A 72089-nucleotide genomic window follows, 5' to 3' on the forward strand; every position below is an offset into this window, starting at 1 on the left:
CTCTCTCCTATCTTATTTAACATCTTTATGTGCCCTTTGGCTCAACTGGTGCAGAAGTTTGGGCTGGGCGGATGACACCCAGCTCTTCCGCCTGATAGATGACCATCCTAACTCTGCCCCAGAACCCCTAGCCAGATGAATGGAAGCAGTGACAAAATGGATCAAGCAGAGTCGCCTGAAGCTCAACCCTTCAAAGATGGAGGTCTTATGGTTGGGTAAGAAGTGACCATGGGAGGAAGCGCATCTGCCCAACCTGGACAGTATGCAGCTCTCACCAACGCACTCCACCAGGAACTTGGGTGTGATCCTGGATGCTTCCCTTACAATGGAAGCCCAGGTCACAAAGGTGGTGTGGCTGGCATTCTACCACCTCTGCCAAGCCAAGCTACTAGCGCCCTACCTGGACCCAGAGCACCTAGCCACAGTGATCCATGTGATGGTCACCTCTAGGCTGGACTTCTGCAACTTGCTCTATGCAGGCCTGCGCTTATCCTTGATCCGGAAACTACAACTGGTGCAGAATGCTGAGGCCAGGATTCTCACTAGAACATCATGGAGATCCCACATCCGGCTGGTACTCCAACAACTTGGCTGGCTCCCAGTTGAATTCCGGATCAAGCTTAAGGTTCTGGTAATCACTTTTAAGGCCATACGCGATTAATTGTTGTTTATATTATGAATGTGGTTTTGTAATCTTTTGATGCCTTATTTGAAAGTTGTTGATGTTACAGTCTATATAACGTTCCACGTAAGTTATATAATGTTCAATGAAAACTGCCCAGAGCTGCAAAGAAATGGGCGGTATAGAAATATAAATAAATAGATAGATAGATGATTGATAGATAGATAGATAGATAGATAGATAGATAGAGATAGATAGATAGATAGATAGATAGATAGATAGATAGATAGATAGATAGATAGATAGATAGATAGATAGATAGATAGATAGATAGATAGATAGATAGATGTAGCATTAGACAGAGAGGTATTTCTAGTCACTCTCCAAAGAATCTGCCTCCAACTTCACAACTCCAGAAAGAGGAGTCCTTGGGTGTCCGATGGAAGAGCAACTTTAGTTGAATGGTGGCTTCAGACTTACTTAGTAGGATGATTAGTAGGATCCACTCTATTGAATCTTTTAGTGCAATCCTGTGCAGAGCTACTCCAGTCTAAGTCCAGTGATTATACAGGGTTTAGACTCGAGTAACTCTGCATAGAATCTCACTGTTACACATTTCTGCAATAGTCTTTGGTGATGTGCCAAACTCTGTGTCTAAGCACCCCTCAGAACACTTCTAAGACCTTCCTACTGGGATTCAGTATCTGCAGCAAAATTAATCTAGACAAACAGGAAGTGGGATGAACAAAGCCTGAGCCCAGTGGTGCCTTTAAGACCAACAATGTTTTATTCAAGATATAAGATTCCATGTGCATCCACACCTCTTCAGATACAGGAAGTGAAATAATCTTACTAGGATTTTGTGTGGAATTCACAGGTTGTATCAGTAAGGCCTTTTTTTGGGTTTGGTTTTGTTCTTTTAAAATGTAACCCATTCCAATTTTTAATACAATAATATATTGCATAAATAAATAATAATCTAACCAATGTGCGGCCTGACGTTTTGTTAAACCATAGTCTCCAGATCACTAGTGAGCTACAGTTTACTTAAGAAATAGGTTTGCATTGCTGCAGTTGCTGTGATTCTTAAGAATGAATTAAAGTATTTAGGAACCAGTGACACAGAAATGTGCCTAATGTAATTTCCTGTTACCGCTGCAGTGTGCATAATTACTCTCCACTCTGAAACCACTAACTATATAACTGGTAACTGGGTTCAACATAGCTTTCTGACATTTTAAAGAACTGAGGTAAGTCTTTAGGACTTTGTGCTGAAATGTCTTCCATTCCAAGACAAGTCTCAAGGTTTGTAGCCCTGAAAGATAACTTTTGGATCTGTACTCCATGCAGGCACAGAGGCTATAAGAAACTCTTTGCAGTGCTGTACATATGTGAATGACCCTGGTCAGAGGAAGACAATGGGCAACTAGAGGTATTCTGAAGCCAAAGTTATCCCTGCGCTGTAGAACTTCAGGAGGTCAAAGTGAACAATGGACATTCTGGCAGACAGGAAAAGAGAGTGTGCCAGGGGTGGTCAAAGAGGGAAGATAATAAACCTACTGAGGATATTGAAGAAGTTCTATTTTTACACACACCAAGAGGGATGGAGAAATTCATCTTGACACCAAAAGTAGCTATATGGTTCTGAGAACCCTAGGAGACCAATAGATACTGAAACCAAGATAATGGATAACTTCTAAATGCTTGTATGGTGCACTTTAAAAGCCAGGTCCCAAGGTCTGAAGTAACAGGAAGTGAAGGGTTACTTCTTCACTGATGCTGAGAGCTTGAGTGACAGCTTGCAAGAATTATACAGCCTGTCTCTAAGCATTAGCATTGTTATGGAAAGTGGAAATATTTTTTTTCCAAAACTGACTTTATTTAAATTGAGCCATTGATTCCTCTTATTCTCTTGCAGAACAGTTTTTCTCTTGGGTTTCTTTGTGTATTTTTCTGGTACACCTCTATGCACCCTTTTGTACCTTCAGCTATTGTGAAGGTTTGTGATCTTCTACATCACAGGGTAAGAGCCTCTTGTGGCGCAGAGTGGTAAGGCAGCCGCCTGAAAGCTTTGCCCATGAGGTTGGGAGTTCAATCCCAGCAGCCAGCTCAAAGTTGACTCAGCCTTCCATCCTTCCGAGGTCGGTAAAATGAGTACCCAGCTTGCTGGGGGGTCAACGGTAATGACTGGGGAAGGCACTGGCAAACCACCCCGTATTGAGTCTGCCATGAAAACGCTAGAGGGCATCACCCCAAGGGTCAGACATGACTCGGTGCTTGCACAGGGGATACCTTTACCTTTACCTTACATCACAGGGTGCTCTAGTAAGAGGGTACAAAAGTTTTGGGAAGACATTTCCTGCCTCTGAGCATCTACAGGATGAAATTGTGAAATCTTATAGAGCCTCTCTTCCCACCCATCCTCTTCAGATTTCTCTTTTGAACTGAATTAAATCTTAAACAGACTCTAGATTCCTAAAGGAGGACATATTGTTGAATATCAAAAAATGGGTAAAAAGAAATTAAGAGAATTCCCCTTAACAATGCTACATTAGCAACTAGAGAAGCATGTGTAGAGTTAGGGATCCAAAGAGTGCATTTTTCTTTTATCTTTACTCGGTCTGTTGTGTTTGTGGATGCAATGTATACTTATTTTATAAAAATCTTTTAATTCTTCAATGTGGTCAGTATTATCTGTGATCTACATTAACATCCTTTTTAATCTACATATACCAGGAGCAGAAAGGGGAGGGACCAGTGATTAAAACTTACTTTAGGAAGTACTAAACCTGGTGCTATATCTTTAACTGGAGAAGCCTGGGCTCAAACCTTCAGTCAAAATAAAATCCAAAAATGGACTTGATTGTGGCAATGACACAGAAAGGGCAGCTTGGCCAAGATGGTAAAATAAATATCTCACTCCCCAACCAGCAGAAATGAGGTGCTTGCAAGCCCCATTTCCTAGATTTTATCCCTGATATCCATGATGGGGTAGTCACTGACCTGGAGCTAGACATCCTGGAATGTGAAGTCAAATGGGCCTTAAGTAGTCTGAGCAACAATGAAACTAGTAGAGGTAACAGCATTCCAGTTGAACTATTCAAAATCATAAAAGACGATGCAATAAAAGTGCTATGCTCTATATGCCAGCAAATTTGGAAAACTCAACAGTGGCCACAGGATTGGAAAAGATCAATTTACATTCCAATCCCAAAGAAGGGCAATGGCAAAGAATGTTCAAATGACCGCACCATTGCACTCATTTCTTATGCTAGCGAAGTTATGCTCAAAATACTACAAGCTAGGCTCTAGCAATATGTGGATCGAGAACTTCCAGAAGTTCAGGGAGGATTTCGAAGAGGCAGAGGAACTAGAGATCAAATTGCCAACATACGCTGGATCATGGAGAAAGCTAGGGAGTTCCAGAAGAACATTTACTTCTGCTTCATTGACTATGCTAAAGCCTTCGATTGTGTGGAGCACAACAAATTGTGGCAAGTTCTTAAAGAGATGGGAATACCAGAGCATCTTATTTGTTTCTTGAGAAACCTATATGCAGGTCAAGAAGCAACAATGAGAACTGGGCATGTAATCACTGATTGGTTCAAAATTGAGAAAGGAGTTCAGCAAGGCTGTATACTGTTGCCTTGCCTATTTAAGTTGTATGCAGAGCACATCATGAGAAAGGCGGGGTTAGATGAGTCACAAATTGGGATCAAGATTGCAGGGAGAAATATCAACAGCCTCAGATATGCAGATGATACCACTCTAATGGCAGAAAGTGAAGTGGAACTAAAGAGCCTATTGATGCGGGTGAAGGAGGAGCATGCAAACTTGGCTTGAAACTCAACATTAAGAAAATGAAGATCATGGTATCTGGCCCTCTCAATTCCTGGCAAATAGATGGGGAAGAAATGGAGAGAGTGACAGATTTTATTTTCCTGGGCTCCAAGATCACTGCAGATGGAGACTGCAGCAAAGAAATTAAAAGACACTTGCTCCTGGGGAGGAAAGCTATGGCAAATCTAGACAGCATCCTAAAAAGCAGAGACATCACCATGCCAACGAACGTGTGTCTAGTCACGACTATGGTCTTCCCAGTTGCAATGTATGGCTGTGAAAGTCGGACCATTAGGAAGGCCGGGCGTCAAAGAATTGAGGCTTTTGAACTCTGGTGCTGGAGAAGACTCTTGTGAGTCCCTTGGACTGCAAGGCAAACAAACCGGTCAGTCCTAGAGGAGATCAATCCTGACTGCTCCTTAGAAGGCCAGATTCTGAAGATGAAACTCAAATACTTTGGCCACCTCACGAGAAGGAAGGACTCCCTGGAGAAGAGCCTAATGCTGGGAGCAATTGAGGGCAAAAGAAGAAGGGAACGACAGAGAATAAGGTGGCTGGATGGAGTCACTGAAGCAGTTGGTGCAAACTTAAATGGACTTCGAGGAATGGTAGAGAACAGGAAGGCCTGGAGGATCATTGTCCATGGGGTCGCAATGGGTCGGACATGACTTTGCACCTAACAACAACAACAACAAAGGATTTTATTTCACTTCAATATGAATCCCTTAAAATAAGAATCACTGCTGTTGATGATACACTTTTATGGAAATAGGTACCAACCTAATAGGGATTGGGTCCTTCTCATAATTTTTTTAAGAAACAGGCAAACATATAAATCCTTTAGAAAAGAAGCAGCCCTTCATTAATGAAGCATCTATACATCTATCAAGGAGTCCCAAAATGGACCCTGTGGGTTTCCAGGATCAGTGAGTACAAAAAACAGACTTTTGTAAAAATACACCCATTTATTAGAACAAGTTAAAGAATATTGATTTGTCAATAGGGAACACAAGTCCCTAAAAATAAGCAGGTTCAGAAAACAAGGAATGCTAACTTAACTAACATAGCTAAAGGCTGCATTAGATGGGATATTACTCTGTTCAAGCAATCTCAGACTTTACTTTAAGCATTCTCTACACTATTGTCCATTTGCCAACCGGCAGATCATCACTGGTCAAAATCCAAGCTAGCTAGCCTGATTCCAAATTCCTAGGCTACTTATAGCTTTTGGTTCACCTGGGTCAGACAATGACAATAAACCAATCAGTATACATTTTGGCTCGAGTTTTCTAGAAGATTACTTCAGTACTCCTGGATCTCTCATCATGGCTCACAAGTTCCCATGGCAAGCCAATTAGCTCAATAATTATTTATTTGATTTTTAGCCCGCCACTGCCAAAGGCTCATGGTGGGTTACAACATATAAAAGCCCCAATAAAATTTCCCTAAAAACACTATACATTATACAGTACCTATACAAAGATCCAAGATACAATGAGGCAAATTAAAAGGACGAAAAGAACCCCCCTAACCAAGACCTCCAGGGAGGGCTGATCTCCAGCCACCAGTAAGATGTTAGAAAAAGAGGGGGGGAGGTCTAGATCTTCCTTAGCGCACCAGCCTCAACCATAAACCTGGCTGAAGAGCTCAGTTTTGTAGGCCCTGTGGAATGCCGAAAGTTCCCGCAGGGCCCTCAGCTCTCCCGGAAATTCATTCCACCAGGTAGGGGCCAGGACCAAAAAGGCCCTGACCCTGGCCAAGGCCAACCACGTTTCCCTGGTGTCGGGTATATCACCTCCTGTCTAGTTATTTTAACGGGAGAAGCCAGAAATTGAACCTGGGACCTTCTGCATGTAAAGCAAAAACTCTTCCACTGAGTAACATCTCCCATCCAGTTTTTAGCTGGAAAATGTAGAAGGATGATTTAAAATATTAAGGAGGCAGTGACAATAGTGGATTCTGACTAAAGAGTGCATGTAAGTAGTGGGTGCTGTACCTATTTACTATTATCTCTCAGATTCATCCATCCATTCCGTGGTGAGGCATAATCTGCTCCACAGCTAGACAGAGAAGTGGATAAACAGATTTGTAAAGATCTGGGACTCAAACATGATTTACATGTTTTGCTCTACATATTGAGGCAGCTATTGGGTTTTGTGTTTATTTGATGTAGTAAAAACTTTTTTAGTCTCTTTTCTGCTTAATGTTCCACTTGACCTTTGTGTAAATATGGGGCAGATTACTATAATCATTTTATTGCATATTTTTTTCTATGCTGTTCAAATTAAGTACATCAATTTTCAGAGGGAATGAGGTTTCTCTATGCCATCAGTAATTATTCAAACCACTTATCTGTCTTAGTGTTGTGATTTTGCCTTGAAAGATTGCAGTTATGGCAAGTGAATGCTATATATGTATTTATTATTTTATTAACCCATGATAGTTTGCCTGTACAGTAGAAAAAAGCAAGAGTCCAGTAGTGCCTTAAAGACGAACAAAATTTGTGGCAGAGGATGAGGTCATGCCCTGCCACAATTTTTATTTCTTTAAGGTGCTTCTGGACTCTTCCTTTTTTTCCTACTGCCTTAATAATCAATTCTGCAACATTGTTTTTCCTTTTCCAGTGCTCTAAGCAGATTACAAATGTATGTTTTGCAGGTGTGGAATCTGCATTGTGTTGGGTAGTAAGTCATCTGTAGTTGTGGAGATCCAAGATAGGAATGAAAGGTGGAAAACCACAGGCCTCCTTCCTTTGTAGTGTACCTCAAAGCGTATGAATAACGTTACTTTTTGTTTACAGGCTTTCTCGTTGTGTTCTTCATAATTTATTAATTGTATTTGTTACCTGCTCTTTCTCTGGGAAAAATCACTTGCTTTCTCAAATATTTATACACCAAATGGATGTAGGGGATGAGCATCCATTGAAATAAAGAAGCTATGAATGCCCTTTTCTGAAAGTTAGACAATGTATAAATAAGGTTCATCCGTTGGTGACTAATACCAAAAGCTGGTTTGCACATGTAAAATGTAACATCAGAGACAGAACTTTCACGTCATCTCACACATGCTGCTTTCGTCAATGGAAGCAGTTCTTACGTCATTGCACATAATCAAGTGCAGAAGAATAAAGTGATCCACAATCAGCTTGCAGTCACTAGAGTTTATTTCAGATAGCGGAACAAAATTAAACAAGATGAACTTGTACCGCTGTTCTAATCTGTTTCCTTGATGAGACTGAAAAGGGAGATTAAAGAGAATAAAAATCATTTTAACCGGAGAGTAGTATGTGTGTACTGGAACTTTTGTTATGTATTTTATTAATTAAGGAGATACCACCACACAGATACTAATGAGTCAGGAATGCCATCGATTTGTGAGTCTACATTTTTGTATGGATAGGTATTTTTTTCTGTTTGCATGCATATACAGCATTGTAGCTAAATAAATAACATTTAACAATTTGTATTTTTTCTGTTTGCATGCATATACAGCATTGCAGCTAAATAAATAACATTTAACAATTGGCATGAGCCAATTATATAAGACTGTGATCCAGGTTTCCTCCATTCCTAAAGATGTTTATCTTACTATGTCAGCAGCAACAACCAGTGGGCAATGTACACGTGAATTGATTGCCTCATATTTGAAGGTAAATGGAGATGGTGTCCATGTAAGTTTTCTACATCGCAAGAACTCAGTCTACCAAATATACAACAACTTCTTATATACCAGCTGTATTTACCAGACTACTGTCCAAATAATTTAGGGAGCAAAACTAACTAGGTCTGCTTTGCAAGTCAGTCCCATTTTATTCAATGGTGGTGGCTCAGAGGAAAATATTCTTAAAAACAAGAACACAAAAAATGACACAACTTTTCCATCCTAGGTACTCTAATGCTTTACGCAACTTTCATAAACATAAAAAATGATCTTAGTATGTGGTGTGGGGGCAAAGCACATGGGTTTTGCTTAAAATAACGATGTCAGGAGGCCTAATCCTGCATGGAGCAAAGAGAAACAGAGATTGAACAGAACAAAAGGTACATGTTGAAGTCCATTTCCTAATGATGTAAAGTTGGCTTAGTCTTGGAGTGTGAGTGACTGGTGTAATGTCTAAAACTTAACGTGTGCACCTTCTTCCATGGGCAGATATCCATGCTTTTGATATAGGAATAAGATTGGGTGGGATCCAGTGCCAAAGTTCCACTTGTGCTAGAGTTCTTGTGTAGGCGGAAACACATGAAAAAGTCTATGGTAGCCCCATATTCAAGATACATCTTATGGTATCTCCTCTTGTATTTTCACTCATGCAAGATAACTGCCAGTCAATTTCTGGATGCTACAATATATACAGAGGAAAGCGCCAGGTGTTGCAACAAAGTCTTGCACAAGTGGAACTGTTCTAAGTCCATTTATGTTTCCCCTTGTGTATTACTGGATCCCAACCAATGGGGTAGATCACAGATGTGAAAGTTCCATTGGAGAGAATACAGTGTTTCTGATGCTGTTGTTCTGCCTGAGGCTATTCTCAGTCAAAAACAGAAATCAGAACACCCTTGCCGGATCAGATGAAAGGTCTACTACTTGGCACTCAATGTACAGCAACGGGAAGCAACATGCCTCTGGGAATAGATGTATTTATTTATTTAGGGTGGTTCTATGCTGCCTTTTCAGAGTCTTGCTTGAGGTGGCTTACGATTAAAAGAAAGTGGCAATGTAAAAACAAGCCATCGGACATAAAAAACATAACATTGTCTGTAAAACAGAAGCAGATTGTTTTAAGAAATAAGTGTGTGAAAATTCCTAATTAAAAAGACTAAGTAACAATGATGTGGTTTGGCCCGGCATCCAAAGGAAAGCAAAGTAGGCACCAGGCAAGCCTTAAGGGGGATGATATTCCAGAAGTGAGATGCCACCACAGGAAAAGGGTGTTCCACAAAAAGCACAGGTCATTCATCTTTCCCTCCTGCTTCAATGCCGAAGCTAACGTTTTCCTGTGGCAAGGGGAACCTTGTGTGTAAAGATGTCTTCACAGTAATGGTGGTGACGGTGGCATGTGTCATCAAGTTGCAGCCTGTAGAGTTTCCTAGGCAAAACACTTCAGAGGTAGTTTGCATTTGCTTGAGGTGGCTTGAATTTTGTGTCAGAACTCCGATATTCCTTGGGGGTGTCCCATCCAAATACTACTGACCAACCTTTCTTAGCTTCCAAGAGCTGATGAGGTTGAGCTAGCCTGGGCTCCTGCAATAATCCTCTGTGAGCTTTGAACCTCCAGCAGAAGCTGGACACCCATGATTATGAATTGTTATTGGGAAGGTTAAAAACACGCTGTTTGAATTCTAGTCTCTGACTCTGAGATCACTGGACTCCAGAAGAAATGCCCCACAATTCATAGTGCCGCCACTACCATGCACAGTTTTAGAAACCCTAATTATACCTTCCATTGAACAAGCCACCCTAGCTTACAAAATTGCAGGTATTAATTTGCAAGCTGCTATTAATAGTCTGCACTGGCCAGTGGCAGAAATATTGTCCATTAAAATCATTTCTGTCAATTAGCCTGTCAGTTTCACAGTAAGAACTCATTAGATTATTTTAAATGGAACCTTTTTAATTGACACTAATGAGAACAGTAGTTATTTGTAGGCTTTTTATATGCTGTGCTGCTGTTGGGATTAAAGAGTTTATAGCATCCTTTCACCCTGTACCAGTATTAGGGAGTGGGGGGGGGAGGAGCTTCCTCTGACTGACTAACAACCTTAAGGATCTATCCAGGATCCAGTGACTTGAGATGTTAATTAAATGTGCCCTTTAATGCTATATTTTTACATCAAGGAGCAGTCTCAGTAATCAGGGTTGGTCACAGCCCAAGATCAGATGCTGTTAATTTTGAAACTGATTTACATGGAAAGTTCCTTGAATAAGAATACAAAAGCAGATCCATTTGAAGGGGGAAAATTGGGGGGTGAGAAATAAGAAGGAAAAGCAATAATGTGTGGGAGAGGAGAGAGTTTAGAGTAAAATAGTATTGCCAGAAATTGGGGGATATTATGCTCATCAAGGTTGCATAATAGATTCCAGCTATTCAGGTTTTACTAATCACTTCTTAGATTTAGGAACTGTGGCCATCAGACATGTTGGGAGTTTATTATGTATTGCTTCAGAACTTGAAATATTTATATCCTTGCTGCATCTGATGCAATAATGGTGACTTTTTCTCTTTCATAGTTTAATAATAGAAATCACAAAACATTATGAGAGAACATGCTTTCATTTTATTTGATGGACAGCTTCAATTTTGGCTATATATTCTAACGAATGCACCAAAAATTTCAACACAGGAATCAATTATCTTTATTCAAGAGGATAAAAGAGTAAGCTGAATACAATTCCACTCTCTATGGGTTAGAATCAGTGAAAATGCTTGTGCAAGAAGTAGACAGAACAAATCTTCCCCTATCTTGCATTTATCCAAAGAACTTGCAGTTCATTAAAAAAAAATCTTCTTTGAGAATCAGAAGAGTGTTGAAAATAAATTACATCTTGGTACAGGTGGCCAACCAAGTCAATGTATAAGATTGCCTCCTTCACTGGCACAAATTGCCAATAGAAGAGGGAGAATGGATATTACCCAAACTTCCCATTTTTAGGCCTTCTGGTGTTTGCCCCCAGAGTCCTTCCTGACAATCAGAAGAGTATCACAAACAAAATGTTCCACAGTATGAGCATGACACCAACAGAGAACCACCGTCTCCTGCCATCTTTTCTTAAAGTTCTTCTTCTGGATCCAACCTTATATATGGCATCTCTTAGATCAGGGGTAGTCAACCTGTGGTCCTCCAGATGTCCATGGACTACAATTCCCATGAGCCCCTGCCAGCGTTTGGTGGCAGGGGCTCATGGGAATTGTAGTTTATGAACATCTGGAGGACCACAGGTTGACTACCTCAGCCTTAGATTACCATCAGTAGATTTCAGGGGGAGGGGGGGTTATGAGGATCTTTTGATCAACAAATATATATCTTGTGCTGATTTCCAATATTTTATTATTTACAGACACAAAACAGTATTCTTTTAAAGCTCAGGGGTTAACTTAAAATACCTTCACAGGTAGGCAATCTGTTGCAGATCAAGTTTTTCAGCTAGTGATCAGTCCAGCAGGCTAAGAGGATGTTAAATCATATATTAATGTAGAGTAGCCACAGAATGAAGAATTAGTGAATTCACAGATGGCTTCCACATGGGTTATCTGTCTGTGTCCAATACTTTTTAGATGTATTTTCTTCCCTGCTTCCTACAGCATCGTGTTGTCTTTGTGTACTTCTGGGGGTTGCCCCAGCTTTTCTTTTCCTAATCGTTCTCAAACCTGATTTGCTCCAAAGTTTTAGGAAAGGTTGTAGCAAGCATGTATGTATATTGTGAGGGTGGGAAAAATTGGATTTTCCAGCCCACGAGGCAGCCATTTTCCCTGAGCCTGTTGCATGAGAGGAGCGTGTTCACTCCTATGGGGAAATTGTGGGGAAACCTGCCATGTAAAAGTCCTGTTGTTGCTGCTCTTTAACTACCTTGCCAGTAATGGGGACACCAAAGTCTTATTTCCATGGGGAAGACACCACAGAAAACCTTCTGAAGCATAAGCCTGGAGTCTAGTACTTTCCCATTATATAGCATGGGACTGATCTGATGGGAGTTAAAGGAAGAATTATGACCTTTGTTTCCCATAAAATAGGAAATAATAGGAAAGCTTTAGGGAGTAGAACTGGAAAAAAATATGGCTAAGAAATTATTAAGAAAGAGATGAACCAAGATGCAGCCTGACTTAAAAGGAAATGGCATGAAAATCCAAGAGCAAGACGAAAAGAAGAGACAGATTATTGCTTCATGAGAAGTCCCAGTGCAAGACAAAAGGATGAAACTGTTTTGAAAATTATTCTACCTCCCTACTTAACTAACAAACATGAAGGGAGTAGTTTTCAGACCTCGGAAGAAAGGATTGCATTTCTTTCTCATATTATTTTCCCTCTGTACTGATGGTGCTAATTTTTTGTACAGCTACATCTTTTCTCTCTTTTTTATAACCAGTTAAGTAAAGTTAAGTAACCAGTTTTTTTAAGACAATGATCTGTTTGTAACCACATAAAAGACTATCTTGGCCCATTCTCATCAAGGAACTGTGAGATTTCTACATAGATCTCAATTATCCTAACCAGTAAGATCCCCTAGACTTCCTCTTCATCTGGAATTATTTTAAATAGGAAAGGTTTGAGTTCATTTTTTTAACTGTCTATGTTAACAGATATACCTCTAAGTCTTGGTGTAGTGGTTAGGAGCACAGACTTCTAATCTGGCAAGCCAGGTTTGATTTTGCACTTCCCCCCCCCCCATGCAGCCAGGGTGACCTTGGGCTCACCACAGCACTGATAAAGCTGTTCTGATTGAGCAGTAATATTCAGGGCTCTCTCAGCCTCACCTCCCTCACAGGGAGTCTGTGGGAGAGTTAAGGGAACGTGACTGTAAGCCGCTTTGAGACTCCTTCTGGTAGAGAAAAGTGGAATATAAGAACCAATTCTTCTTCTTTTTAGAGATGTCGGGTGGAGCAAAGGGGGAGTTGTGAATTCAAATGGTTTTGGACCAGAGCCATCTGGATAAACTGCATGTCTCCCTTGGTAAAACAAGGGGCGTTCAGAGCCTGTTCAGTCACAACAACCTTAAAGACAATCCAACACAGCAAATCTCTCTCTAGCTGAGCAGGGATCTGGGTCCTCGGCTCCTTGATTCATGGCTATCTATCATGGTCCCACACAGGAGTAAGATTAAAGAAGTGCTAATCCATCTGCTATTGCTGAACATCCCTTGGAATTCAAAATGAAGCTGGACTGGAAAAGAAAATGAGCTTGTCCATAAAAAGGCTAAGCACCATTTGACAATGCTAAAATAGATAAAATACAGCATGAGTGTTCAGAGGACAGTTGGCCTTTCCCATAATTTTAATCAGGATTTATGGCATGCACATGATAGAAACCACCTATTCATTTTAAGCACTAATAGCCTGCACTTTACAAAACTGAGGATTTTAAGCATAAACAGGTAGTGGAAATTCATTCTTCACACAGTGAGTCAATAGAACTTCCGCAGTGAAGGGTCAGGATTAAGCCCCTTGAGTACAGGCACAGCTGCTATGACAGCATGACAGACTATCATGTCTCCAAAGGATCTTTTAGTTTCTTCTAGAACAATGATCTGAGAGCTAGAGAACAACAACGGGATACACAGGAACAGATGGGAATGATTTGTGGGAGTCCTCTGGGTAAAGAAGGCTGCAATCCTATGCACACTTATTCAGAATGAATGAAGCAGGATCTAACTCTGCATTACAATACAAGAATACAATTTCTAACAGTTATTTGACAGATCCAAAATGGTCTAGGTGTAATAAACAACAATGCTTGTGGTATCCTCAACATTTTTTGTACGAAATATTATGTATACTTTTTGTCCTACAATAACAGCAATATGTCAGATTTCTCTACATACTCAGATTCCATCTGTGAACAAATGGGCATATGGATGAAGAAAGATGCTTGGCTTATTCACAACAGCAAATATGGTTCAGAGCCTTTTGCTCATAAACAGCCATGCACAGATGCATCTCCATAGACAGATAGTGCTATTGCTGCACCATGGAGAAAGCTATGAACTCAAAGACCTAGTTGTAGATTCTTGAACTCACTTAAGTTAGTCATCGTCTGCAAAATGAAAAAAACAGCCAGTGTGATGATTTATTTTATTTCTCCAAGGACTCATGGCAGGTTACAAATAAAACCATATAACACCATAAAATTCCATATAATAATATCCCTCCCACTGACAGCCACAGCTAGGGTTGGGCGCAAATGTTAGAGTGGGGACCTGATCCCATGGAGGGGCCTGGTCAATCTTAAACCCTGGCTTCACCCAAAGACCTGGCTGAAAACGCCCTGTGGAACTGTGAAAGCTTCCACAGGTCCTGCAGCTCTTCCAGGGGCTCGCTTTACCAGGCTGGGGCCAGGACTGAAAAGGCCCTGGTCCGATCTTTAGTAGTTAGAATGGTGAACTAGGATTTGGAGCACTCAGATTCAGTTTCCCCTTATGCTATGAAACTCATTGAGTCAACTTGGAACAAACTCACACTCTTTCTCACTGGGGTTACTGATAGGCCTGGAGGTTTTTTTTAATGTCCTGTCCCTGTGTGGAAATAGGCAGTTGAAACTTTTCATGACATGAAGGTAAGTAACAGCATCTTGTAATTAATACACCATTATGCTTAGAGAGAAATAAGGGAATGCTTAGGGATTAATTATTTCTCTCTAAGCAGTTTGCAGCCCTATTGTAACACTAAAAACAGCCCTGGATAGGATACCATGCTTTTGGTTTACCCTCATGATTTCTCAGGTCAGACACTGTCTGAAACTGCACACAGAATCAGAGTTGGAAGGGACCTCCTGGATCAGCTATTTCAACCCTCTCACAACTAACTGCCCACCAACAGCAACCTCAATGCCATGCCCATATGATGCCCCCCCCCAAAAAAAATAAAAACAGAATCACTGGCTAGTAGGACCTGGTGGAAATTTGCCTCCTGGCCCCAAAGTGGTGATCAGAATTTCCCTGGGCATGAAAAAATGAGCCACAAGAGCCAAGCACTTAAACAACATTTTAGCCCAGTTTTCCAGCCTGTTGAGATCATCCTGTATCCTGATTCTGTCTTCTGTATTTGCTACTTTTCCCAGTTCAGTATCATCTGCAAATTTAATAAGCACCCCCTCTACTCCTTTATCCAAATAATTTATAAATATGTTGAACAACACAGGACTCAGCACAGATCCCTGAGGCACTCTACTTGTCACTCCTTTCCAAGAGGATGATGAACTATTAAGAAGCACCCATTGGGTGTGAACTGTCAACCAGTTATTGATCCATCTAACAACAATAGGATCCATACCACATTTTTCCACTTTGTCAATAAGAATATCATGTGGGACCTTTTCAAAAGCTTTACTGAAATCAAGATAAACTATGTCCACTGCATTTCCCTGTTTCAGCAAGGTAGTAACTTTCTCAAAAATAGAGATAAGGTTAGTTTAACATTACTTGTTTATGAGAAACCCGCACTGACTCTTAGTACTCGGAGCTTACTCAGTTCCAAAGAGCCTGTAAAACAGAACTCTTCCACCAGGCATTTGGCTGAGGCCGGGCCATCAGAAACATCCAAAAATCCCCTTCCCCCCTTGAAACACTCTCTCTTGTAACATCTAGTTCTAGCAACTAGTGGGGGGAGAATATTGGTGAGATAAAAAAGTATGGGATGCTGATTTCTAGAGAATGTATGGAGCTGTTTTTAAATATGTTGATTTTGTTTTATGTAACCTGCCCCAAAATGGTAGGGGCAAGAGGGATGGTCCTTTAAATTCAATGATAAATAAATAAAATATAATCACAGCCATCTGCTCTAGCTGTTCAAAGACTAACTATTTAATTATTTGCTCTAACAATTTTCCAGCTGTAGAAATCAAGCTGGCATGTCAGTAGTTATCCAGATCCTACTTTTTCTCCTTCTTGAAGATGGGGTTGACATTTGCCCTCCTCCAGTCTTCCAGCACTTCACCTGTTCTGAAGGTTGTGAAATCATAGAATCATAGAATCATAGAATCATAGAGTTGGAAGGGGCCATACAGGCCATCTAGTCCAACCCCCTGCTCAACGCAGGATTAGCCCTAAGCATCCTAAAGCATTCCAAGAAAAGTGTGTATCCAACCTTTGATTGAAGACTTCCAGTGAGGGGGCACTCACCACCTCCTTAGGCAGCCTATTCCACTGCTGAACGACTCTGACTGAGAAAAACTTTTTCCTGATATCTAGCCTATATCGTTGTACTTGAAGTTTAAACCCATTACTGCGTGTCCTTTCCTCTGCAGCCAGCAGAAACAGCATCCTGCCCTCCTCCAAGTGACAACCTTTCAAATACTTAAAGAGGGCTATCATGTCCCCTCTCAACCTCCTTTTCTCCAGGCTGAACATTCCCAAGTCCCTCAACCTATCTTCATAGGGCTTGGTCCCTTGGCCCCAGATCATCTTCGTCGCTCTCCTCTGTACCCTTTCAATTTTATCGATGTCCTTCTTGAAGTGAGGCCTCCAGAACTGCACACAGTACTCCAGGTGTGGTCTGACCAGTGCCGTATACAATGGGACTATGACATCTTGTGATTTTGATGTGATGCCTCTGTTGATACAGCCCAAAATGGCATTTGCCTTTTTTACCGCTGCATCACACTGCCTGCTCATGTTTAGTTTACAATCCACAAGTACCCCAAGGTCTCGTTCACACACAGTGCTACCTAGAAGCGTATCCCCCATCCAGTAGGCATGTTTTTCATTTTTCTGACCCAGATGCAGAACTTTACACTTATCTTTATTAAATTGCATCTTGTTCTCATTTGCCCATTTTTCCATTGTGTTCCATTGTGTTCAGATCAGATTGTGTTCAGATCAAATGAAGAAGAGGAAGTGGCCAGATTCCTTTGGGGGCCAAGAGACTCCCCTAACAATGGTAACAATGGCTCTATTCTTTGGAACTCTGAGGGCTTATCAAAATTCAGGTCATTATTTATTATAGAGGTTAACTATAAAGGCAGAACATTGATCCATCTCCCAGGAATTTCCAGGAAACTGCTTTATAATGCAGCCTTTCCAAAAAAAACTAATCATGAATGAAGCCATGGCCACCAGCCATCTCCTAGCCCATGCTTTCTCAACCAGGGTTTTGTGAAACCCTGAGGTTTCTTTATGACCCTAGAAGGATTTCCCAAATAGGTGGGAGTAATTATTTTTTAAATATACTAATTGTTAATATAGTTTTCTTTGTTAAAAACATTTATCAGGTGATATGACCATATTTGGTCATGCTGACCTGCTCTCTCATCCCAAAATGACCAATGATGGGCCTGAAGGGGGTGGGAAGGGGAGGGGCACTGGGTGGGCATGTACGCAGCTATGCTTCTCAACCATGTTCTTCACAATTGCACCACTTTGGAGGTTTCTTGAAGCCTAAAGAATGTTTCAGGGATTTTTCAATGGTTAAAAAGTTGAGAAAGGCTGTCTTAACCTTTAAAGATAGTAGAAACTTTTGGGATGTTGAACATGGCATACCAAGACTGGTCCAATCGTTTTTGGAGGCTTAGTTATTGAAATACAGCATTGGGAGTCACCAGCTTATTGATAACACTCAATTTCAACTTTATGGACTATCTAATATAGTGACCCAGCATAAATAATTTTTAAAAACCTCAGAGGGAGAACAAAACTTTGTGGCAAAAATGATAGCTGATATGTTTCAGAGATTGTTTTTTTTAAGTTTAGCTGAACCATGGCCCCATAACCAAGAATTCTACAGTTAACTATCTTATTACTTCAACATTCTGCTTCAATTTCATGGCACAAGCCTGTACAGACCATTCTCTATTACCTAGTTTTCAAATCACTTAACTGGCACCCCCATGCAACACCTTCAATGGCTCCAAACTGATAGCATACTTAGGTCTGGCCTTTGTTAGCCTTCAGGAAGGCAAGATCTGTATTAAGGATTTTCTCCAACTAGCTGGAAGCAGGTTCATTCAATTGCCTGAATTTATTAGAAAGCAGCTCATTATTTTTGCAAACATTTTTAGCAGTGTCAAAAACCATCTATCTTTTCCTATACATTTTAAATCATCCCTTAAGAATCTGTTACTGTTCTTGTTCTAGGCTTGATCTGCTCATATAGTAAAAGAAACATGAGATGGTAGAATATATTACTGGGTGTTGAGTGGAGATCACGCTGGGCACTGTGAAGAATGACATGAACAGAACATTGCACTGTACTTTAAGCATTGCAATGCAGTCCCCTATGCATGAACTACATTTACACTTCCTGGTCCCTACAATGGTCCTACCAGGAAAAATAACAGGGACATGTCAGGGAGCCGTCAGGGAGTGCCGGGTAATAAGGATGATGATGATGATGATAGGACCATTGCGGGTACCACAAAATGACATTGTAATAGGTGATGAAGAGAGGGCTGAATTGCTCAATTCCTACTTCTCCTCAATCATCTCTTGCAAGGGCAATCATGCTCAACATGGCAAAATCATTTCATGTGATGAGGGATGAGAGTTGTGGCCTAGGATCGCTGTAGGGTTAGTCCATAAACACCTAGTTCCTTTACATAAAACCAGATCTTCTAGGTCAGATGAATTGCATCCAAGGGTACTAAAAGAAATTGCAGATGCAATTTGTGAGCTTCCGTCAATTATTTTTGACAATTCTTGGAGAACGAGTGAAGTGCCAGAAGATTGGAGGAAGGCAAATGTTGTCCCCATCTACAAGAAGGGGAACAAGGAGGTTGCAGGTAACTACTGACCTGTCAGCTTGATGTCTATAGCTGGAAAAAAATTAGAAAAAATAATCAGTCGATCGGGGGGTTCCGGTTCCGGTCGCCAAGGGAAAGGACGTGCTAATCAGTCGGTCCTTGAGCAGAGTCTGCATGGCTTTCTCAAGAACAAGTCAGACTAACCTTAACTCCTCCCATCCCCTAGGCAGAACGTATATTCAAGGCAACAACTGAACAAAACCAGCAAAGGATCTTTAAAAAAAATGCTTTTCCATGGGTTCTTCTGGATGAAATGGACAAGCAGGGGCTTGGGGAAGGAACAGTGTGGCTTCACTACAGACTGATGCCATTCACTATTTGGAATTTCTGAATACTCAGGAGTTCAACTTATACCCTGTCCAGAAGTTGAGAACACTGGCATGATTGTTGATGATCAGTTTGAAAATCTGTTTGTGGATTTTCCGCTGTATTCATTTCTAACCACACACTACAATGCAACCAGCTTTTTGCACAGACAGGTTTTCACATAGCTCAGCTGAAGTCTACTGACTCCCCATCCCTGCTGCATAACAGCTCTGCTCAGCAGACAACTGTTTAAACAGACAAATAGATCACTCACAAAGCCTATGAATCTGCTGTCATACATAATACTCTTCAATACAGTCTTATCCTTTGGTGTTCATCTAAGGATTCCTTAGGGACACTAATGGCCTCCAATGTATTTTGGACCAGCATTATTTTTGGTCATGCACAGTTTTGGGGAAACTGCCTGCTCACCAGTTCAGTAGGCATTCGCAGCTGCTTGGCATGAACCAGACAGGCCAATGGATTACATTCCTATCTGATCATCACCCTCAGACATGATGTATTCAACAGATGAATGTGTAGCCATCACATTCACTTGTGAATACTTACTGATGTTAGCAGCTGAAGTGCATAGGAAGCAGTTTCTGAGAAATGAGTCATGAGGTATTTGAACAAAAGATTAGATTGTGCATCTGAAACAAAGAAAACCAGCAGGTTTTAACAGGTTTCTGCCTTCAGCCCTCATGCCAAGAGAATCCACGGAGAAGAAAAAATGAGGTTGTTTATAGAAAGAGTCAAATGGGTAGCCGTGTTGGTCTGAAGGAGCACGATAAAATCAGAGTCCAGTAGCACCCTTGGTCTTAAAGATTTATTCAGCTTTCGAGTACAAGGTCTGAGGAAGAGTGCTTGCACTCGAAAGCTCATGCCCTGAATAAATCTTTGTTGGTCTTAAAGGTGCTACTGGACTCTGATTTTGTTGTTTATAGAAGAAATTGTTGCTTCCAGTTTAATTTCAGATAGCCCATAAGAAATACTTGTTCCACCCAGCCACCGGCCAGCATTTCTAAAGCTTCCATCTTTGTACACTTATGTGCTCCACTATCTGGTGGAACATGCCATCAAGTCACAGTCAATTTATGGCAACTCTGTAGAAATTCCAGGGAAAAGAAGAACAGATGTGGTTTGTCATTTTTTCATGTGCATAGCAACACTAGCTTTCCTTGGTGGACTCCCATCCAAGTATTAACCAGAGCCAATGCTGTGCAGTTTCCAAAATCTGATGAAAGCAGGCTAACCTAGGCTGCTCAGGAGCCAGCTTGGTGTAGTCATTAAGACCGTTTACGCACTGGGAACATCACTGCCCCAGCTTCCTTGCAGGAGCACAAATTAGGGGTGGATGAGATGCACTAGGCCAAATGCTCCCCCATGTGGGTGCAGGAAGAAGTGGGGCAATCTGCCATGACTAAAACTCCAGCCTGCAGCCTGGCATGAAACCTCCAGTGCGTAAACGGTCTAAGAGAGGCAGCTTCTAATCTAGTGAGCTGGGTGTGATCCCCTACTCCTCCACATGCAGCCAGCTGCCTGACCTGAGGCTCATCACCTTGAAAGTGCTGTTCTCACAGAGCAGTCCTGTTGGAGCTCATTCAGCCCCACCTACCTCACAGGTTCCCATTATGAAAAGAGGAAGGGAAGGAGATTATAAGCCACTTTGAGACTCTTTAGGGCAGTGGATAGTGGGCTATAAAAGCCAACTCTTCATCATATCTAGAGAACTATAAACACCTTTGTAAAATCAACAGCATTTACCAACTCTATCTTCATTTCACACTTTATTCCAGTCTAGCTTCCAGGGCAATTTTGGGTGTTATTTTTCAAGCTTAGCATTTGGAAACGGCATCCTAATGTGATCCATTTTGCATAAAATAATTTAAGTTGGTATGATATACGAAGGAAATGAAGCCCACTTATAGAAGTTAATATGTTCTTGTTTCCACTCTTTTTCTAAGTACTTTTTTCCCCATGAAAACTGTTTATTATCAATGCCTTTACAAAATTTCTCTGCAATTTGCAGATGATTCTGGCCTGTTAATTGCAGTACTGGAAGAGCACGTTTATCTGCAAGAAATAATTCCAACATAGTATATGAGAGTTATTTAAGCTGTACGTATGTTTTGTCTGAAGAGTTTTCATCACTTTCATAGAAATAACATAAGGTGGTGTTCCCTTTTTTTAAAAAAGTTTTCACCTGCTTGAACCTGCCAAATGATTCTATTCCTGCCTAAAAGTCATACACCTTGGTGTTATAATATTTTTCTCTGTGGAACCCATCAGGGAAATTTCAAAAAGATACTTCAGAATTTAAGGTTTATAAATTCTATTGCTTTTGAATCTCAGGGTAGGTTTGCAGTATTCCATTTCTCTAGTACTGCTGGGGGGGGGGACTAAGCATTCAGCATTACATCTACTGGAGGCTAGCATAGGAAGGTTGAAATAGGAACACGATCTGGTACTGTTATCCAGTGCCATGTTATATCTCTATAATAACCATTTTCTGAGACTTACTTTCTTCCCTTTTGAGGATATATAAAGTCACTATCAAAAGAGGATTTATAATTCCTTAAACCTGATGGACTTGTTGCAATTTTCCGGGCCACTTTTTTGGGAGGGGGAGGGCATTCCTGTTTTAGATGACATTATTTATGACCCTGCATAGCCAGCATTATTTACTAAGTGTGGTAAGATGGTGCTTCATGCTAGATTATCTGGGAAACAGCAGGAGAAATAGATAGGTCCACTTATAACCCCAAAATAATAGAACTGGGTAGATAGCCTACATGAGGGCAAGATAGTTTGAGAGGGTAGCCACATAGATCTGCACTAGAACAGCTGGCTTCCAGTCCAGCAAAGCCTTACAGACCAATCAGATTGGGGGGTTATGAGCTTTTCACAAAGTGTCTTCATCGGGAGAGTAAGAATATTAAAACCACGTTATCATGCCAAGGAGAGTTATCCCTTGACCATCCTTTCTTTATTTTATCAGTTTAACTTTGGTGATCTTTTGTAATGCAATCCTAAAAACATTTTCCCAGGAGTTAACCCCCACTGAATAGATCTGAATAGGATTTTGAGTAGACCTGCTTGGGGTGGCACTCTTACAGTTCCACTAGCAATCTGTGAACAAACTGCGATCCAACTAGAAGGGTGATTGTACATACATACCTGGATGCCTTATCATTGTCTCATGCTCAGTAGATCCAAGACTGAAATCCTTACCTGTCTTCTAAGACCTAGCCACTCCTCATATCCACTACTACACCATCCATATCCACTACAAAATCACCCATTCGCTGCTAGTTTCACCTATTGTGGAATAAACATGTAGCATTTGATACTTCACTCATTCTCCCACTTTCTTTCTGAGTGATGTTGTGATTAAGAGTGGTAGACTCTAATCTGGAGAACTAGGTTTGGTTCCCCACTGCTCCACACACAGCCAGCTGGGTGGCCTTGGGCTAGTCACAGTTCTCTTAGATCTAAAGCAGGTCTCTTAGAGCTCCAGTGACCCAACTATTTCAAAGTATGTTTCATTGTGGGGAGAGGGAGAGGTGTTTGGCCTTAATTTCTATCGTCCTTCATTCTTCACCTTACAACAATGAAAACTTTGGTGCACGAAAAATCATCTTTCTGCTGTCACATCTCAGTACTCTCACCTCTATCTGGAACTCATTCTGTCCATCTGATACCACCACCACTAGCTGTCCAGATGCTTTCTCCTTTCTCCCTTACTGCCTCATATGCTTGCTGCTGCCTCCCACAAGATCTCTCTCTTTTTTGGATCCCTCCTCAACATGCACCTTTTCAGTGAGCTCTTTGACACAATCTCTGATTTCCTTTCCCCCTTTGGAATTGAACCTGGGTAACTGAAATGAAGCATGTCCTTCCCATGGTCCTCCTTATCTGCACCTTCCTCTCCTCCTGCCTGCCTTGGTAAAGGGATCCATCTTCTTTTACCCTGAAAATTGTTGTCAGATGGATATTTTTGTGTAGACCACATTTCTAGTTGATTGCTGTTATATTGGCTAGCTATCTCTAAAGATAGCAGCTGGAGTGGACATCTGAAACTTGAGAGACCTTGGGAGTCAAAAAAGGGCCAATGTGTGGATCCTTCATTCACGGGAACACGTGTAAGGGTCCAGCTCAAGTATGAAAATGACAGTGGAGTCCGACACACAGTTATGTCCTAATGAATGAAATGAATGCATTCAGGAGGTTATAACTCTGCCTAGAATTGCACTGTAAGGGTAGAATTGAAATCCCCATCTTTTCTGGCCTTATCCACTGAGAAGAAAGCTAAGACCCGTGTTGCGCTCCTTTTAAGGCTTTGCAGCCCTATTTGCACACTGGCTCAGGGCGAATACATTACGGATGAAGGTTAAAGATACTTTGAAGAGAAAATGGAGCATCTAAGTTTTTCTTCTGATTTAGTCCTGATATTACCGTATCGCTTAGTATTAGAAGATCAACCCACTTTGCATTTCAATCTCCATAAATCCCATCCGTAAATCATCCCAAATGCTATCGGAAGCTTGTTTCTTCAATGCCGTTATTTCTGAAATGACACTGAAAAAGAGAGAGAAAGAGCTGCAGTGTTCTGGGTATACGCCTGGGAGGGGGGGGACTGTTGGCACATATCACTTATCACTATTCAAAGCTGAATAGAAATGCATGCTGATATTGCACTTAGGGAGGGGAGCCCTACAAAACCATGTAAAATGTACTAGGAATTGTGCTGATAAAAAGATTAGGCCATTTTCACAGGTTTTTCAGAGTCCTAATGGAAAACAGAGCCTGATGATTTTTGACACGTGCTAATGGTGCTTGTCACATTCCCTAGATTTCTGCAGTGACGTGCATAATTTTTGATGACATGTGTCACATTGCGTATATTTCATAACTAGGAGCCCTGTGTTGAAAACACATAAGGTATTAGTGAAATATTCATAATGTGAAGTGCATAAATTGTATTCATGAAAAAAAAAGATTATTGCCACTATTAACAACAGTCAAGATTTTATTTATGAGTAGGCTACGAGACAAAAAAAAATTACCCCTTTGTATTGCCGTTTTGAATGTTCCCAGTTCAGGGTTATCTTTTCAGCAGTCTGGGATTTCTGGAGGCCTCGGATTCCTTCCTCTGCCATGGGGGAAACTGAAAAATGCTGACGGACTAACGTGGTAATTGTTGATTTATGTGGTTTGGCAAAAGGTAGGCACAGAATCTCTTGGGAGGAGAAAGCAACAGCAAAGACACATCTCAGTCTGGCATTGAGAAATGGCTGCTCAGCACTATGGATGTGACCTTCCACCACTCAAATTGTATGGTTGATATTAGTCTCACTCTGGGAGAAGCACTGGGGATTGCTAGACATTTTTACATCCCACAATGCACCAAAGTATTTGTGACCTGAGATCGGAGCACTTGGAGAGATTGCAAGTGTCTCTCTCTATGAATCAGAATAGATGGGTTTGCCTGCTGAACTCATACAATTATCTTTCAACAAATAACACCGTTTTATGGCTCCTGAATCACTGTACAGTAGTTTCCCAGTTACAGCTCAGTTGAGAGTAAATATTCTTCATAATCTCAACCCCCCCTTTTTTTCTTTCACCTACCAGACCAACCCAAATGAGGGCATCATTTGAGCAATTGAAAGTAGATCCATATCCATAAAAAGTTTGTTCTCCACTTACCACCCACATCTTTTACAGGTTCCCCATGCCTTTAACCCAACAAGCTTCTTGCATCCATTGACTTAACCCTTAAAGAAAATGAATCCCTTCATTGTTCAGGGGGTATCTGATCAGATGGTATCATAAGAGCACAAATGAATCAGTAGATGAAGGTAGTGCATTACAAACAATATTGCCCTGGTCATGTCTGAAATTTGGCATCATCAGCAAACGTACAGTGAAATATTCTAATTTTTCTGGTACATTTGATATTGCCTTTAATGTTGTGTATGATGAATGTATTACAGAATTTTCTAAGCCAGTTTGGTTCCCAATATAGCTTGTTAATCATGAAGAAAATGCCAAGGTAATTTGCGGCAAAACACAGTACCTAGATTGAATACAAGCACATATATAATACCTGGATTTTAAAAAGGTTTTCAGAACTGCAATTCAGAACTAATTAAAGGGGTAAAGACTATAAGTGCAATCCTAAACTAAGTTATGCTTGGATCATGGCAGTTAATGAATCAGTGGATAATATTTATTCCTCCCCCCCCCCCCAAAAAAAAAGGATAGGGAGTTTTCCCTCATGTGTTACCACCCTGGCAATTAGACTAGAGCTAGGCATTAAATCAGTTGAAGCACTTGTGTAACTCCATGCTTTACATTTTAGAGCTAAACTCTGCAAGTTCCTCTGAGGCCGAATCCACACAGGTGGAAAAGGCCAAGAAGGCAGTCATATGGAAGTGCGGCAAATCCCTTCTTCCGCATGACATTGTCAACGGGATGCTGCCCTCCCATGTCTGGCATGGATCAGGCCCCAGAAGCCCCAGGCTTCTCTTAGCCCACTGGGGGGGGGGGGGGCAAAGGGGCCCGTCCCTCCCTGTTCTATGGTAGCCCAGAGGGGGCAAAAAATTCCCCAGTCACCTTTGCCACACTTGCCCATTCTGCGGGGTGGACCAGGGCATTTATTTTTATTTTGCAAGAAAGTGGGATTGTGTTCCATGCAATCCTACCTTCCTGCAAAATAACACCCCCACACAGCAGAACTAATCCACCGCTGTTTTCTTTCCTGGGGGGGGGGACATATTTCAGCAGGACATTGGGTGGGGCACATTTCAATGCTGGAGAAGATCTGGTGCTAAAATGTATCCCCCATGTGGACACAGACTGCTGCAGAGCATGCAGCTCCATAGCAATCCACCGGCGGTGGCATGGTGTGGTTGCCACTATGTGAAATGGGCCTGACACATGGTTTCTGGTAGTTCTTCAGCCAGGATTCAGCTCATAGCCCCTGGTTCAGGATACTAGATATTAAGTTCTCGCTACTAGGAATCACTCCTGAAGATATCATCTCCTCAGATCCTTCTGATCTTAAGGAAAGAATAACACACCTAATAACTTATTTCATTCTGGAGTAAAGGAAGCTAGGTTTGCTCCCCCTTAGTGCTTGGAATTATCCCAGTGGGAGAACCCCCTCATTACTGAGTTTAGTTTTCCCACAGGGTGTTGAGTATTTATGTTAGCACATATGAATGCCTTTCCTTCTATATGTTTTAACGGCATTTTGGGGGGGTATCTCTTTTTCAGATAGATTTTGTCAATGTGGTTCTGGCATTATTGATACCATTTGACACATATTGCTGGACTGCTCCTTGCTAAAAGGAGAGAGTGTGTTAGATCCAGAGGTAGATTTTGGCACATGATAAAATATTGCCAGATTCAGATTCCACAGCAGCATTGCGAAGTTTTTGGCAGCTGATTCTTTTAGATGCAAAGGATTAAAGTCAAATTAAAATTGTTTAGCATTATTCTATGATTCTGGGTTGTTCAAGGCCTTGTGTCCAGAAAGAAAGAAGGAAAAATAGAAAGTTATGCTCTTCTTAGTCCATTAACATCAGCTTTGCAACTCTACTTAGGACCACACAATTAACTACATATCTAGGAATATAGCACCATATATCTGAATCCAGATTACTGAAGTCAAAAATTAGTAGTAGTGGTAATAATTATTGTTTTATTTTTATAGCCCATCGTTCCCGCTTGACTCAGTGCAGGTAATGAATTTATGTAGCTCAATGCATAGAAGTTTAAAATTCCCTTCAGATCAGAACTCAACAAAAATATATTCTAAACTGATTTGGCACAATTGTCAAATAATTTCTGAACTAATCCCATTTGGTTTTATGATGGGCACTTTAACAAGACTGGACAACAGTCTTCAAAAATCTGAGTTTCTCTCTGCAGTGGTTGCCATGGAAAAGAAAATGTTTCACAACAGTAAATCTCACATGTTTGTAATATGGAATGATTGTCAAAACAGACCCACACTTTGCACTACTTTTACTATATTTTCTTATGCTTCAAAATCTGCCACCCTAGAAGCCTTGAAATATAGAGTGTATTTTGATAAACAGATTTTGATCTCAACTTCTGTAAATGGTTTCCTCCTCTATTTTCCAAGGTGTTTAGATTTGGTGATTTATCGTGGCTCATTAGATTATTGTGCATTCATGTGAAGCAACAGCAAAAACAAGAAATCTGACATGAATATCTTTTTTCTGTTCGTGCACAGAGACATCATGGAATCAGAAGTAGAGCTGGAAGAAACCAAATCAAATAAAAAGGAGAATTTCAAATTGTTCCCTTGTTATCAGAAATTGAATTTAAACTAATCTTTATGCATCTGCCCAAAAAAGTACTTTAAAAGCAACTCTCATATTTTCCCATTCTTAGCCTTCTACCCAGGGATATGAATGAGATGGCAAGCATTACATAAAGAACATTTCAATTACCACAGACAAGAAGCAGTACTGTAGCTATTGGGAAAGCCAACTATTTCTTAGAAGTAGGAAATTTCATCACAGTTTTCATATACTAGAAAGCCCAGTGCTTGTTTTCAAAACATTAACCTTTAGTTGTTGTTCCTCAACATGTGTCAATGCAGTCTGAATAGCCCAGACTAGCCTGAACTCATCAGAACTTGTAAGCGAAGCAGGGTCAGACATGGTTAGTATTGGAAGGGAGACAACCAAGGAATACAGGAGTTGTTGTGCAGAAGAATGAGATGGTGAACCAGCTCTGCTTATGCGTTGCCTTGAAAACCATGATCCTGGAGTCCTCATGAGTCAGTTGTGTCTTGACAAACCAGTTACTAATATGAAAAACTTCTTTCAAAAAGGATTTTATAGCCCTTGAAGACTGATTCCATACATGCAATACTACAATGATCCATATAAATCCTAAATCCATGTGCCAAACACTTATGAGACACTTTCAATGTAATTCTGTGTATCTATCAGAGAGCTATGAATGGCCTATGGAATTCTGAAGGCTGCCACCCACTTTCTTCAGGTATCAAGAAACTGGATTTACCTTGGTGGTCTTTTATTTTTAAAGACAGACTCCCAAATTTGTTTGTTTGACCATTTTATAGAACATTCTTTCATTGTGTCATTGTTTCAAGGGATCAAAGCCGTAATATTAAGATACATTTGAAAAATTTCTCACCAATTGGAAATTAAAATAATTTCTGCTGTTTTACTATAAAGCAAAGCACACTACAGGATACAAATTATTCTAGAGATGAAGAGGCTTTAAGGGATCCAACATTCCTTTCAGCATCGCTATGACCCATTATGCACGGGGGGGAATAACGCACATTTGGGGTGGAATGGCGGCGACTAAAATCACCGATAACGCACAGTGCTGGCTGCAACCGGCCACAGCTTCAGTGCATGCCGCCAAAAAAGCCACGTTAGCGAAACACAGAAGAAAGCGCAGCTTCTGAGTGACCGGGGCGCAACCAGAAGCGGCGCCCGGATCGCCGTGTGCATAATCGGTTACTCTGGGTTTTGCCGCCGTCACGCCCCACCCCATGCATAACCAGTGTGCTTCCCCTTCCCCTTCCGCGTTTTCCATGTGACCCGAAATCGCCGTTTCGGCGGCCATGCATAATGGGCCAAAGGGAGGATTCAAAATTCAGAATCCAACTCAGAGATTCTCTGGTCTAGAAACAGCTACCAGAAGAAATCACCAAAGCAATGAATCATCCCACAACTGAATTGTTTTCAAAATATCTTCTCAGTCAATCCTGTCCCATCCATTCAAACACAAGATGGCAGGAAGACCTCTGACAAAGTAGATAATTACCAGGGAGGAAGACAGGGGAACCTGTAGCATTACATTGATATATTGCTATAGCACATGGGGGGTGGGGATTAAAAGGGGGTTGGTGTTGTGATGCCACCAATGATGACAGCACCCTTACCCTACATCCCTGATGATTTTGACATGTCTGGATGAAATAAACAACTGAAATAATGCAGAGTGTGGGCAGAAATATGGATGGACTGTGCGTAAGCCAATTCCAAAACTTGTGGATAGGCTGCAAAGAAAACCCAGAATACTTTGAGCATGAGAAGCTCCCCTAAGCCATTCTTAAGAATGGGAGAACTCTGGTCCATGCACATAACAAGTTTGCTTTCAAGATTTGCCTTATTCATTCACAAGAGACAGGCAGAACTACATACACATTTTATGGATTTATTCCTTTTCTTCTAATTGATGAGGATGTCAAAGCATTAGAATACCCAATATACCCACCATAAAATGGAGGGGGAGAATGTTTTGAGCTACTTTAGATCCCCATTGGAGCTACAGGGGAGGTATAAATGAAGCAAATAAGTAAATAAAAGCATTCTGCACATGCTTACTGGGACAAAACCATTTGCACTGAGGCTAGAGATATGCCATAACTATAGTGTGATGTGCTTTTTGCCTGAGCTGCAACATTTCTTTGCACTGATAACTTTTCCTTTCTCAAAAAGAAAGCTAGGTATGTGGGCCTGGTTCTTTCAAAGTCGTGGAGCATTTTATGTAACAGCTCAGAAGTCCTGCCTTATCAGATTGAAAGTCAGCTTCATTATTTAATAGAGTCATTATCTCTAACATTAGCCATGGCAAAGGAAATAATTTTCTCCAGTGAGTGATGGCAAGCGTACAAAAATAAATGCTTTTCCTGGTACCTTTAAATATTCTCTTTTCTATTTGTATTGTGGTGTTAGATGTGGATACACTTTAGAAACATACTTGACTTGTATCTTAAGTATCGCTGTATCCAAACGAACAAAGCTAGTTTCTTATCAGCACCTTCCTGCTGGACTTCCCAATGCATTTGATTTCCAGCTATTAACCCAGGAGACCTGCGTTCACAATCACTTTGCAGTTTTTAAGGCTCTACCGGTTTATATTGGTATATAGACCTTCTTATAAAGATTATTACCTTCTTTTGCACTGAACACTGTTTGCCAATATCCTCTTGGCTTGTGGTTAAAAGATGACTAGAAGATCAGCCAGATAAACCACCAGGGAGCTAAACTTTTCCCTCCTGCTGTGTTATTTGCTTTCAGCAAAGACCTTGGAAATATGAACTTTTAAACAGCAGCTCCCACTATATTAATTGGAAGAAACAGCCTTGTGTCATCATTTCCTAGCTAAAAATACTTCTAGGAATCTGCCTTATAAAGATCGGTACCCGCTTCTCAAACACAACAAATCCATTGTCTAGACATTGTGACGTTCACAATAAATTATAAGGGTATGAGATATATTATTAATTGTACATTTCATTCATTTTATTCAATTTTTCCTATTTGCCTAACACATGAATGGCCGAATATTCGTTTAAAAATTGGCGTTCTCATTTAAAAATACTATAAACATCAACCACAACAAATGATATGGTAAAATCCAATACAAGACCCACATGTCAGAGGAAGGTTCATAATGATGGAAGAAGGCTTCAAAGATTCTGAGTGGGAAAATAAAGATCAGGCATTCTAAACTGTGGAAACATCTGGAGCACTTCTAGGGATTGCATTAATGTAGCAACTCTGAATTAATATGTCCCAATATGCCTTAAACATGCTGTACTTCCATGTTATCAACTATTGGGTGAGCAAGGTGAGTTACACCTCCTCATACTCCCATTTGCACCAATCAAAGAGGGCCAGCCAAACACCTGAAATGGATTGAAAATGGATGTGATCAGGATGTCCTTTGTTCAAAAGACATTCTAGAACTTTGATGCCATCACTGAAGAAGACATACTCTAAACCGCCAGAAAAGTTTACTTAAAGGATGAAACCAAAGATCTCTTGCTGGTCTCAACAAATTAAATTAGAATTGTATATATATACTAGCTTCAAAGCCCATTCCTAAGAACAGGCCTTGAAAGGGCCCCCTCCTCTGGCTCCCGGCCAAGGCAGCTTAAGGTGACTTTGGGCCACAGTGCGCAGCCGGATGAAGTGGGGTGAGTGGGGGCTGGCCAGCTTATTAGCAGGCCCAGGACAGAACTCCTTAACAGGCAGTCAGCAGGCCGGGAGGCCCTCATTAGCAGGCCCAGCCTAGCAGGCCTGGAGGCCCTCGCGAGCAGGCCCTGCCTAGCAGGCTGGGAGGCCCTCGTGAGCAGGCCCTGCTTAGCAGGCCAAGAGGTCCTTGTTAGCAGGCCCAGCCTAGCAAGTCAAGAGGCCCTCATTAGCAAGCCCTCTACCACAACCCTTTGCCCAGGACCCTCTCCCCTTACCTGCTGCTGGCTCCAGGCACTGAGGTGTGTCTGAAAGCAAAGAGGCTAGAGTCCAGGGACAGAGGGCAGGTGCTTGGCTGCACCCTGATTGGCCCTATTCCAACTTGGACAGCTGGACACATTCCACCTCCAGGCTGTTGCACAAATATATTGAAGAACCATGGATAAGGATATAGCAGTGTTAGTGACATTAAAAAAAATTCTGAGATATCCCATAATGCTAAATTATGAGTATATAAATATGTGAACTACTCAATAAGAATGAGCCAAAGCAATGTGAACCTCTAGCCTTCCACACCTTCCAAAAAGATATGATCATAAATAGCAACACAAGCCACAAATAATTCTAAGAAAATCAACAAGACAACAATTCCCAAATATGGATGCCAGTATACTGAGCAGGCATATACATAATCCTTAAATCAGTAAATTATCAAAACAGAAGTCACCCTGCTTCCTAGAACCACACACTCACAAACAAATCTTTCTTGTGCTCAGAGCAGAAATAACTGGTGAATATAGTCTATATAGGAGTACAATAGTTGGTTCATGGCCTTATTTTTTCCCATTTTCCTGGGGGATACCAGAAGAAATCAGGCAAAACTTTACTAATTACCAATGGATTAACAATACCCTGTTGATTTTTTTTTCTGGGAAACTGCCAACTTGTTCATATTCTCATACTTCCCTAAAATAGAAGTGTTTAGCTCATGTACTTCCTTTCTCCTAGATCCCAGTAGGCTATAGCTTAGCAATTGTCTTGAGAAAATCCTGTTAGCTCTTCATCATTATAAGCATACTGGCAGCAATATCACAGGCTGTTCCCAATTTCCTTCTCTGTAATTAAAATATCCTATTATGATCAGTGTCTTGTTGCTTGTTCTGTTTTCTCATACAGTACTCTTTGGTCATGTTCTTTTCACCCCAGAGGTCTTTAGCAGATCCCTGTAATTATGTCTCTTCATCTCTTACTAATTTATTCCAGCTGAAGTTATCTCTGAACATTAGTTCCATTTGCAAAATCCTTTCCAGCTTTATTAGATTTAATCAAACTAATATATCTATATTGATGAAATGTAGGTTGGTCTCTTCATACTTACTCGTCCTCTAAGTATAAACATTCCACATAAAATAATGATTGGTTTTCTTTTTTATGTGACATTTGATTGACACTGAAAAGTTAACATTTGTTATTTTTAAGTGCCATATTGTTTATGAAACAAAGTTCAACAAATACTAAGGGTACCATGAGTATTCATTCCCAACTCAAAAATAAAAATAATTAGCTACTTCTGTATCACTATAAATTTAATACTTTTAAAACCAAAATGCTATCACCATATTTCCAAACATGATGCAATACATGTACTTGACATGCTCATGAAGAGGGCCAGCAGACATTGAGGGAGAATGAGGTGAGAGCAAGTGGCCTTCCCCATCCCTCCTTGAAGCTGAGCAATTTGGCCCCACTGCTCCTATGTGAATTTTCTATATGTGGCCACATCACTTATTCCACACTAATCAGGGATGACTGGAATAAATATTCCCAAACATGGCAACTGAGTCTTCATACATTCCTGCTCATAGAATCATAGAGTTGGAAGGGGCCATACAGGCCATCTAGTCCAATGCCCTGCTCAATGCAGGATCAGCCCAAAGCATCCTAAAGCTCTTTATCTGTTGACTCATCTGTTAATATTGTGAAATACACAAAACCACAGTTGCCATTTCCAATAAACTGCTCTTCAACCCTGACTTGTGTATATATTGCCAGGTCAACTGGTAACAGCCATTTCATGGAAGTCCCTTATATGCTGTTTGCATGTAACTTTTCATGGAAGTCCCTTATATGCTGTTTGCAGCATATGACTTACAGCAATTACAACAACCCTACGAACCAACAACCTCTAAAATATTCTATTATTAACAACCTTGCTCAGGTTTTGCAGACTGACCATGGACTCCTTTATTGAATCAATCCATCTCATGTTGGGTCTTCCTCTATTCCAGCTTCCTTCAAGTTTTCATAGTATTATTGTCATTTCCAGTGATTCTTGTCCTCGCATAATGGTCTCAGTTTAGTTCTTTTAGCTTCTAGGGAGAGATCAAGTTTGATTTGGCAGCAGAGTATAGGACTCACAATGATTGGTTTCAGTTACCAGCAGAAAGGTATGGGTTGTTAGGGGGAAATTGTTTTACAGTAAGAGTAGTTCAGCTGTTGAAATTACTGCCAAGGGGTTTGAACTATAAGATGGCCTATATGGTCCCTTCGACCTCAATTATTCTCTGATCTAGAACTCAATTATTTGTCTTTGGGGCAGCCATATGTTTTTAAAACAAATTTGGATTACAGCCAGATTTTTAATGCTTGAGAATTCTGCCATGTTCTTGAACATTCTGGCTAAAAACTTTAAGTGCATCTAGTGCTCTCAGGAAGCCAGAATGTTCATTATTGGGAATTGCTAGGGGATAGTCCTATGTTTTTGGAGAAGGTGACCAGTTGAGGGGCAGAGGGGCAAAACAGAGGAAAATATAATAGGAAGAGAGAAGGGAAGACAGACAGAGCTGGGAATGGACTGAGATCTTGGTTTCCATCTGGGAATTAAAATTCAACAAACTTTGATGTTATTCATAGTGGTTTGTGTCAATTCATGGATGAATACATTTCCAGACACACTGTCTCCACTCAATTGAACTGTTTACCAAACTCCAAAGCAGCAGCGAGTCAGAACCCCTTCCTGGGGGTTGAGTATTAGGTGGACTCAGGGCTCTGAGACACCCCATGATTCTGCTCATGCCAGATGCTTAAGTTATGGAACCTCATTTATGCACTTATAATTATACCCTCCCTCAATGTGCAAATCTCCATATATGAGGATGGATGTATCACATCCCAACAGTCCTGCTGGCTGTTATCAACTTCTGCGGTAAAGTGCATGGTTCTGCTTTGTGCTCTGGAGACCTGAACCATGAACATCATCATGGGTTGGCCATCAACAGTAATCATCTTGCCAATGAGGCCAATGTCTGCTACTTGGTCCCTCCACAGAGTCCTTTTGACCTCTTGGAGAATGGCCCATTTTGACATCCCATCTATGACAACCCGAGGGGCCTCCTGCTCCCTCTGCTAAGAAGGAGTGAATCTCTTTTTCCTCCAACTGACCACTGTTCTTTCCTCCCATAGTGACATATTTGTGCTCTCTTTGCAGATGTGGGAGACAAATGGGGACAGGTGCTGGGATAGGTTTGTTTCCCTCCCGATATGGGTATGATGCACCTGGCATTCTTCCATACTGTGTTCACTGGGGAGGGTGTAGTAATCTTTTCAAATGGTGGCCACTGGATTGGAGAAATTGGGAAGCCAAGCTGCCTCCTGGCACTGGGCTTGAAAAAGGGATGTACTTGAGGCAGGAACAGCAACAGGGTAGGGATGTGGAAGGGGAGAAGCCCCCCCCCCAAACAAACAAAAAATAATTGCTGTCAGACTCCTCATCTCCAAAGAGCAACTGCTTGTGTTTGTGGACAGCGCTAATAACTCATTTGCCTCTGTGGAACAGAAGGAGGCTCCAAGATGTCCTGCTAGTGATGTCCCGCTATGGAAGGGCTCCAGTGGTCTGGCAGAATAGGTTTAGTACCCAGGGATGGGGGGGGAGGACTTCTTCCACCCACAATGAGCACCCTTTGTACCCACTATCCCCCTCATGGCATACAAAGTTGTTCGGGAATCTGAACCAAGCAGAGGACTGACTATTAGCACTTTGTAAACCATATTTTGCAAAACTGGGAACAATCTTGAGACAAACAAAATCAGAGTCCAGTGGCTCTTTTAAGACCAACAAAGATTTATTTAAGAAGTGAGCTTTCGAGACCAAGCACTCTTCCTCAGACTATGAACTGACCATCATGACACTGGGAATATATAAGCAAAAGTTAATTCTGAATATATATTCCCATAGATTTATAGAGAGTGTTACCCCATCTGCTCCCAGTTTATAGTGGAGAATTTAGCTATGCAAGAGGGGGGTAATCCATTGAGTACCTTCTGCCAGTGTTTACAAGGTAATAGCACCCTTCGGGGAATCCAAGGAAAACAACAAAATATCTGTACCTGCTCCGCGGGAGCGGTATAAATAAAACAGAAAGGGCCCTTAGGGTGAGCCCTGTCTGGGATGGGGAAGGATGCCCATTGGCCCTTCCCCCGGAATGACAAGCGGAGGGCCCAATCAGGAGGCACGCTTGTCAGTCCGGGGCCAAGGTTCCAATCAGCAGCCGTATACAGCATGGCTGCTGATTGGCCCCTTGCCCCAGGACTGACCAGTTGGGATGTGCAAAGCACATGTGCCTTCCAGGTCCGCTTTGAAGTCTCTCCCCATTTTCAAGAGCCGGCCAGGTTGTTTCAAGATCTGCTCTGACAAATGCTGCCCCCCCCATGCTTAAAAGCCATCTCTCTTGCCTCACACAGGACTCAAGAGCCCCAGTTGCAAGACCAGGAAGCTGCCGGTTATTGCTTTTTTTTTTTCTCCGCCTCTCCTGGCGCACGCTGGGAACTGTAGTTTGCAGGCTCCCAGGAGAAGCAGATGGGCTGCTAATGAGGAGGCGGGGCCTTCACGGCTGCACATGAGGAGGCAGAGATTTAAACACCCCCCCCAAACCAACATACCATTACTTAAAGAAATAATTAACAGAGAAGCTGCCGGTTGTCGCTTCTTTTTTTCTCCGCCTGGGAACTGTAGTTTGCAGGCTCCCAGGAGAAGCAGACGGGCTGCTAATGAGGAAGCGGGGGCTTCAAGGCTGCGCCTGAGGAGTCAAAGATTTAAACCCCCCCCTCCCAAAAAAAACACATACAATTACTTAACGAAATCATTAACAGCTACTCATTGAATCCATGCAAATCTTTTAACACTGCTTCACGATAGACAATAGTCTGACGCACAAGAAAAAGTCAGGAAGAACTACTTGAGAAGTTTCATGAAGCCTGTGGAATGTAGTGCATCCACCTACACCCTTTAACAATCCTGTGCAGAAGTCTGGAGATGTGCCGAGCACAGCAGTCATGGAGGGCTCTCCTGTGCAAACTCTTCATCTCCTGGGACATTCCCTAGAAAAGCCTGGAGGATTTCTGCCTGTAGCTTTCATGGCTGCACTTCTCCAGATGCATAGAAGAAAGTAGTTTCTGTTCCAGCTTAACATACCTCCTCCCCAAGTCTCCAGAGAGGCCACCCACATCCACTCCTCAGAGCCTTTGCCAGCCTGCTACCTTCGGTTTTGCTGTTTTGCCGCAGCCAGGGGAGAGGGAGGGAGGCTTCTGGGCCAGGGGATAAGGATTCCTTCCCCCCTCCCCCCTTTCTTTCTTCCTCCCTTCCTTCTATCCATCCAGACCTCCCTTTATCTCCTTTCTCCCTCCCTTCCATCAATTTCTCTTCTGCCTTTATTTCTTCCTTTCTCCCCTTCTCTCTCTCTTTATCCCTTTCTCTATGCCTGCCTGCCTGCCTGCCTGCCTCCCGTGTTCTCGCCACTGCATCTTTCTCCTCCCTCCCTCCCTCCCTTCCTTCACACCCAGGAATTCTAAGCCAAACACTCCACCATCACACCATGCTAGCGCCCGTTGTATTTCAATGTACAACGGGCTTAAGTTCCTAGTTAAAAATAAAGAATGTAGTTTTATTAAAGAACAACACACAAGGCAAATAATAGGCTGTATGCAGTCACACTAACGCATGCGTGCAGAGAGAAAAAAAGAAATAAATGGCTGTTTCAGGGAGAAAGTGGCAGCAAGGGGTGTATAATTAACAATCTGGACATGTGGAGCACAGAATGAAGGAGCAGAGCATTGCAAATGAGCCTGCAGTTGAGTTGGACATCTGGCAGGATCTAAGGTTACCAGAAAGGCGCTTGGGGATGCCTAAGTGAAGGGATTTATACCCTTTTCCTAGCCAGGTATTTGGTGAAAAGTCACATAAGCTGAGGTGGGCTTTAGACAAAAAGTGTGATTGCTCTCTGGTCAGTATGACAAAAAGATTTGATCAGGGAACAAGATGTTCTTTGTCTTGATTGAAGAGGTGTACATGCCTCCTAGTCAGTGCAGGGCACTGTTCATGAGGGCACTTGTTCATGAGCAAGGTCAGTTGGTCATAACATGGACACTGTTGCTCTCTTTAGAGTGACATGTACTGTTGGCCTGGCTTGCCATTGCCTAGGCCCAAGTGGGTTCCAAGGCTGACTTGATTGTAGAGGCATGAGGGTGCCATTTCAGTCCAACAATGAGCTCTGTTGACATTGATAACAAGAAGAATTATGATATTGGCTACTTTATTTTCAATCCCTTGCCTAATAATCCCCAGTCTGAAGCTTGCTTTTTCACCACTGCAGCACACAATTTCACCAAAGTATCTGCTACAACCACAAAATATTTTTGCCTCTAAACACATTTAGACCCCCTTAGACTATACGGAAGGTGTGGGGTTTTTTTATCCTGCAGCACAAGTCTTTCTTTAAGCTTTTATTTCTGATCCAGCAAACCCATCACATAGTTCTGGTTTTGTTACAGAAGTAGTGTTTATTAACGATAATGTGCTCAGTGACAATCGTGGCTTCATGACTTCAACACCTGGTCTCTAACATTTAAGATAAGGTCTAGAGATTATCTGGCTTCATTCCTATCTGTACGTTCTGCCAACCCCAGGTCAACTTTCTGAAATTACAATTACTCCTTTCTTCAGTGTGGTCTAGAAAGGCAACAGAACAAGGGTAATGTGGTGGCAGCGTGCTGAGGTAAAAGGTTATCTTGTAGCACTTCAAACTTTAGGTTAGGGACTACGTTTCTTAAAATTCCTCCATCATTAATAATTTCTGGTAAGTGAAAAACTATCACAGCATGTCTAGGCTTGAAACATTCCTGGCATGATTTTTTTTTCCTTTGCAGAGAATTTCAACATGAGGGAGCAATAAAAATATTATATATCTCCTCCACAGTCTACCCAAAAGATTTATAATAATATATGTGGAGTAATTCAACAGTACAATAAAGGTAGAAGATTCTTAAAGCTCACTAAAATGCCCACTGCTGAATGGGAGAGTTAGTATTATCATCATACAGTTGGATAGATACTAGCTGGACTGTCGGTTTACAAGCATGGAGGCCCTCTGCAATAAGTTGAGAGACCACAAAGGTCTAGAGGTTGAGGGAGATAACAGAGATACAGAAGTTGAGGGACAATCATAAAGCCCTGGCATACTACCTAGGTAACTATGATTGAATTAGTTAAATGTATCTGGGGGTTATAATGGTCTCTGACCTCAGAAAGCAATTCATTTACTTTGTTTTACTATGAAGTCACAGTCAATTTATGAAGTGTTTCTTTTTTTCAGGAAAATGGGCCAGGACATGACATGAGTATTCCTTTTTCCTAAAGCCAACTTTTCAGGATTCAAAATATACAGCTCACCCATGCTTTCAGAAATGAATTAGCAGCATACCATTTGCTCAAAACAGAAAAGGGGACATTTGACTGATAATATGCAAGGTCCTTTCAGTCTAGACTTTTTTATATAAATTAAGAAACCAACAGTCTGCCTCTGAAGATGCAAGGATATTTATGGATGCAACCATTGCCGTAAATAATCATGCAAGCTCTGGAGATTTGCCACTCTACCACTTCAGAAATTGACCACCTGATTGTGTTGCACATGCGGACCAAGCCTTATAAAAATCTGAAAGGCTACAGCAGTTGTATATTCATGACAAAATTACTTTCAAGTTCTATAGTTAGTTACAGCAACAATAAGTGTGAGACATGATCTAGAATTATGCTTACCGCTGATGTGTTAGGGGGAATATGTAATTATCCTTTTTTTAAAGGAACACTATAATTGTAGGCTACCTAGAGTGCTATTATAGACAAGACAATATATATATATTGAAGTTGATCAAATTTTGTAATTGTGCAGTTTTTATATCGCTGGCTCAAGATAATCTTTCCCATGGTTTTCCAAATAACAGGCGTGATGTATTGTGAAAGCTCCCAGATGTTTTCCAAATTATCCAAGCATCTGAATCTTCACAGGATTATTTATGTGAGGGGAATGGATTGTATGGAATGCATAAGAAGCATGTATATAAGAATCAGCTGCCCAGGGAATGAGGTTTGGAACTGGGAACTATAACATTATAAATCTGTGTTGAAAACCTAAGTGGCAACTTGATGGATGGTATTAGCTGAGTTGGGCTGCTGCCTTTTGAATTTGATTGCTATGATTTTAATGGTAGAAGAATTGTAATTTGCAGAACTGTATTTAATAATTAATTAGAATATCAAAGGAGCAGCACTAACTTTGGTATGCAAAGATTAACACAAAGCCCACAAGAATTTAGGGTACGATAACGTCACTGTTTCAAGGCAGCCTTATCTGTAAAGGAAAACCTCTCTACCAGGGCTGCTCTGAAATGGCAAGAAATGAAAGAAAGGATCTTTTAAAGCAGGCATTGTGCCTCTTGAAACAGCAATGCGGTGGCATAGGGCAATCTCTTACACTCTCTTACAGTACCCATGTACTTGTTCCCAAGCAATTGAAACTGGAATATATGGGCTGAGAACAGCAGTCCCTGGAAAAGTACACAGAATGAACAAGAGGGGTCCTTTGGGAACTGGAAACAAATGAGAAGAGGACATTTTTCAGGAACTAGGCATGAGCTGTTGGAAGAAAAGCATGTGAAAAAAAATCAGCCACTCTTACTGTGGAACTATAGTTACTCCTTGCTTTTGATGCTTACTGGTTCAAGAAAATACTGTGAGCCTATGATTCTGCGTATTAAAAACACTGGGTTGGATCCAGACTAACATTCTCCACGGGTGCAAGGACTTCCACCTGTGGAGCATGATTTTCCTACTTTCCCTGGTCTCAGGGGGTATTTGGGGTTACCACAGGAGGGCAGGGAGGGTACATCATGTTCCATAGGGAAGAAGACCCTGCATCTCTGGAAATGTCTTGATCCAAGTCAGTGTATTGTGGCAGATAAAGAAATATTCTCAGTGTTAAGCCGCATGCTTAGTTGATGCCCATCACACAGTATACAACTCTATGTTTTGGCAGTGAGAATGCAAGTTAGAGCAATTTTAATGGTTGTTCTGAAGCTCTCTAAAAAGCATCCAGAGGTCTTCCATGACATCAACATCCATAAACCCAACACATCTGAGAACTCCCACTTCTGCTGCTAGACTGCTACTTTCCAGTCAGTGTCCAAAGAAGTACAGGGTGTGATGATGGAGAAGCATTCTTCAGTTGTAGGAAACATCAGCATCAGAAATTCGGGGAGGTCTTGACATCTTGTTGAACTGTTACAGATTTATTGTGTTCTTTTAGCCATTGCATCACCATGCAGATCACTACTCAAAGATTGACATCCATTATCAGAGTATTCCATCTCCCTTGATTTTACCCCCACTTCTACACATCCATACAGTGAAGATTCTTCTTTATATTCCAGTGTTGTGGTGACCACTAAAAAAGTCTGAAGGTTCTGCTGCTCTCTGAAGAATATAATAAAAATGTCAACTAGAGAAAGCAGCAATTCAATATTCTTGAAGTTCATGAAGAAATGGAGAACTGATTTTTTTTTACTATGCCCTTGAAGGGTATGACAAACACAAGCCAGAAGAACTAGATTGAGAAGAGGTGGATTCAATCTATCAAGCTTTAAAAAATATTTAGAATTTACATCAGCTTCATGTTGTTGTCAGTAGCTTTTCTAATATATGTTGGGGTTTTTGATTGACTACAAGCAAGAGGTGCATTGTGTCTATGCAATAACTGTTCATTTTACATACACATACTTCTCTACACCTACATTCATTCTGCTCTTGAAGTGTGTCGTCTGATTAAATGCAAATAGGTCTGAGATGAGGAGGAGGACCGAAGTCATGGCCGATGGAATCACTAAGGTCATCAGGGATTTTTGTCCACCCAGACTTTCATCTTCTTGGTTTGTTCTCTCCCTCTGTTTTTAGGCTATTTGTTCTTCTGCCCCCTTTAGGCTACTTTTGTGCTGCTGGTTTTTGTCTAAAATACTAATGATGAGCTTTACTGTTGCTGTTTTAGTTTGTCTTACAATGGAGTCCTAAGCCGATTGTTCGCTTCTAAACTCATTGAGTTCAAACAGATTTTCAAACCTACTGACTTCATAACAATAGAAAAATGAAATTCTGCTTAGCACTGCACAATTGGTTTAGTGTTATATATTGATGTTTTATTTTAAATGGTGTTTTTATTATTTTATTATTTTTATGAAACTGGGCACCTTGGGTGGATTCTGCAGACCATGTACATAAAGAGATAAGGCTCCAGCATGGTGCTATTCTCTATGTAGTGTATACTGAGAAAGGCACTTGAAGAATTCTTTCTCAGTGGAAAGGCTTCAAGTTATCTCCAAATTGTTTATTAGCATGCCCTCCTGCTTTGCTCTCAAATGAAATTCTCCTGGCTGTTCTGACAACATGTTGGAAGAGGAAAACATTGATGGATTTGTGGACACTAAATCTCAGAGATTGGGATTACAGAACATAATTGTCACTGTCCTTTCTTATTGTTTTATCATTAGTGGTTGCTGCCAGATTTTCTATTCTGCTGTGTAGACTTCTACCAAATTTTCACCACAACATGCAGGGAATGCATAAGGACTTGAGGAGGGAATCTCATTTTCTGTGTTATCCCCCTTGCTTTAGTTTTCAAGAAATAGGCAGTGTTTGTCAGGAGTTCCAAGCTAACAGAATGATGATTTGTACAAATGATGATTTGTTATTGATATGGGACACATCTTCTGGTGCAGCCTCTAGGATGGAAATGGGTACTGACATGATGTCTGTAGCCCTACCCAGAAGAGGCTGGGGCAGCTGTGGGTTGCCGCAGTAGGCAGGCGGCTGGGGCAGCACAGGCCAATGAAGGAGGAGGCCAGGCAACCACTGGGCAATTGCAGGGCAGTATAGCAGTCAGGTGAACAAGCACCACCCCACCCATCCAGGGGGCATCATGAGGCAGCCCGAAGGCCGTACAGGCCAGCGCCACCATGAAGAAGAAGAAGAAGAAGAAGAAGAAGAAGAAGAAGAAGAAGAAGAAGAAGAAGAGTTGGTTCTTATATGCCACTTTTCTCTACCTGAAGGAGTCCCAAAGCGGCATATTTAGAAAACTATCCAGCCCATGCTTTCCAGAGATAATTCTTTTCAACAGACAGCTATGAGAATTCTGCGATGGCTGCAGCAAAGATTGCCTGTTTACAAATATAAATAGATTTAATGTTGTTGCAGATATATAGGATACAATCTAGCGATGCTGTCGAATAACAAAACAGATACATAATAATCTAACCAAGCGGATCACCCATACTGAACCTTCTTTATTGGGAATGATGGGTAAAGCTACGCTACGCCCCACTTAAAAATGCCAAGAGATTGTGCAGCTTCTCTCAAATATTGGCTAGAGTGAACCAGCTAACCTCACCATCAGTATTGTACCTCAAAGAAGATGCTTATTAAGGAATCAATATTTTCAAAAAAGTAAATCCCGAAAGCATCACCTGTGCCATACGTAACTAGTTACAGATAGCAGAGGCCAACAGTTATCTGAAAAAGGGTGTGCTTATTATTTATATTGCTGCCGAAAGTTCATGGTCTCTGCTTTTTCTGTAAAGGATGAACGCTTTCATGGCAGCAGCAGCCTCAAAAATACAATAGAACAGAATTGAATCTCCAATTCCCATGTCCAGTGCCTTTTTTCCCAAAGGCTAAATCCCTTGGATTTACAGTGTTCAAAATACAAACAGGAAATTACATCCTTTCAGTCCATGGTAAAAAGTCAAGGCCCGGAGACTGAAAATAGTCTTTTCCCATTCACAATGGACTTTTCACGTCCTGGTCAGTATCCTTCAGCAGCATCCTTCCAACTGTATTTGCACGTTGTGTGGATTTACACCCCGGGGTTTGTGCAGAAGTTACATGACCAGTCAACTTTAGCTACAGAAAAATTCATTTTGTTCAGAAAGCTTTTAAATTAATTGCCATTTAAAATAAAAATCTCTTTTGATTCAGAGTGTTAAGAAAAGTGACCAAAACTTGACCCTTAAGGGTATAACCCCCAGATCTGATTAACTCTAATGAATATCACTTCTTCCCTACTGCAAATAGGAACAGCCAGTATATCTCTATCTCATTCTGGCATGTGAACTATTCCTGTCTGAGCGAAATGGCTGTAATTTCCCTTCCACTTGGTTCACAATCTGCTTGCTTTTACTGGAACCCCCATGTATGTTAACTCTAGTAGCCTTACACTGCCCATCAAGGGGCTCTCACCTGTGAGTCAGGGGTGAACCACTCTTTACAAAGGCACAATACAGAGCTGAATTCAGTGGGCATCAGATTCCAATCAGGAAATTCCTGGAGAATTGGTGGCAATGCCTGAATAGAACAGAGTTTGGGGAGGGAGATTAACCGGAGACTCTCCAAAGTTGCCAATTTCACTAGCATCCCTACAGTGCAGAGCCAAAGGCCGGTATATGCTTTAAACCAGTGGTTCTCAACCTTGGGCTCCTGACCCCAAGTGGGGTCACCTGGCCCCTTCTGCAGGGTCACAAGGTTGTTGTTGGTGGTGGTGGTGGTGGTGGCGGCGGCAGTGGGTAGCGGTGGCAGGTGGTGGTGGCAGCCGGTGGCAACCGGCAGCGGCAGAGCCATGGCACTGGCCACCTCCACGCCGCCTCCAGATCATTGTGTGTTTGCACGCGCGCTGCCCCCACCGCCACAGTTGAGGTCGTGGCCTTACGGCGGGTAAGAATCAGTGCTTTAAACTATTTAATAGAGGTGTTGAATTATCCATTTGGATTACTATTATACTTGCAAGTGAGAGGACAACCACTGAGGAAAATTACCGTTTGTAAATGGGATATATCTAGAAACTGTTCTGGTTGGATTCTACACTACAGTAAAGTAACACTGAACGAAGAGACCTTTTACTTTATTCTGTACAAATTTTGAAAATATTGTTAGTAGCTTAGGGATAGGCTTGTTCTCTCTCTGATGGTAGACACTACAAACCGCCCCATTTGTCTGTATTTGGATAAGCTGATGGCACCTCTGGTCAGGAGTGCCTTTTACCCGCTTCAACTATTTAACCATCTGCAACCTAACGTGGGCAGAAAAGATCTGTTGAATTAAACTTCTTCAGAAGCTAATTTTAACTAGTTTGTCTTCCCATTGCATAGAGTCCATCATGTTTCCACTGGCAAGAAAGCAACAATAAATCAGCCTAAGTTGGTAATTAATTGAGGTCAGCAAAGAAATCATTTATCGCATGAAACAAGTTAGTGACCCAGACCTAAACATTGCATGAAAACCAAAGTATTTCTTTTATTAACTGAAGAATTGTGATTTTTCTCTCTGTGTACATGTATTCATGTAATTTCCTCTGTGGCTTAGACAATAAATTAACTACAAAATAACATTTAAGTGGAAAAAAGGATTTTTCTGTTGAGATTTTTCTGTGGTAAGCTAAAATAATTTTTCAATATGCTTATCACTCCAAAACACAGCCAAGTGGCTTGTGTTACAGTGTTTGAATTGTAAATGGAATTTCCCATTTAGCTGAGCTATAGGTCAAATCTCAAATGCACAAAATACTAATCAAAACATAAAACAAAGATGAATGCAAAAACAATCAATATTCCCCCAATTGTCTTTCTCTTCTAACAACAATTGAGCCAACCTCCTATAAAAAGGTGACTTTTGTTTTTCTGCAGGAAAGTCATTATTTGCTGCTTTTACTTCAAACCTCCAAAATTTACAACATTTTCCTTTGTGTTTTTCTGGTGTGATCATACAATTGAGGCCATAGTTATGTGGATTTTTTGTTTAAATTCATGCCTCAGATTTCCATGACAACAGATTATAAACTCGATATAATACAAAACTAATTTATCCCAAAAATTGTTGTTACAGAAACAAAACATGAGAGGAAAGGAATATGGCTTCGTATAGGAAATTGTGTGTTCAAATTATATGAAACAAAAGCCCAGAAACACATTAAAAACTAACATTTATTTCAATATGGACTTCCATGCATCACAGCTCACTTCTTCAGATATGTATGGGAAGAGAAATCATACTGGCCATTCTTATAATGAGAAAGATGAGTGGGGGACAAGGCACAGAGATTAGGGGTGAATTTCACCATGCATCTTTCAAGTGTAAATACCCAAACTAAGAGGGAAAGGAAGATGTAAACACTATCATAAATCAATGGAATTTTCTGAAGGAAGTGCGCATGCTCACAAAAGTTATACCCAGAATTAAACTTTGCTGGTCTTTAAGGGGCCACTGGATTCACACTGTGTTCAACAGAATTAACAGATCTACATAATAGAATGTAAGAGACGTCAGAGATGAAGTAAAATTAATAGTTTTAAAAAGAATCAACTGTTATTGGTATAATAGTTCAGTCTGATAAAAGATAAAAAATTGTCCTTACCGTCTGATTCTCAGAGGGTATGTGGGACACATACCTGCTCTGGAGTAACTTTGTCAGGGCCACTCAACCACCCTCCCTCCATCCCAAACATAGGCACACTTCCCTACCCCCCTCCCATTTCCTTCCCCCTTACCTAATGGCTTCCCAACCTCCCTCCCTCCCTCCCTCCAAGCAAGCAAACATACGAACACGCACGCACGCACACTCACTTTCTTCCCCTCTCCTGTTTACCTGCTGTCTCAATCACTGCAGGTCGCACACGCATGAGTATGCACACATACGGAAGTACACACATGCATGCAAATACACACGTGTGTGCACACTAGTACACATGCGTATGCGCGCACACTCACTCCCTTCCCATCCCCCTCCCCCTCCTTCTTACTTGCTTTTCCTACCTCTGCCTCACTACAGCCTCCCAACCTGTATGGTTATCCCTGAATGCCCCATGATCCTGGGTGGAAATTTACCTATGGTTAGAAAGGACTACTGGGAAGAAATGGAGCATGGGAAAGATCTGTGCTAGCCAGATGCAACCACAAGATTTCTTGGAATACCCAGAAAAAGCTCAAGGTTGCTTTTTTCCACAGGTTTACATGTTTGCAGTACCACTGTACATGCGTTTCAGGCATACAAGTAAATTGTTACCCTGTGAACTGGATCCAGCTAACGATCATCAGAAGGTACTGATGGCAGCGGATTCTTCCTACTTTCCTTTTCTCATAGCAGCCATTTCTAGCCCCCCAAAACTTATTTCGAAGGTTGCAACTGTTTCAGAAAGCCTTTCATTGAATTTTAAATATTCAAACATTTTCACTTGCATTTACATCACTGAGCAGAGGATCTCCCCCAGATAGTAATTAAACAGTAATTTATTTCTAGATGGGTACTGAACACATATATGGTTAATAAAATTTTCAATTAATCACACTCTAACTCTATTGAGAGATTTGATAACCACATTTGGACATGAAGATGGATTATGTATCACTGTCATACAAAAGAGGAAATGGCAAACACATAAGTGGTTCATACACACATGACATTTTCACAGTGGGAACAACATATTATGATCATTTAATTCATGCATGTGATTTTGCTTAATAAACGATTTCAGACAGCTCATGTGGGTTTCACGGGAATCCACCAGTGTGTTATTGAGAGTAAGGGGTTAATAATAAACAAATTCCATATAGATCCACAGAACTTTGCAAAAATCTGTAGACAAACTCAGGAGAGAGAAGGTGGCACTTGATTGGATAACAGAATGTTATGACTTAGCCAGAACTGTATTACAGCCCAGGTATTTATTAACTTTGATGCCATTGCTAAAGAGTACCCTGTTTTTGTGTGTCCGCCAGTCTATCGGTGAGATGATAAGTACAGAGCAGGGCGTTTCCTGTCACCTCTAAAAGCTGTTTACCAATGGTGATGGTGAGGTTTAGTGTGCGGACTAAAGACATTGATATCTCCAGGACACTGCTATCAACCTCCTTTTAAAAAATCATCGTCTTCAGACTTAATAGACTGGAGATAATATATGCTGGAAGGCGGATGTGCTCTAATGACCACTAGTAACAGAGGTTTTTAATGAGGAGGGAGAGAGTTGGTAACAAGAGTATTTCATTAACATGATTTCATCCAAGAAACACAGGCTAGTATATATAATAACAGGCTAGTGTCTCACCTTCATCTTCCTTGAAAGGCTGTATTATATCCACAGGAAACTAAACATCAGCTTTACTGCAGAAAGGAAAAGAAATGATGTGGGGGGGGGATGCTGAGCAATCACCACTTTACATTATAACTTGATATGCCATTCAGTGTGACATTACAGATATTTATCTCTGTTTGTGTTATCCTCGGTCTCTGCTATTAAGTCTCCCGGCTAGTAGAGACAAAGCACAATTCCCACCATTGCAAAGCCAAGTTGTAAAGCACACACCCATTTTACAGAGCCTAAATCCCAGTTGTAATAATGAAGCACAAATGTCCTTTGAATTCTGGTGGCCATTGATTTGAAAACACCCTGGATCTTACTTTAAACGTAATAATACCTATTGTATTATTCAGAAGACTTTTTACAGAAGTTTTCAATCACAGGCATCCACTATTCTACACTATGGGAGACTGGGATCAAGGAGGGGAAAGAAGGCAACTGAATTTGTTTGGATTTTTCTTTCCTCTTTTACCTCAGCCATTGAGAAGAAAGAGTCAATGAATTCTTTTCTAATGAATTCTTTTCTGAACTGACCCTTATAAACCTTCCAACATGCTCATAACACACACTCAAAATAATCTATCTGGAACCTTTTGTAACCAATGCCCCATATATTTGCAAAGTAAATGGAATGCCATGTGCTTTATTCAAAGAAGAGAGAAGCCTGATCATACAATATTAAAATCCATAATGTGAGGAGAACCAAAAGACCTAAGATAACACAGCATAAGCTCGCAATTGTTTGGAAACAAATTCAAGTGAGACAGCTTTGTTCGTTGGTTTCAGGAACAAAAACACACAAAATGTTTTGGAAACCTTAAAACCCTAAGAGATTTATTAAGGCATAGACTTTCATGAGTAAATCAAACTTCATCAAATGCATGAGGTGAAATAATAGTCATGCAGAATATATACGCTGGAGAAGAAAAATGCAGAAAGTTTTGACATTTGGTTTTGACCTTTTAGGCTTTACGTGGCTTGGGCCCTTCTTATCTACGGGACCATCTACCTTCTTATGTCCCCAGCAGGGCACTTCACTCTGCAGGTATGAATTTGCTGGAAGTCCCGGTCCCCCAGGATGCACACCTGGCCTCGACCAGTGCCAGGGCCAGGGCCTTTTCGGTCCTGGGCCCTACCTGGTAGAATGAACTCCCAAGAGAGCTGTGGGCTCTGTCAGGACTCCTTGAGTTCCACAAGGCCTGCAAAATATTGATCTTCCATGTGGTTAGGACTGAGTGGTAATCCTGGGGTGTACGATCTGGTCCCCCCTCCCCCACTTTTTGGTCCCTATGCACAGTATTAGGCAGCATTAGGAAGCATGTGTCAACTATTTGTACTGCCTGTCAATATTACCATTAGCACCAGACCGATGGTCCAATATATGAGCAGAAGTTTATTGGTATATAGAGTATGCCCGCCTTTTATGAAGTTGAGGATTGTTTTTAAGATTGGGGATTATTTTACATTATGTTTAAGATGTGACTTGCTGTACATTTTCTTTTTGGTGAACTGCCATGAGCCAGCTTGCTGGGAGCGGCAGTATACAAGTCCAATTAATAAATAATAAATAAATAAGTGTGGACAGAAAGAGTACAAAATATAGGTGTAGTTGCCACATTATCAGGCAAAACTGAAAGGTCCAAGAGTGTGGAGACAGGAACAGGATGGTCCTAATAGGCCCCAATAGGGTCTGGACAGCAGGAGTATACATAACAAAATTCCTGCAACAATGATATATGTGGAAATGGCTTGTTCAGGCTGGTATAGTGATTTTCCAGGTGGGTAAAATAAATCCAGGGTTCCTGTTATAATGAAGCCCTCTTTCCTGAAACAATCTGATTTTTTATTTGTTTGGGTGCCTACCAGCAAAGCAGCCCATACCTGTCTTTTTCTTTGATTCCACTGATTTCCTAAGCAATGGCATGTCTCCCTTCCAATCAGATCCTTGTAAGGGAGGAGCACAGAACAGCCCCAAGCCAATCACCGTTGGAGACCTACTACAGAGATTTGTTTTATTTCACTTGCTTCTCTGTGGGGTTGGGCCCTTTGGCTCTTTGCAAATACTATGGCTAGGAAAATAAAGAGCTGGGGGCAGCTTGTTCAGAGGCCGATTGAATTTGAACTCTTGGTCCACTTTGCTTAAACGTGGATGTTCTTTAGAGCAGTGGTCCGCAACCTTTGTCAGGCTACGGACCGATGCGCCGGGGTGCGGAGAGAGGGCGACCCGGGGCCCTGCGCGTACGCGGCAGCCCTGGTGCAAACGTGCATGCGCGGACTTGCCGTGCGTGTTTGCGCCCCCGCCGGACACAAACGCGCACGCGCGGCAAGTCTGCGCGTGCACGTTTGCGCCGCTGGCATGCCAGCGGCTGCGGCTCCCTCTCCCCGCCCCTCCAGGCTGCAAGGAAAGCTTGCGGCCCGGCAAGCTTCTCTTCCCGCCCCCTCCCAAAGCAAGAAGCTTGCTGGGCTGCAAGCTGATCGGCCGCTTTGGCGGCCGATTTGCTCACAGCCTGGCGAGCTTCTCGCTGTGGGGGGGGGGCGAGAAGAGGGAGCTGCGGCCCGGCACCGGGCCACGGCCCGGGGGTTGGGGACCACTGCTTTAGAGAACAGGCAAAACTCTTTCCATTGCAATTTGAGTATAGTTTGGTTGAAAAACTACCACTCCAGGCTTCCCAAAGCCTCCCATGGGAAACAGTGACAGGACAATGGGAAGGCATGGGGAGCAGTTGTGCATAGGAAAAGATGTATTAAAACAAATGGCAAGAGTACCTGTTAGAAACAATGGCTTTAAATTGATTTCTGGTAATCCTAGTAACCAAGTTATGTTTTTTAATGAAATACATGTTCTCTTTTCTGTCACCCAGCCTACGCTTGATGTTTTCTGCCTTGTACACCCATTCTAGCTATTCTCGGATAGCCAACACAGTCATTGAACTGATAATATTTGGACACAATAAAACTGTTCCGCATGGCCAAAATATCTCCCTGAACATGTTTTAGACCAGAGAAGCATCCATTAGCATAAATAACTAAGTTTCTATATCAATACAAAGCTGTAGCAATGAGTGTAGCAATTAGATGAAATTTTATGGCTATTATCATCAAAGGGCAGTGTATTAATGGTGTTACAAAGTGGCCCTCCCTAGTATTTCCTCTGAAATTCTTGTTGGATCTACTCATAAATGTCTCATAAAGCTATAAATATTCAAGAGAGGAAACCCGTTAGCATAAAGATCTCTAACAGGCACTACAAATGAATGCTAAAACGTATAACCAGGCACCTGTGGGAAATGGTAGGGTGTATCTATAGGATGTATTTTCAGTCCTCAAAGAATCCCAGCTCTGTCAGGCTGTTGGTGAATGAGGAAAGGAACACATGTAACAAAGATGTAATTAGAATTAAGAAAAGCATAATACTACATAATTAGCTTTGCTCTTAATACAACTGTCTGAGATTTGCCAAACTTCACTCAAAAGGAAACTGTACCTTCCCTTTTAAAGGTACCATCAATGGTATTAAGATTAAAGTTGATGAATAATTTAAAGACAAACTATTGTGCTAAACAAACACTGCTATTGTATTGCCCTGATAAGCCAAAAGGAAAAACATTTGAATAAAATCACAAGGTAATTAGACAGCAATACAAATTTCAGTGGTTGTATGCTTGTATGCAGGGTTGAAGCAAAACTGTCAGCGTCATTCCTTCTAAATAAACAATCCAATCCTATATGATTTCATGAGTGCAGAAAGAACAATTTCTATCAGGACTGTGCACAAAGAGGGGGGGGGGGAATTATACTTCATATAATGGTTTGGGGTAGTTTTTCTGCCATTGTCCATGTAGGTCATTGCTGGCTTGGTATTCAAATCTGTGTAATATTTTGGGTTATGGTGCTTCTGAATCATTACTTTCAATGGAGCATCTATTGGAGGATCTAGGGCAGTTGTTTATTATGATGATGTCACCACATTTGTGCAGACCATAATACTCCCTCTAGTCTAAATACCCCATAAATTTCAAGCCAATTGGATCAAAAGGTAAAATTTTATATACCTCCAAAGCAGGGGCCTCCTAGACAAGGCTCAGTTCATTACACTGATTCTGGGAGGGGTGGGGGTTCAGGCCACCAGCATTTTTTAACAGGGTGTGCACTGACTTCATTTTCCTAATCTTCCAGTGACTAGCAATAAAAAATTACTTATCCACTGAAAACTGTGCATTGGTCAACCTTCCCTGTTGTAGTCTACACTTTGTTTGCTTTCACAAAGTGAGAAAGTAGGGACTTTTTTTTGGGGGGGGGATGAATAATAGGATTGAAGGAGCTAAATGTGATTAAACTTTCAGCAGCACTACTGCTGTACGTCCACTAAAGAATAAACCTCCAATGTTCAAGTGAATTCAACGGAAGAGATCAATTTTTTAAGGTGACCGATTTGCAATAAATAAAGAACTGCACCCCTGGAATGGGGAGAGCAAAGGAAAACAGCAGTTCTCTGTAGTTTGCCTCCAAAGGAGAGTGACTGGGAGAATTGTGTGCTCTTCCCTTGCAAGAATATGATTGGAAGAGAGAAATGTCATTGCCAAGGAAATCAGTAGAAGGAAGAAGAAGAAGAAGAGACATGCTATATTGCTGATAAGTACCTGAACTCTGAAAAAAACACAGATTGTTCAGAGAAGGGGGCTGTAACTTCAAGAACCCCAGATTTGTGTTCATGTTTCAGGAGATCACTAACAACCAAAGCCAGTTATTTCCATGTATGTCTTTGGCTCAGAAATTTCTCTATGTATGTCTCTAATTTCTATTATGTTTTTGTAGTATTAATTGGCCAAATCACAATAATATACAAAATATCTAGTGCTGTTACTGGCAGTAGTGATACATGAATATTCCCTAGTGGGTAGGTAGGTAGGTAGGTAGACAGAGAGATCATCAGTTATACATATAATTTGTAATACTGATTTATTGAAACACAAGTAAAACCTCTCCACACTCTAGCCACTCAACTGGTATAGCTCTTAGTACCTGCAAATCCATTGGCTTAAGGAATACATTTTCCCAAGAAATGACTACAGAAAAAAGGGACAAGAAGGAAAAATCCCATCAGTGCTTTCTACCAGCAGTTAATGGGATCCAAGTCAGTGTGAGGAAACAGAAATCAGGATTTAAAATAGACTCTAATGGGGCTGATTTGCATAAGAGAGAAATTCCGTTTTGTGGGACTGAAAGGGCATGAATGAGATATTCAAAAATCATTTGGAACTGATGGAGCTCCAGAAAGTATTTCAAAATCTTGAATCACACTGCTACGCACACATACCTCCACCAAGCTACCTGAAATATTTGCATAATGCATTAAATTCCACTTGATAAGCTGCTGATCTAGCTGATCTGTATCGAATTCCTCCCCTGAGTAATGGAAATTTTCCCTAATTTCTGACTAGATGCAGAAGCATAGTAAAAATTCTCACTAGGCAGCAGGTTCAGTAAAATGTGCTTCTAGTCCTGCTAATTATGCCATTGTCTGTTGGAAACTGTGTAGTGTTCTTTGAAAGGAAAATGGACAGTGGCCACTGCTGTTACCACAGGCCACTGAACAGTTTGAAAACAGCTGATTCTTGAACAGGAGGCCATGTGAAATGGCATGATGTTAGAATACATTATTAATAAGAAAAACACCATAGCCCATATGAAAATTTTGGAATTTTTGGTCAGGGCTTTTCAAAGTAAATAAGCACCTGTGGATTGTGGCGGGAGGCCTGTTTATAATAATGTTTGGAAGCTGTTTGTACATTAAATCATTCACAGTCTACAAATAGCATGCCACCATATCCCCATGTAAGGTGATCACGTCCATTTATTTCAGCAGAGTGATAACTACTTGCAACTGTAGGGAATGTGAATGCATAGATTAAAGGCCAGCCATGGAAAGGCATATCAAGGCTGTAGAGCGACACTTGCCATGATTTGTGTCAAAGTAATGAACATTCGAGGAGGAATATAAAGAGAATTGAATTCCTGTTAAAATTTATGGGAGATCTTTATCATTCAAACTCTTGCAGAAATGAACTCCTTGAAGGTTATATTGCTTGCACTGCAACCACATGCATTTTAGAGCCATGGCACGACTTGTAAATTCCAGGTTGTATTTTTAACATATTGACCACGATGCAGTGCAGATAACTCCCAGATTTACTAGGCCAGGCATCAGCCATGCTGGAGGCTTCACCCCACTGCCAGCAATGGAGGTAGCAGAACCCACCCCCCTCAGCTGGGAAATGATGGACAGCCTATTGGGCACTTAGATCCCTGCATGTCTTTGCTGTGGCAAAGGACCCCAGCAAGGACACCCATTCCCCACAGCAGCTCAAGAGGACTGGGGACGGATGGGTTGGGGAATCATTCAGCATCACACCAGTGTGTGGTATCAGTTCTGGCATGAAACTGGAAAAGACATCGTCATGTTCAAACATTTGAGGATTCACCCCAGGCTCTATGGTTCAGCTTACAGTTAAATCTGTATGACCTAACTGTAGAGTTTTAGTTGTATCCTAGAACATTCTATCATACAAGAGTATAAGAAGGACGGTCTAATTATTAAAGCAAACAGAGAGAAACAGACCTATCCACTGGCAATATGATAAATCAAGGAAAATGTCCTATTTTTGTGGTTTTCCTTGTTTCTTTATTCTTTAGGACTTCTGTCAAAACAGGATCCAGGTAATTTCCGCTTTCAGTTCTTTTATCAGTGACAAGTCCTGAACATTAAATAAGAATTATTATTACAATATCAAAAGAAATTATAACAATAATGCAATAAGTAAAGAGAGCTCCCTACCTCTGAGTTTTCAGTATACTTATCAATAAGTATTAAAAGTTTAAACATGCAAGTCTACTACAAGTAGTATATTAAAATATAGACTTAAGGTTCAAATCTGTACTAGGATCCCTATCGGTGAAAAATCCATCATATCCTGGACTCCATTGCCTTGTGAATTATATAGACTCTCCGGTGGAGAGTGCATGGCCAGATTTGTATCATACTTTGCCTTATATATATTAATAGTATAATATTGGCCACAGGCTCACATAGGTATGGGGATACCAGTCTGTATTGACACGTTCCCAACTGACTAAATTGCTACCAAAATGTATACAAACTAAAGAATAAAGAAACAAGGAAAATCACAAAAATAGGACATTTTTCTTGATTTATCATATTGCCAGTGGATAGGTCTGTTCCTCTCCGTATCCTAGAACCCTGGTCCCAGAGAAGCACGTCGGACCTCAACAAGGGCCAGGGCCTTCTCGGTCCTGGCCCCCACCTGGTGGAACGAGCTCCCTCAGGAGATCAGAGCCCTGCCCGAACTTCCACAGTTCCACAGGGCCTTCAAGAGGGAGCTCTTCCACCAGGCACTTGCTTGAGGCCGACTGACTCAGAACACCTGCTGGACCCCCCAGGCGCCTGCCCATGACTCTCCCAAAGTTAGTTAATTGTTATTATATTATAATTGTGGTTTTGTAATCTTTTGATGTTTTTTAAGTTGTTTTGATGTTATAGTCTACATTAGCGGTCCCCAACCTTCTTCTGGTCGAGGGCCGCCTCCGGGGGTGGGGGAGAGCCAGCGGCCCGGCTGCCACAGTTGCTCATAAACGCACATGCCCAATTGCTGCGCATGCGCATTTTGGCCACCAGGTGGCGCTAACACACATGCACAGAGTTGCCTCACATGCGCATTTTGGCCACCAGGGGGCGCAAATGCACATGCGCGGCAGTTCCACGCATGCGCATTTGCGTAGCTGCCACGCCGGCTGCCACGCCTGCCGCACCAGCTGCCGTGCCGGCCTCTTTCCCCCCTCTCGCTGCAGGGGGGGAGGCAGGCACGGCTGCTGGTGGCCCGGTATGATGGCCTTTGCAGCCCAGTACCGGGCCACGGCCCGTGGGTTGGGGACCCCTGGTCTACATAATGTTTCATGTAAGTTATAATGTTCTGTGTAAACTGCCCAGAGCTGCAAAGAAATGGGTGGTATAGAAATCTACATAAATAAATAAATAAAATAAACATTGCCCTGATGCAGTGGCGTCACTTCTGGTTTCCCACTGGAAGTGATGTTGTGTGTGGGCATTTCCCTCTTCTGTTGCTTCAGATGGGATGGAAAGAATGGTTTTGAATTTTGGGGACTCCCCAAAAAAATCACTCCCCAAAAAATCCTAAACTGGCAACAACAATCAGGATAACTCACAGAATGCCCTATTCAAAATCCTGTTCTGGGATTATTACCAAAAAGTACACAACTCTAGTAGAAAGCCTTTTGACCTCAGAAAAACTCTGTCAGAGCTTTTCAATAACATGTGCACGAATACAGGGTGGCTGGAGTTTTAGAAAGGCAGAGGAATTGGTCAGGGCCTAGCTACAATCTCCCTTAAGATGGTTTCAAGGGTTGTATGAAATAGATAGTAAGGTGCTTGGAAAAGAACTGATGCTTGGACTGGAGGTGAGGTATAAAATTAGGTGATTCTACCAAGAATTAACATATTCTGTTATATATCTATATTGGAGAGTTTGGTTTTAATATTGCAAGCCATCACCGCCCTGTGCGACAGGGATAGAAAACGTATATTAATAATATTCATTGCATAATGAATATGTAAACCACCCAGAGCCATATGGAAGAACGGTATAAAAAAAAAACCCGAATAAATAAATAAATAATGCCATGTTTCTGGGAGAAAATCATAAACAGAGAAGCAAACTTGTTATCAGATAATGCACTGGCTAAAATTTCTAGGTTACAGAGGCTACAACTGTGTTCCTGGTTTTCCCCACCTTGGGAAATTAATGCTCACTGCATAAGTTTACCATCTGTCCAGGATTATTTTCTTAGGTTTGGTTAAAAAGAAAAGAAAGAAAACTCTGATTGTGAACATCACATTCCATGCAATTCTTTTCCCTCTGCATGTTTAATAAGAGAGATTCCCCTGCACCCCATGAAGAAACATGCACTCATTTCAATTACTGCACTATTAACCTTGTAACAAAATAATTCTCTCAGGATCTCTCTCAGAATTATAAATCACTCCGGTGGAGAGTGCATGGCCAGTAGTTCCTCGTAGTGGAGCATAATACCATTTTAAACTTGTTTTATTAACCTGTTCAAATCTGTACTAGGATCCCTATCGGTGAAAAATCCATTATATCCTGGACTCCTTTGCCTTGTGAATTATGCATACATGTGCCCACAGTGTACTATCATTTATGGCTTTTCTCTCTCCAATATATTTGGATCCCTGCTTGAAAAGTTTTGCTCTCCTTGTGTGCAGGAAAGCCATAAAAACTCCAGTTTTTAGTTGCTATTCTCCTTATGCATCATTAACATCAATTACTAACCACTGGATTGTCAATTAAGGCTATCGCTTGCTGCTATTCAATCACTAATGTGCTAATTGTCATCAATTTACTGCTCCAATTATGGGGCCATATATTTGCCAGTAGGTACGCTCCTCATACACAAGCAGACTGAGGGAGGACCAGTACCAGAAGTGATTTTTAGGAGGAGAGGTCTGAAAGAAACTAAAACACTTCAATTTCCAAGGGTAACTTTATGAAACAGAAATTACTGTGGAGGATTGGGAGCTGGGGGTAAGAAAAGGTGGCTGACTTTGAAGATTTGAAGAGCCCAAGGTCACCCAGCTGGCTGCATGTGGGGGAGTGCAGAATCGAACCTGGCATGCCAGATTAGAAGTCCACACTCCTAACCACTACACCAAACTGGCTTTCCAAGGATATCATGGAGTGCAGAAAGGTAAATGAAAGGGCAATCGATATGATTGAAGGATTGGCACAACATCCCTGCAAGGAAAGAGTTTGGAGGAGTTGCTTTAAAAAAAAAATGATTATGCTAAACTGCTAAATCTGTGGGTTTGAAGGGAGCCAGGACACTGGGAGTTCAAATAGCTCTGTATTAGGATCTCAGCATGGTGGTACAAGAGGCAAAACTGAATGAAGAAACCCCCTCAAGAGCCCCAACACATGAACAATGGATCTTTAACTGATTAAATTGGTTTTTGAATTATGATGTGATCCACTGTGAGCCAGCAATGGTGGAATATAAATGGATTGAATAGATAAATAAATGATCTCTTATTCTTTAAGCAGCTGATGTTGCATATTTAAACTCTGCTAACAAGTGTAGGGCTGGCAGATCCAGGTTGGGGAACTCCTAAAGACTGAGGACAGAGACTTCAGGGGAATAAAATGCCAGAAAGACCACCCTCTAAAACAGGGGTAGTCAAACTGCGGCCCTCCAGATGTCCATGAACTACAATTCCCAGAAGCCCCTGCCAGCATTTGCTGGCAGGGGCTTCTGGGAATTGTAGCCCATGGACATCTGGAGGGCCGCAGTTTGACTACCCCTGCTCTAAAACATCCATTTTCTCCAGAAGGCTGCCATCCCTCATACATGAAGGACAATTGGCTTACTTGCTTATATTGTGGCCCATCTCTATGGTAGCACCCTGACTACAGAATTCTTTTCCCACAGGCATTTATCCAAATCTGAGGTTTAAGTGCCATTATTATTTACCCAGGTTTGAGGCTAATTTGTTTGCTTTGTTTACATATTTGATCCGATTTTATTTGATTATGCGGCTGCGATGTTTTTGGTTCCTTCTCACACTCCTTAACTAAGTTGGCTTTTATTTATCCAGTTAGGCAGTTGTATTGTTCATTAATAATGTATTGATGCTTTATTGTATAATCTTTTATTCCTTTCTTCTGTGTTGAAACCTGCTTTAGGAACTGCACATCAGCTGCGGCGCAAAGCGTTCAAATAAATAAGCAGTTCTGAATTTTCGTGTGAAGTCGACTCCAAAGTGCTTTCTACTCTCATCAGTCAAAGAAACTAATTTTGAATCTGTCACTCAGAATGCTTCATTACAAATCTCACTTTTTAAGCATTGGGAGGATATTTGTGTGTGTGTGGGGGGAAGCCATTGGTAAAATCTGTTATGTCTAAAGGAAAGAGATAATGAAGTGTGGTTCAAGAATGGAGATAGCTCAGTGACAGAGGATGCACTTTGCATGCTGAAGGGCATCACTTCAGACTTTGGCATTTGCTCTTAAAGCATTTCAGGTAGCAGGCATTTGTGAGCTGAGGTCCTGGAGAACCACTGCATAGCAAAGTGCATGATGCTGAGTGAATTCATCAGTGCTCTGGCTCAACAGAAGGCAGCTTCTTCACATGTCTGAGGCGGAAGAAGTCATATGGTACTTGAAGGCTGTTCACAAAACTTCAAATGGAATAGAGAAGCCTTTTGTACTTGAGGGTAGTCTTCTGGCATGCACTATTCTCACACCTGGAGGGCCAGAAACTTGGTTAGGGTGTAAGGCTTTGCTTTTTTTTTTTAAAGAAGAAGAGGGGAGATATAAGAATGCTCAGAAAATCAAGATTCCAGTTTTCTACATAGGACTGATTTGTTTTGGCATGAATCTGAAACACACACAGAACACAAATTCCACAGGGGGAGATGTAATCAGAACCATGAACAGTTTCTTTGCAAGATAAAGGGAGCAGGGTTTTTTTCTTCCCCTGAAGCCCATGCCCACCCTAGACAGCTCCCCTGCCAGTTTTCATGCATATGAAATAGGGCATTTAGCCCAAATGATCGTCTTAAAATGCATTTGAGAACAACTGTTGTAAAGATCTTTTATGGGTTGCTGCACACAGAGGTAGGTGGGATGTTGGATCAAAGGGAGAAAAAAAACATCGTCACTTACAAAAGACAATCCCCAGAGTGCGGGAAAAAAAGAAAGAAAGAAAAGAAAGAAAGAAAGATTGTCCTCCTGAGAAAGTTGTCTATTGAGATTTACACTTGAAATATTGAAAATAACTATTAGGATTTACCCATTTCCTCCCTTTCTTGTGAAGATGGGTTTTCAACATTTAATAGCATTTTTTATTTGTAGCCGGCACTTTCTGTTCATCATAAACAGCTAGTTTTATTTTTATGGTAAGTGTGATGGAGCTCAAGCTGTGTACTCTCAGTCTGAAGACAAACATAATACCAAAAGAGGACTCACAGCATGCTCACAGGGCTACATCCCACTTTCAGCATTCAACTGACAGATGAGAATACCAGCAAATCAAAAGCAGGCTGGAGCCTCTCCTACTCCTTCTGCCCACCCACTCACTCTTTCATTGACCCGTCACTGCGGTCTCCTCTTCCTCTTCATCTGGTTGGGCAAAGTTAACAAAGCACCCAACACTTGGGTGCCTCTTCCAGGCGGGGGTTATCCCACTTTTGTCTCAGTCACCCAACTAAGGGACATTTTCTTAATTTTCTAGCTAGAGGCAGCAGCTAGCAGAAAGGAAAAGACTGAGTCAAAGGCCCAGAGGGACTTTCCGCACAAGGACCAATGTTGCCAAATGGTCCCACAAAGCGGAAACGCTATTTTTAAAAGTGCAATCTCGGCGTTATGCATTCCTGCTTTTTTAGTGGAATTCAGTAGTGTTTCATTTGTTTCCCACAGGTTTCCGATCTCGCAAAAATCGCTAGACAGGAAGTGATTTATTCTGTGCTTTGTCCCGCCCCTGGCCGTCAATCAAACGTAAAGCCAATGGGCAGTTGTTATCATGCCCCGGAAAAGCCCCTTTCCCTTTAAGAACAGTTTAAAAAAAAACACACACACGTTGCAACGAATATGCATTGATTCGTTGCAACAGAGAGACCCATCTAGCTGGCAGCTGGCGTATGAGCTGGCGATTCATCTTTACCACGCTGCCCCGAGTGAAAAGAAAAATCCCCCCCTTTTTCGGCCAAAAATAAAGGGAACTTGCAAATGGGGCGGTGTTGTGCTTGGGGACTTAGGGGAACCTTAAAGCACTTCTGTGGAGGGACTGCAGCCAGAGAAGCCTCGCTGGGTGAATGAAGGCTTGCTGGTTCGTTGCTTTCTGCTCGCTCCGAGAAAAAAAAATGGCGATCGTTTCGCCGGAAGTTCGGAGGAGAGAGCCAGGGGGAGGGACTTTGTTGGAACCGCAACAATGGGAATGCACAGGTCTTTTTCGCTACTGTTGCAGATTGTTTGCAAGAGTGTAGCGCTTTTCGGAGGGTGAATCCACTTTTCCCGATTTCCCCTTAAGCGCTACAACGAATCGCTTTTTGCGGGACTGTTTCAGGTATGTGGCAGATTGTGTGCGACGTTTTGCGTAACTGCAAATTAGTAGCGTTTACAATTTGCAAGCCTTCTGCTACATTAAAGTTGTGCAGAATGGCCCTCAATTTGTTGGTGTACTCCATTGACTATTTGGCGTTGCATGGAGCCTATCTGCCCTTTGTGCGTATTGTCTTTTTGCATCCGAAGATGATTTGGCCTTCAGAAATCAAAGGCTTAATATGAAGGCAGTGCCTCTTGATTAAGGCAGGAATTCCCTTAGGCACTTTTAAGAGAATGTAGCCCGCACATGAAACCTTATACCTAAAATTAAACTTTGTTGGTCTTAAAGGTGCCACTGGATTCAAACTTCGACCCAGTATCATAAGTACTAAGTTTGCAGGACTGAAGCTCCCATAATCTCCCCCACAGTGCAAACATCCTTGGAATATTGCTTCATAAGCCCAAAGAAAGCCATTGAGCCACCTCCTGACCATTGTTAACAGACATTATTAGAGTTTGCTACTGAGGTTATCCAATTGTCCTGTCAAGAGCATCTCACTGCCCTTGTTTCCTCATGTAGTACAGGCCATCCTTCTGTTTGTCCTTAGCATCATAAAACTATCAATCCATGAATAGCAGTTTTAGTCCAATGGCATACCAAATCCTAGCCCTGTAATACATTTGGCCAGTAGGGGGGATCCTTAAATGGTTCCAGATACATAAGAAGGGTGACTCAAGTCCACCATTTGTGGTGTTCTGCTCCTGAACCTTTTGTTAGCACCATGAACACAAAATCACTGGACTCATCCTCTTCAAAGTAGTCACAGTATATATTTTTTCTTTCTCCCGTCCTACAATCCATCCCAAATTCAGCCTTACATATCTATCTGCCTCTTCCCATTCTTTAGCTCCTCCACCTCCCTTTCCTTGCCAGACTGTCCTATTACCAGAATGGGCATTTCCCCTCACATCCCCTTCCCCATCAGGGACTCCTTCCTATCCCAAATTCCTTTTCCATTTATTCCACTGTACACTCTTTTTTTTTCAGGGCAACCTTTCACCTATCTCTTCTCTCCTTGTTAGTTTGTTCTGGACATGAGGAGGGACCATTTGGATTAAAAGAAACTAATTGAGCAATTAGCTTAATGCCATACCACAGTAGGATTATGCAAACACAAATGGTTCTTTTCGGTTTACGTACAAATTGTTGTGGTTTAATTGCTTGATGTCTTATTTTCTGTTCTTGATTTCTCTACTGCCTGTCCTATAAAGATACTTGCTGGTTAAGAATTTGTCTCTAGGGATGGGCATGAAGCTGGCAAATTAAGGCTCATGTAGGTTCATGGGTCTGCATGAACTTCCGTGAACACTTCCATTTCCCAAACTGGTTCAGTTTGTCAGGTTTGTGGTGCTTGTCTCATCAGCCTGGCATACATGCCTTAGCTGTTGAATGATGCTCTGAGATCTGGGAGCACTGTCACAGAGTCACCTGGATATGATCCTCTTCCCATGTTTCTGCTGGCTGCAGAGGCGAGGACACGCAGTAATGGGTTTAAACTTCAAGTACAACGATATAGGCTAGATATCAGGAAAAAGTTTTTCACAGTCAGAGTAGTTCAGCAGTGGAATAGGCTGCCTAAGGAGGTGGTGAGCTCCCCCTCACTGGAAGTCTTCAAGCAAAGGTTGGATACACACTTTTCTTGGATGCTTTAGGATGCTTAGGGCTAATCCTGCATTGAGCAGGGGGTTGGACTAGATGGCCTGTATGGCCCCTTCCAACTCTATGATTCTATGATTCTATGATTCTATGATCCCCCTAATAGGGGTTGGAGTGTTAGGTGGAGTCAGGGCTCTGAGCCACCCTGTCTCTCTGTTCATGCCTTACGTAGGGGCTTAAACCATTGAGTGCCTTGGCTATGGACCCACATACCCTCCTCTTCACCATGATTACCCTTTTGTGCCATGCAGATTAGAGTGGGAGCTCAGGCTACTTCTTGTTAGTGGAAGAAGTCTCCCCCCACCGTCGCCTCCCACAGGCCAGCCACCAAACCTCTCCTGCCATCTCCCCAGAGTCCAGCCATAGCAGGGCATCTCCACAAGCGCCTGCCATTGATCTACTCTTGGGGGTCTCCTGCCCAAAGACACCACCAGACAGGAAGACCCTGGCAGCACAGATTCAGACAGTGGTGAACAGAGACTTCCCCTCCCCTGAGAGGTTGGGAGCACTACACACAAATAATATAGTGCTGCCAAGCCCGTCAACCAAAAAGATTCTGAACTGACATTGATTCAGATGGTGAGGAATGAGAGCCCTCCCTCCTGAGTGGCAAACAGGTGTGCCCACAAATATACCAGCTCCACTGCTAGCACTCTTCAGGGAGGAAGAACAGCACTGATTCAGAATGTTCTGAAATACCAAACACCTGATCCCACTGTTCACAATGGGAAATGATTTTTTTTTCTATAGTAATCCAATGGAAAAAAACAGCTATGTGTGAGCTGGGCATGTGTACGTATGTACGTACATACATGCATACATACATACAGAGAGAGAGAGAGACTCTCTTATTGGCAGCCAATGCTGCCTGTGAAGCTTTGGAGGGCTACTCCTGGTATTTCCAGAGCTGCCAAAGTCCATCTCCCCCCAACATTGCTTTGACAGTCAAATGATCTGTGCCAGCATGTCTGTCATGGACACAGAGGACATGTCCCACCACAAAACACTGAACCTCATTAAAAAACAAACAAACATGGAGGGTCATTTGAGTCTCATATGGGCAAGACTTCACAGATCTTGACTCACTGTGACCCAGGTGGCTTTTGTGGTGTTTCAAGGTTTGTGTGTTAGGTCATGCTCATCTCTACTTATCTTCCTTCCTTTTTTTCCCTTTTTCTTTTCTCAGTGGCTTATTGTGGCATGCCAGATACAGAAATTGTGCACTAGTTTCCAAGTGTAGGGCACATGACAGGCCTGACATGGAGTTATGAAGGGAGGCTCAAACTGGGGCTACAGAACATGCTAAAAGCTCTCTTGTTACATTTTATGTGTCTTCAAACACATTTCTGTAGCCCTTCTTAGAATAATGTAAATATAGATCTTCTATTACTGTCTAATAAGCATTCATGAGTCGTTTTAGCGTCTACTGACATTTCAGCATGAGAGTCGACTCCATTAAATCTGCTCTTAGTGTATTAAATGAGCCTCCTGTCCTATACCTATCAAAATGACATTTGATCATTGCGAAATAAATTAGTGCCATACAATTGCCTTCACTCCCCAGCATGAAGACATGAGAATCAGTCATTGGGTTTAAATTATGCTTTTGTTAATGGCTGACCTACAACAGCAAATTAGCAAATACTTTTCTCTCCCTTTGAGTGGAATTATCCCAACCAAAGGTTAACCCTGGAAGCAACCAGCATTGGAACAAACAAACTGCTGAGTTTAAGCCTCACACTGCTAAAAGGGTAATTAAAGCACCATACATATAGGTAGAGAGAGCCTCTTGTGGCACAGAGTGGTAAGGCAGGAGACATGCTGTCTGAACCTCTGCCCATGAGGCTGGGAGTTCAATCCCAGCAGCCAGCTCAAGGTTGACTCAGCCTTCCATCCTTCCGAGGTCGGTAAAATGAGTACCCAGCTTGCTGGGGGGTAAACGGTAATGACTGGGGAAGGCACTGGCAAACCACCCCGTATTGAGTCTGCCATGAAAACGCTGGAGGGCATCACCCCAAGGGTCAGACATGACCCGGTGCTTGCACAGGGGATACCTTTACCTTTTTACATATAGGTAGAGAGGAAATTCTGTTTCTTGGTATCTGAAGAAGTGTGCTTGCACACAAATGTTTACAACTTGAATAAAACTTTGTTGGTCATAAAAGGTGCCACTGGACTCAAATACTGTCTTTTCGACGATACTATTTCTCAAGTACTATTTGGCCAACAGCAGAAACCTCACATGGCAAACTAAGTAAATCCAGGTGTATACAAAGGATACCTCATGCCCTCCTTTTTGATTCAGTTCCCAAACCTTATTCAATGCTGAAATCACAGAATTCTGCCACTATTGAATTGCCACAATACCTTTAAAACAGCACCGAGTTGTATATTTTTTCCTCATCTGATGCTTCTTAATTCTGTCTTAGGCAGTGCAATGAAATTGCTTGCCAGCTAAGTTCTTCTATCCCTTCCAATCTTTCCTCCTAAAATGCAGTTACTGTGTCAAACTGAGATCCACATATCCATCAAAGTTCCCCTTCCCTCAGTCTCTGGTCCTAGCTCTTCACATGCCAAGTATTCTTTGTTTGATAATACTGACATGAGGATTGATTCAGGTAACACCCTCTTCAGCATATTTCTAAGTCAGATATTCAGAATCAAATAGTTACAGCTGACATTCAAGCATCAATGTTCAAATATTGGGATTCAAATGCTAAAACTCAAATATCAGTTGATGTTGACAGTCAAACCAAACATTTCAGGTCTGCATCCCAGGATTTAACTGTCACTGCAATAGAATTTTGCATTGTCTGCCGATAACCCTCTGATTCACTATTAACAAAGCTGTGAAGGCACACACAAAATGCAAATTCTTGAACTGAGGACTACAATTGCCAAACTGAATAATAGAATTCATGGAAATTCTGTCTATCTCTGTATCTGAGAGACAGACCACTTCTGCCACTCTAGCAGTATCCTCCTAAAGCAAGTTGTATTCTTCTGATACACAGAGGAGCATTACCTTGGAAAAGATAACACTGTAAAAGATGCTGAGTTAAAGGTAAAAATACCCCATGTGAATTCTAATCAAATTCAGCTACAACTTCATTAAGCAAAGAAAAATACATTAAAATTTCTTTTACTACTGTTGACTTAGTCCCACCAAAATCATCTCAGATTAAAAAGATCTTACAAGTTTTCCAAAGGTTGCTAAAGCTTTCCAGTGAGAAAACAATTCATACTCTAGATAAGGCTAGATGACATTCATTCATTCATTCATTCATTCATTCATTCATTCATTCATTCATTCATTCATTCATTCATTCATAGCAAGATGCTCTGCGTTACCTTCTGCCATTCTGGTGGGCCGCTTCAAGAAAACCCCAGTAGCTGAAAGACTCTGCCCCTGTAATTCTGGGGAGATAGAGTCAATCGAGCATATACTCTTGAGGTGCCCTACCTTCAACTCTGTAATAAATAAATTCATCCTCCCATTACTCAGGGATTCCTCCAATAGCTCAAACAAAGTAAAAGTCAAATTTATCTTTTGGAATAGTAGGGGCCATATTATTAAGCAGGTTGCCAAATTTCGTGCTCATGTGCTTAGCACACGGGAAAGACAACTTAAGCTTAAGTAAAGGTGTTTTAGAGGAAATTTACTATGCATTTTTTTATAATGTACCTATCAATTATGCAATTTTAAATATTTTAAATTTTGTATTGTTTCCCTGATTATGTAATTTCTGCTGTGAAATGGGTTTTTTGCCATCTGTTTTATCTGTCCACAGTGCTGTATTAAATCAATTTGAATTTGAATACTCATTCATTCATTCATTCATTGCATTTGAGTACTGTCTTCACCTTACAGCTCAAAACTGTCAAGCGCATAGATAGTCTTGCTAAGCTTGAAAACTACTTTTCAAAAGTTCTGATCGGGTAGAGGGCTATTAATTATATTATTTTATTAACCGTCATAAACTTGTAGAGTTTCTTAGTACATTGGGTACATAAGCAACATACAGGGCCATTTCGCACGGCTTCAAAATAGCACAATGGTTGCTAATTGAAAACGCTACTAATTTGGAATAACCCACGACGTCGTAGACAATCTGCAACACTCCTGAAACCGACCCGCAAAAAGCGCTTCGTTGTAGCGCTTTCAGGGGAATCCCCAAAAGTGGATTCACCCTCCGGAAAGCAATACACTCCTGCAACCAATCTGCAACAATAGCGATAAAGACCTGTGCGTTACCATTGTTGCGGTTTCTTCAAAGTCCCTCCTCCTGAGCCTGTCCTCTAAACTTCCGGCGAAGCGATCGCCATTTTTTTTTCCCCGAGCGAGTGGAGATCAACGCACCGGCGAGCCTCCGTTTAGCCAGTGAGGCTTCCCAGGCTGCAGTCCCTCCTCAGAGCTGTTTACAGTCACTAAGCACAAGAAGCCCGCAGAAGCCCGTTTGCTGATGTATTTTCCCTTTATTTTTCACACTGTTTCGGCTGAAAATCGCGCCCGTGAGGGGGGGGGGATTTTTTTTTCCCACTCGGAGGCAGCGTGGCCACGATCAAATGACAGCTCAAACAGAGGCTTCCCGGCTTCAGTCCCTCCCCTTCAGTCACTAAGCACACACATTTCACACATTCCATTCAGCCGAAAATCGGGCCCGTGAGAGGGGGGGGGGATTTTTTTTTTCACTCTGAGGCAGCGTGTTAACGATCATACGATCAAACGACAGCTCAAACACCCCAGGCAGCTGGATGGGTCTCTCCGTTGCAACGAATCTACCCAGATTCGTTACAATGGGTCTGTTTTTTTTAAAAAAAAAAACCTTCCTTAAAGGGAAAGGGGCTGTTTGGGAGCATGCTAACGGCTGCCCATTGGCTGCTTGACGGCCAGGGGGGGCGGGACGAGCTTGGCAATAGCGCTTCCTTTCTAGCGATTTCTGCCGAGACCGGAAGCCTGTGGGAAACGCTAAAAAACGCAACTGATTCCACTACAAAGGCAGGTATGCATAACGACGAATTCCACTATTTTAAATGGCGATTTTTCATTCAGTGACCAATTTGCAACAAAGATCCCCGTGCAAAAAGGCCCACAGAGCTGAACATGGAGAAAGGGTATGAAGATTCTGATCAATGTTAGCTGTTCTTTAGTCCCACTAAATTTATTGTAGATAGAAATTCATGGGCCTTATATTAGACTGCTCTCTACTAAGCTGTTCCCACTGATTTTCATAGGGAATATGACTCACTTCAGGGGAACTGAGGCCTCTGCCTGTGCAATGACTGAAAGAGAAGCACCATTGTAGTACACTTCTTCCAGCTGCAAGGAGGTGGTTTAAAATCATGAATGACTGCTGTAACTTTTCAAATATTCAAGCCTCCACTTTTGTGCTTCTCAAGAAAAAAGTTATATACTACATTGAAAACGAGGAGCATTTTTTTTTAACTTGCAAATCTTGGGGGGGGGACATTCTCCCATTAGCCTCCTCCTTATTCTGGCAGCAATCTCCTACCATATTTATGAAAATAATCCATTTTAAATTAAAAATAATGATCTTCCTTTGCTCTGTAGCCTGCCAAATGCAGGCTCCTATGTGAATTGTAATTAACATCATTGATTTAGTTAAACTACAGCTGGAAGAGTGATCCAGGGGTAATGGTTGGAAATAAGGAAAAGACAGGTTAAACAGCTTATTGAATTAAATAAGCATTTGACTCTAAAGAGACAAGGGCTAGCTTTACCACTAAGTGAACCTTAGGAAATGTTCGGGGCAGCACAGTGCCACAGCAAAAGAAGGAGTTTTCCCCCTTCCTGGCACCACTTCAGTCACATTCATAGGGACTTGATAATGAGGAAAGGCAGCTGGAACTCTACTAGTGGAGACTCCACCAAACAATGTCCTTGTATATATAGTAAACACTCTAAATCCCAAACAGAGTTATTTCCAGTGAGCTATCCAGTCTCACTGTGTACAAAGGAACAACATTGGAGTCCTGTGGTACCTTTAAGGCCAACAACACTTCTTCAGAAGAAAAAGGTTCAGAATACGTGTGCACATGTCATTTAAAAAAGGAAAAGAAGAAGATTTGGTCATTATTATTATTATTATTATTATTATTATTATTATTAGATTTGTTTCCCACCACTCCCTTATGGCTCGTGGTGGGTTACAGTGTCCTAAAATCCCCATTAAAAGACAAAAAACATTACCAACATGGCCGAGATCGGCAAACTCAACTTCCCCCCCCTCCCACTACTGGAGGGTGGAGAGGAGGTCCTGATGATGTTCACTTCAGGTCCCAAATCCCAGGGGGGGCGTAGATCTATCTTATCAGTCCCGGCCTCAACCATAAACCTTTATAACCCACTTTTCACTACCTGAAGGAGTCTCAACAATCACCTTCCCCTCCTCTCCCCACATCAGGTGGATCTGAGAGAGCTCTAACCAAACCACTCTACAAGAACAGCCCTAGGAGAACTGTGTCTAGTCCAAAGTCACCCAAGTTGGAGGAATGGGGAATCAAACATGGTTCTCTAGATTAGAGGCCACTGCTCTTAATCACTATACCAACCCTGGCTTTCACTACCCCACGCTGGCATTACACCATACCACACCATACTACACCATACTACCCTACTACACTCACCAATTCTCCAACCAATCGGGATCATTCTGATCATTCATTCATTTAGAAAATGTATACGATACCTCTACAAACATCTGCTTGAGGTGGGTGATGTTTGCACTGCAAACATACTTCTCTGTTTTATTTCTAGGTTTTACTGTGGAGTTTTATATGTAAGTCACTGCAGAGTAAGAAGGAAGGGGGCTGGACAGGTGACTGGAGCATGATATGATTGGATTGCAGCTGTGCCCAGTGGGGTGGAGTTGACTGGTTCATAGAGACTTTGGGAGAGGGAGAGAGCTAGGGAAATGTGTGAGAGAAGAAAGGTGAGTGTGTGAAGTATGTTCTGGAGTGAAAGGGAAATCAGTGTTCTGTGTAGACATTATTAGCCTATGTGGCAAGTGAGGAAACAAGCCTTAATGGCTTGGTCAGTTTAAGGAACTTAAAATATGGTTCCCCATGATATTCTTATTGGCAAGCTGGTAAAATGTGGTATGGATCCTATTACTGTTAGGTAGATTGAAAACTGGTTAACAGATCACACCCAAAGGGTGTCCGTCATCTTCTTGGAGAGGAGTGATGAGTGGAGTGCCTCAGGGATCTGTCTTGGGCCCTGTGTTGTTCACCATATGAATAAATGATTTGGATGAAGGAATAAGGGGTTGCTTATTAAATTTTCAGATGATACCAAACTGAGGGGAGGGGTAGCAAACGCACCAGAAGACAAAATCAGGATACAGGATGATTTTGACAAGTTGGAAAACTGGGCTAAAACAAATAAAATGAATTTTAATAGTGAAAAATGTGAAGTTCTGCATTTATATAGATAGAATCAAATGCATCACTATAGGATGAGAGAGACTTGTCTTGGCAGTAAGACATGTGAAAAGGATCTGGGGGTCTTAGTAGACCATACACTGAACATGAGTCAACAGTGTGACTTGGTAGCTAAAAAGGCAAATGGGATTTTGGGCTGTATTAAAAGAAGTATAGTGTCCAGATCACACAAGGTGATGTTACCACTTTATTCTGCTCTGGTAAGACCTCACTTGGAGTACTGTGTTAATGTTGGGCACCACAACTGAAGAAAAATGTAGAGAAACTGGAAAATGTCCAGAGGAGGACTACAAAGATGATGAGTGTTTAAAGACGAAGTTATTTGAGGAAAGGTTGAGAACTTGGCCTGTTTAGCCTGGAGAGAAGGCTGTGATAACCATCTTCAAATACTTGAGGAAATGTCCAGAGGAGGACTACAAAGATGATGAGTGTTTAAAGACGAAGTTATTTGAGGAAAGGTTGAGAACTTGGCCTGTTTAGCCTGGAGAGAAGGCTGTGATAACCATCTTCAAATACTTGAGGGATTGTCACATAGACAAGAGGTTTGGACCAATTTAACAAAAAAGAATTTTCAGCTAAACATCCAGAAGAAATTCCTGACAGACCAGTTCCTTAGTGGAATAGGGTTAGTCAGTAGGTGGTGAGTTCTCCTTCTTTGGAAATTTAAAAGAAAAGACTAGATAGTCATCTCACAAAAATGTTGATTTTATAAACTTAGGTAGATTGTGAGTGGGGGCAGGATGGGCTGTGCCAGTGTTTGTCTCTTGTGGCCCTTCCTTGCATACCCAGGGAATTACTAATTGCCACTGTGAGTAGGTGAATTTCCTCCCAGACTGAGATTCTGGAGATTTCAGTGGGTAGGATCACTTGGGCATGAAATTGGGGTCATCGTAGTGGGTGGGCAGGTAGTTGTGAGTTCCTGAATTGTACATGGGATTGGGCTAGATGACCCTGGAGATCCCTTCCCACTCTATGATTCTATGATTTAAAAAAAAGAGAGGAATTGTATACATATCTGAAACTATTTTACTTATGTACCTATCTGAAACCATTAAGCTTATTAACAATACAGTAGCTGTCATACTGTTATAAATAAACTCTATAACTGAGAGAAAACAACTACTTATTTAAATTAAAGAACTCCCTTTTTTTTCGGAGCAACACACGCTGACTGTCCATTCTGTTTTAACCAAGCCACCATGTTCTTTAGGTCCAACAATAAATTAGAAGGCAAGAGCCGTTGGTGGCAGCACAAAAAGCAAACAAGGAAATGTTAAGGATGGCAAGGAGGCAGCATAACATACATCCCCTCAGAACACTACAGAGATGTCCCTTGGGGTTGGTTATATATACATTATACATAAACACAGGTCACACAGAAAAGGATGAAAGCATTACAAGGTATCTTACCTTTTGGAATCTTACGAACAGTGTAAAAATAATTAAAATTGACAGACCCAATGAAACTATATTAAATTAGACACCTAAGTTTCTGCATATTGTCTCATCACTTTCTGCCAGTCATTCCACTGACTCAGTAGCGGGAGGACTTTCTGATTCTATATAAATATGACCATGTATTTTCATGAGATTTAGTGATCTCAGATTACACTGGCAAACCAGGGACAAAATCTTTACTTATCCTCAGACTACAGATCTTCCCCTTTTCCCATGGTAATCAGATCATCTGCAAATTCAAAGATGCTACTTGCACATAAAGGTAAAGGTAAAGGTATACCTGTGCAAGCACCGAGTCATGTCTGACCCTTGGGGTGACGCCCTCTAGCGTTTTCATGGCAGACTCAATACGGGGTGGTTTGCCAGTGCCTTCCCCAGTCATTACCATTTACCCCCCAGCAAGCTGGGTACTCATTTTACCGACCTTGGAAGGATGGAAGGCTGAGTCAACCTTGAGCCAGCTGCTGGGATTGAACTCCCAGCCTCATGGGCAAAGCTTTCAGACTGCATGTCTGCTGCCTTACCACTCTGCGCCACAAGAGGCTTGCACATGCTGGTAGACAAAAAGGGCTTTAGGGATGG

The sequence above is a fragment of the Paroedura picta genome, chromosome 3 (assembly GCF_049243985.1).
Source record: "Paroedura picta isolate Pp20150507F chromosome 3, Ppicta_v3.0, whole genome shotgun sequence".
Classification (NCBI taxonomy): Eukaryota; Metazoa; Chordata; class Lepidosauria; order Squamata; family Gekkonidae; genus Paroedura; species Paroedura picta.